This window comes from Cynocephalus volans, chromosome 3 (genome assembly GCF_027409185.1).
Source record: "Cynocephalus volans isolate mCynVol1 chromosome 3, mCynVol1.pri, whole genome shotgun sequence".
Lineage (NCBI taxonomy): Eukaryota > Metazoa > Chordata > Mammalia > Dermoptera > Cynocephalidae > Cynocephalus > Cynocephalus volans.
In genome coordinates, this window is record NC_084462.1 from 20,015,118 (window position 1) to 20,086,613 (window position 71,496).

Consider the following 71,496-nt stretch of genomic DNA (forward strand, 5'->3'; position numbering starts at 1 on the left):
TTGTTGTTGTTGTTGTTGTTGTTGTTGTTGTTGTTGTCGTCATTGATGTTATCTGCTCTGGACTAACTCTGTAAAGCCTGTATTCCTTGTTGTGTGCTGGCACTGAAGATTTTACTCAGTTGTTTAAGTATTCAGCTAATAATTGGATACAGATTTCCTTAAATGCTTTGAACCATTAAGTCTCTCAGCCTTTGCTGAGAAGCTTTCACTCCAGTAGGCAGTTTACAACTCTGCCTTAGCCTTTACTTCCTGCTTGGGCAGGGCATCAACTTCAACCAGAGATGAAACTCTTGGAGTTTCCCTGGGATTTTCCTGAGCATGTGCACAGCCCTGAACATACATATAATGCTCTAGATTCACAGGAACTTCTTAAAACCCCTATGGACATCCCATTACCCAGTTATTTCTTTTAAGTTTTTGGTCAGTCTCTTGTCAGCCCCAACAGGTAACACTGCTTCAGGCAGTTGCAGTGTTAAACAATTTTCACTAATGTTTTTTGGACAAATGCCTTGGGGAGGAGGCTAATTGCACAGATACTGGCAAATTCTTGGATCAGAGAAAGACAAACTCTGAGAATGCAGGTTTTCAGCAAACTTCCAGACAGGTCCAATAGTGACAATTCTCTGGAGATAGGGCTTTGGGAATGCTCCAAGCCCTTTCTGCCTCTTTCAGTGGCTGCTAGGTTGCTGGTTTTCACAGTTGTCAGGTTGTAAGAGTGTTGAGTTTCAAGGCTACCAGGGATCTGGGTGAGAGAGATGGTATTGGGGCAAATTAAAATGCCACGAAGCTCAGTGTTCTTACCAAGACTCAGCCCTTTTACTTGAGTAAATTCTCCTCAGATTGTTGTGAGCCTTCAGTTACTTTCCAGAGTTCTAAAAAAGTTGATTTTGACATTTTTTGTCAATGTTCTTGTTGCTTTTATTGGAGAAGTGGGTCTTCAGAGATTCTTGTTCCAGTATTCTGGAAGTGCCTCCTCCCATCCATTCCATTGTAATAGCATTCTCAGGAAGTCAGTTCTTTTAGTACCTGTTCTTACTGAAGGAAATGATGCTCAGCAAGATTAGGTGACTGACCTAAGTACACATACCTCCTGAGAACCCAAACTAGGATTTGAACCCCAAATATGCCTGTCTGAGTTCAGTGTTCTGCACACCCTAACCCCTCCCCCCTGGCCTCACCTCATGTGCCCTTTCACTCCAGCCCTTAGTTCCCTCCTCCATACCAGCTGTCATCCCAAGAGTTTATTTAGGAACTTGTCTGTGGGAGGCTTGCTCAGCTCTGAAGGTTGCACATAACAAGAATCCTTGAGGGCTGTTCTAAGCACTTGCAGATGTTGGTTTTGCTTTCAGGTTGAAAGCAGGAATGGAGGCTCTTCTCTCTGGGGTTGGCATCAGGCTAGCCACCTGGAGGAATCCTAAGTGATGATAGAAGCTCCTGAGCATTCTTCCTCCTCTCCTCACCACCAAGAATGTCAGTTTGTGCTGTTCCCAGGTGAGCTGGGACACAAGGGTGCATTACTGCGTCACACACAGGTCATGTCCCTGGCAGAAATCCAGCCTACTCTCCAATAACACCTTTCAGGGGTTCCCAATACTACCCAGGTAATAAAGCAGTGAAACAAAACCTGGGTGAATGGGCAGTGGCTCTCAGCTCCTGCTATTCCTGGCCATCAGAAAAGGAGGCCCAGAGTTTAGTTCTTCAGACACTTTTCTAGGTAATGGGGACACAGAGTGAATGACACAGGCTAAAGCCCTGCCCTCATGGAGCTTATGTTCTAGTCAGGAGGAGCCATTGTATCGTGTATTGGAAGGTAAGAAGTGCTGTACAGAAATATAAAAGAAGGAAAGGGATAAGAAATATGTGGAAGGGTAGAAGTTGCAGTTTTTAAATACAGTTATTCAGGAAGGTCTCTTGCATGTCCCATTCCACATCTCTTCTGACCAAGACATTTACATTAAGGTAAAGGAAGTTTGACAACAGGCTCATGCTTTTGGAATTCATCATCCTTGTCATGTGCCCAATTAATTACCCAGATAGATGGTAGAATGGTCTACTGAAGGCTTCATTATGGTAGCAGCTAAGAGACCACACCCTGTCGACAACATGCGGTACATGCCTACAAACTAAGAATAGAGATGGTAGTGTTTCCTTGCATATGGCATCTCATAATCCACATAAGGAATTTTTGTTTTCATCCACACAACCTTGGGCTTACTGGATTTTGAGATCCTAGAACCCAAGGAATTCTCTATTATCCCACAGAACAAGGTCATGGTTCTGGTAAATTGGAAAATTAGTCTATTCACTGGCCATTTGGGGAGCTTCATTCATAGAACCAATAGAGAGAGAAGGTGTTACCATCCTGGCTGGAATAGATTCTGATGAACAAAGGAAAATTGTGTGGCTGCTAAAAATGAAGTCAAGGAGAACTGTGTCTAGAATCCAGGGGATTCACCCAGGCACCTCTTTATGTGCCTTCGTTCAATAATACAGTCCATAGGAAACCATGGAAACTGATAAAGACAGAACCACTGAACATATTGTTTCCTCCTTATATCTTTATTTCAGTGGTTGGTTGATGCCCATATAACCAACCCATTATGCCTCCTCCCAACGAATCACCCACCAGAGGTAACCACTCCTGAACTTCATGTAAATGGGTTCATGTAGTACGCACTCTTTTATGTCTGGCTTCTTTCACACAATATTATATCTGTGAGAGTCATCCATATTGTGTATGTCCTTTCCATTGCTGTGTAGTATTCTTTTGTATGATATACCACAATTTATTTATTTATTCTACTGTAGATGGATGTTTGGGTTATTTTCAGTTTTGGGTTATTATGAATAAAGCTATGAAGATTGGTTTTTAGTTGTTTGTTTGGGTTTTTTTTGTTTGTTTGTTTGTTTTGTTTTTTTGCTTTGTTTGGCAGCTGGCCAGTATGGGAAGATTCTTATACATGTCTTCTGGTGAAAATATATATACATTAATTTCTATTGAGTATGAACGTGGAAGTAAAGTGGCTGAGTCATGGAGAATATATACGTTTAACTTTAGTAGATACTGCCAAACAGTTTTCCAACATGGTTGTAACCTTTATGCTTCTATCCACAGTGTATGAGAGTTCCAATTGCTCTATATTGTTGCCCCCACTTAGTATTGCCAGTTGTTTTAATTTTAGCCAATTTGGTGGATGCTTAGTAGTATCTCATTTGCTCTAATTTGCATTTCCTTGATGAGTACGAATGATGACCACCTTTTCAGGTGCTCATTAGCCTTTTTCTTTTGGTAGCTGGCTGGTAAGAGGATCCGAATTCTTGACCTTAGTGATACAAGGCTGTGCTCTAACCAGCTGAGCTAACAGCCGGACCCTCATTAACCATTTTGATATCCTCTTTTGTGAAGTGCCAACGTCCAAGTATTTTGCCAACAAAAAAATGAGTTGTCTATATTTTCCTTATTAACTTGTAGAAGTTCTTTATATATTCTGGATATAAGTCCTTTGTCAAAAATGGGTGTTGCAGATATATGTATCCCATTCTGAGGCTTGCCTTTTCAACCTCTCTTTATGGTCTCTTTTTTTAGTGTTTTGTTTTTGTTTTTGTTTTTTGCAGCTGGCAGGTACAGGGATCCAAACCCTTGACCTTGGTGTAATCAACACCATGCTCTAACCAAGTGAGCTACCAGCCAGCCCTAATGGTCTCTTTTGATGAACAGATGTTCTTAATTTCGATGAAGACCAATCTTTTATTTTGGGATTAGTCCTTTTTAAAGTACTTACTTAGAAGACTTTGTTTACCCCCAAATCATGGAGGTATTCTCTTGTTTTCTTCTAGAAACCTAATTGTTTTTACCTTTCAATTTAGTATCTAACTCAAATTAATTCCTGACTATGGCATGAGGTAGCGAAATTTACTCCTTTTATTGAAAAGATCATTCTTTCCTCAATGATTTTCGTTGCGTTCTTGACTCTATGGCTAGAATGAACTTCCCTAAGAACTAATTTGATCATGATATTTTCCTGCCTAACTACCTTCGGTGGCAGCTCATTGCTCTTTGGATAATATCTATTTCTTGCTTTATGTTTCTTAACAATACCCAGCTTGATCTGGGCACTTCCTGTTTCTCCAGCCAAATCCTGTCTTACATCTACCTTCCCACTCTAAGCTGAGTCCAGAGTTCTTTGAACATGTCACACTGTCATCCACCGACCTTTGCCTCTGTTGACTGCTCCCATTATCCCCTTAGCCTGGTTACCGACTACTCAAACTTCAGGTCTCATCTCCTCCAGGAAGCCTTTTCTGACTACACAATCCCTTTCCCTTAAATCTAGGTTAGCTGATTTCAGTGTTTGTTCATTGTATCCCCAGCTTTGGAATTGTGGTTATTTAAATATCTCCTCCACTGTAACTTCTCTGAGGGAAAGGAAGTGGCCTATATAGTTCACATGTTAGGTGATTCCTAAATACTGCTGAATGAATAAATAAATTTAAGGTGGGATTCTCCCTCGGGACCCAAAAGGGTGGGACTTGGAGAAACAAGGGAGTTTCCAGTCTTGGATTAACACGTGGCAAACAGATTGATATTTCTGAGCCTTGGCTCTCAAATCTGTAAAATGAGGATATAATATTCTCTACATAGAGGTGCAGTGAGCACGAAACAACATAACGTATATACGTAAGTATTCACGGAGAGCCCTTTCAGTAGCAGTAAAATGATAGGACGCGGGGTACACAGGGAGCAGACTCCAACCTGCTTTTCCCCAGGCACATGCGCAGCCTCCGACGCTCCCCCAGCTAGGCGCAGCGCACGCGTGCGTGCTCCACCGGAACCCCAGCCCAGACCGGAGATGAAAGGGGCGGAGCCTCCGCAATACGCCTGCGCCGTAAAAGGCCGTGCGTTGCGGGGGCGGGGTCGCGCAGGCGCGCAAGACTCCCGGGCTCCGGAGCATAAACAAGAGCGGGGACGGGATGAGGCGGCGGTTGATCCCGGAGCAGGTAGAGGTGGCGACCGAGGCGGCGAGCGGGACCCGGCGCCGACCCTGAGCACAGTTCGACCCGCCCTCGCGTGCGCGCCGCCCCCGGCCGGGCCGACCCGCCCGCACGCCGCGCGCGCAGCCATGAACCTAGCGAGCCAGAGTGGCGAGGCCGGCGCCGGCCAGCTGCTCTTCGCCAACTTCAACCAGGACAACACGTAAGGCCGGGCCGGGGTCGGGCCCGGGGGTGGGGCGGCCGCGCTGCTTCGTGCAGCCCCGAGCCCGCGCCAAGCTCGGCGGGTTCGCAGGCCCGGCCTCCCCTCGGGCCGAGGCGGGCAGCGGCGTCCCAGGGGACGGGCCCAGGCGTTGGAGGGAGGGAGGGACGCTCTCCTGAGGGACCCTCGGCCGCTGCCCTGGATCTGCGACTTCTGGGTGGGCGAGGTGGCGGAGATAGGGATGTTTTCACCTGCTCTCGGAGAGGTTCTCGTTCTTCAGACCTCACTTCTCACAAAGTTGGGGTAGAACTTTGTGGCTTAACTTGTTGGGGCCGCCTGTGGAGCGGGGACAGAGTTGCTTGCTTCTCTCCCGCTTCCCCCTTCTTGCTCAATCTCCCCCCCCCCCGCTCTCTCTCCTCTTCAGGCCCTCCTCCTGTCTCACCACTTTAGGGCCCCTTTTCCCTCTTTTATTTCCTTTTCTTCTTTTCTCGCTGTTCTTTTTGGCAGATAACTTTGATGTCTTCTCCTGGCAAGACACAAATTTAGCAGTAATCCTGGCCTCCGACCTAGGGAGAAACTGAGTCAAGAGAGATGTTACAGAGCAGTGCTCAAGGAGTTTGGGAACATCAGGAGATGGGTCATCCTTAGGGCAAGAAAGAACTTTATGCCAGCCTGTGGATTCAGAATGCTGTTTGTTCAAACCGATATAGGCTGGAAGCTGATTCTTCAGAGGCTGCCTGGATGACCTGTAAGGATAGTTAATAGATGAGGTTTCTGGAAAAGGAAGGATGAGTTATGGGGCTGGAAGGGAGGAGAGCCATCTTGGGAAGTGAGTAAGAGGAAGTGATGTAAGGGAGGAGGAAGACTGGGTCCTTTGGCATCTCGCTAAGTAATTGAGTTGTTGGCTGAATGAAATTAGCAAAGTAGAAAATGAGATTTTTTTAAATTAAAAGTTAATTGTAGAATGGCAAACACCCAATTGGTAGTCTGCTGTGGGTACTCAATAGCACCTTCCAAAAGTTGTGAAACTAGTGAAGACAGTCGCACTGTGTTGAGAGTTGGAAAGGGGGCAGATCATCTAGTCAGACTGTAGGTGAGGAGACCAAACTATAGAAAAGTTCAGAGCTTGCCTGGATCTTAGAATTGGTTAGTAATGGAATGGGGGCAGAAGTAGAATCTAGTTTCCTGAGTTCTCTTCCAATGTTCTTTCCACTTTGCCACGCTATTTTTTATACCTACTGAGAAGGATTATGAACAATGAGAATTTAGAAATCATGCTGTAGCAATCTGTAAAGATTAAAACTGCCAAGCACTATAGTGTTCTAAGTAACCAAAAGCCAGCATAATAAAAACAATTCAGACAACCTGTTGCTGTTTGTTCATAATTGGGATAGACTGTATTCATCCAGATAGGGAAGAGGAAATTTCAAACGAATTTTGATTTGGTTTTTAAGCCCTTAGTATTTTGAAACCAGTAAGAAACGATAGGTAGTATTATGGGGTTTTATGCCTTGTATAAATTAAGAATTTCCAAAACATATTCTACCAGTTTCAGTCTAACAGTTTTTCACTACTCATTATTTGTAATGGAAAGAAATCAAGTATAGGAAAGCATTCTCTTTTGCTGTATTTCAACTGGGCTATAAGTTCCGTATATAATAGAAGAATGTAACTCTGGCCTGAAATAGAACTTTTCACACATGGAAATCATGTGCTTAACCACTCCTATATGTGGCCTGAAGTTACTAGTTCAAGAAAAGATTTCTGTGTCATAATTTTGACTTTCCAAAGAGACTTTGATATAGTGTAAACATAAATTGGAAGGAATAGTGAGTTAGGATTATACCAAAAGTCTATCTGTGTAATTTGTTTTAAACCTGCACTGGAAAGAAATGCAAAAGTTCCTACAGAGAGAGGCTTTATGTTTATGCCTTTCCCTCCCTTCCCAGTCTCCGGAATTTATTTTAATAGAGGAACACAGTAATAGCAAGACAGAGAATATTGGTCTAGAATTCACATTTGCTGTATTCACTGAGAAAATTGAAAGTCATTTCACTTAATAGGATATATGTGTGTTTTACAGTAATTTCACTTTGTCTTTTAAATGCTTGACAACACAATATTCATGGCATCCCAAACTATAACTGTCCTGCCTTTTTTCTTGTACTGGTAAAATGATTTCAAATATTATGGTATTTTTCTTGATTTTATTTTAAAGTGTGAATGAGTTTTATTTGCTTTTTACCATCTTTTTTTTTTTTTTTTTTTTTTTTTTTTAAACTAGAACAGTGAAAGAGTCATCAAGAGCAGCTGGTTTCGGTCATCTCGCTGTTGACTGGTTAGTTCCAATCCTGAATTCTGAAAGTAACACTTTGCAAGGCTTATATTGGAGGACTTTTTGGCTTTTTGAAATTGAAGTTAACCAGTTAATAAGTGGCAGAGGGTCATTTGAATCTTAAATGGAAATATCAGGGACTAAATTTTTCCAGTGGATATCACAGTTTATGGGAAGTTAGTGATGTGGCAGTGTCTTTTAAACATTTCTAAAAGGGATAGAATAAAGAAGGGACTTGTGTTTGTGGACTTGATGTTATAAAGTGTCTGGAGACAAGGAGGAGAAACCTGTCTGGATGTACTGCTTTCTTCCCCGTTCTCTTCTAGAGTAAACTCACTGTGCTGGGAAGGTTCTGCTCTCCTCTCTTTCCTCATCTGTAAATTGAAGATGGTTTTTGAGGATCCTTCAGACTTTAAAGTTTTAGGTCATTCTCCCTGCTCTGCAGAGGGTGTATTTGAGGAGGGCAGGAGACCACTTACCAGAGTATATTGTCCAGCAGCAGTGCAATGGGAAGGAGACTGATTAGCCATCAGGACTTGTGTGACCCACGGGACATGTATGATGCATTTAAAGGGGAAGTTAGATGACTTCCAGTTTCTGGCTTGGGTTCTGAGTGAACAGTGATATTATCATGGGAGAAAAATTAGTAAAGGATTCAGTTTAGGGGGAAAGATTAACTCTGCTTTGGGTACTACTGAGTTTGAAAGACCTTAGGGATACCCAAGTAGAAGTCTAGGGTGGGGAGTATGTGAGTTGCAGGGAGGGGGCTGTCCCAGTGATAAACTCTGAGCAGCTGTGGCCCAAAGTGAGGGCACCAGGGCCTTTCAGGGCTCTGCTGGCAGCAGCAGCAACAATTCAGGTTGCATCCTGTTTACAGTGTTGGACTGTTCCTACTTAACTTCACAATCAAGTATGGCTTTCATGAAGAGCATATAATGAAAAGGGAAAGCCTTTATGAACCGTTGATTGGGAACAGGGTAGAGAAAAGATAAGGAAGTTAGGAAAAAGATCTAATTCACATTTTCATTTTTATTGGAAATCACAAACTTTCAGATGTTGGATGCACAAGTTTAAATTCAATGACAAAGACTTTCAGTTAAAGATGGTGGGTCAAACACAAGCATTTATTTAGTCTCCCTCTCAAAACCCAAATTTCGGTCAATAATGATGTCAAAGATACTTTTAAAATAAGGCTTAAACCATAGGATGGGGAGAATGAGAAAGGAGATGCTAGTAATCAAATTTGGAAACCAGCAAGTGGTAAAGGAAGCTGAATCTTAAATTGCTAATGGAGAAAGCAGAGAACCAACCTAGTTTAAACTGCAGAATCCCCAAAAGGCTCAGGAATTGTAGGTCTAGGGCAGCTCTAGAAGTGGGGTAAGGGAAGTGGGATGAAAATAGAGGATTGGTGGTTGAAAGTGTATTTAAGAAGCAGTCACTCCCTCTCCTGCCCTAGCAGAAGGCAGGCCTAGGCCTAGTCTCTGGAGAGGGGAAACAGGGTATCTGGATTTAGACTCCAGGTGCAGCTGAAGGTGGGATAGAGTAGCTAAATGGGGGGATTCAGCAAGTACGTCTTTTTTCTGTTTGTTAGTTTTTCCCTTTGTCAATAAAAGATCCTACTGTGTTACCCTTTTTAAAATGCCCACATAAGCTTTTATTGGCAATAAGATTACCTGTCAGGGCAAATCTCATCCTTATCTGTTGCTCTACCTCTCTCATTAATATTTCTGCCATTTTATTGTCAGGCTAGTCCTGAGAAATTATTAAAAGCATAATCTCCGAAGAGGGGTGTGTGAACTTGGTTGTTGGTATTTGAGATGAAAATATCAAACCTATTTGGTTTGATATTACCTTTTTACAATGACTACCTTTACTGATAGAGTATATACTTATGCTACACTATATATACATCTCAAAAAATATCTGGAATATTTTTGCTTCCGTTTCTTAACTCATTGGAGTCCGCAATCAGTTTTGTAGACATTGGGATTAAAATTCTAGATGAGGTGTTTAATATCCTAAATCAGTTTCTGAATATCTGGAAGAACATCAAACTTGATCTGCAAAGCCCAGTTTAACAAATTCTGTTTGTTACGGAGCACGGCTGAGAACTGGGATTTCTCACATTCAAGGATCAGGTACTCAGGCTCATTAATTTTGCCTGTGGGAAAGGCCCTCTCTAGGCTTATTTTATACATAATGTTAATAAGCTTGGTGATTTGGTTTCCAAGTCAACAAGAAATCAGAAAAGGAGAGGGGCTGTTAATGATAGTAGGATTGTCACAAGGAAAAGTGACAACTGTCAGCAAAACAAAAGTTAGAAAAATATTTTTATAAACTCAGCAGTGCAGTCTGGCCATTTGATGTGGGGTACACAAAACCCTCAACTTAAAAGAATTTGTCATTCACTTGTTTTATGAACACAGGAAAGCATACACTTTAAGAATTATTTGGTTTTTAAATCAGAAAATGGGGGTGGGGGGAGTTGGTGCTTAAAGTAACAACCTTTAGTTATCTGGAAAATATTTTCCTGAACACCGATTTCCCAAAAGTTCAGGGTTGCTGAGATTTTGTTTTATTTTTGTTCTTCCTGGATATTCTTGTATTTTGTTGGTTCTTTTATTATTACTTTTCAAAATATGTACAGATAATAATACCCAATTACTTCATTGATCTAATTAATTCAATATAGTGAAACACATTTGCAAAGAAAGATTATATGAGCTGGTATAAAGAGTTTTGTTCTTTTATACTTCTAAGATGAACCAACATAATTTTAAATATTAATAGTTCTTGTAGCACCTCCCTTCTTGGAGTATATTTCTCCACATATGTGTGAAAGGGAGGCTGGAAATCAAGTTTTTAAAAATGATCATTAGAATAGCCCTAATTTTATCTTGGGGTACAAATACTCATGGTATGAAATGTCCATCTTCATTATTTCTACTCTTCTGTAATTCCACTTGTTTTCGTGTTCTCCCAGACATTAAATCAAAAATGATCCTAGTGTCTGATTCTTCCCTTACCCATCGCTTCCTGCCTCATTCGCTCATCCTTCTGTTTCTGAGAGCTGTGCTTTCTCGTTTCTGCTTTCCTTGGTCAGTCATGCTCTGGAGAGCGGTAATTTTCTGATCATAAAATCCTTTGTTTAGTGTCACTGATTTCCTGTGCTTGGAGGGTCTGGTGAGCTCTTGAGTTCCTCCGAGCCTCTTAGCAAAAAGCAGGGCTGTTGGGTGGTGAGTATGGAATCTTAAACATGAGGCTATCAAAAAGCCTTTTCCTTCTAAGCCAACCATGTGGTCCTCTGATTCCATATTATAAGTTATGTTTCCTTTCTACCCCACTGTTCAGCTATTATTATTATAGCACAACATAAGTGATTGAGCCATGGTTGTTAAAGGCCTTACCAAATTGCAGAAGGGTATCTACTTCCACCTAGATTGCAATTATCTTTGTATGAAAGTTAAGTAAGCCAATACTCTAAATTTTAGACACGCATAGTGTGCATGCATATCAAATCACCTAAGAAACCCTCGTTTGTTTTGAGGAAATCAATGATTTAGGGCTGATTACTTTCATTTATATCTCAAACTTATCTTCAGAGTTTTATAGGGTTTTTCGTTTGTTTTTTTAGTACTTTTATTTTAATTTTTTTCTCCAGCGTTATTGAGGTATGATTGTTAAAATTGTATATATTTAAGGTGTATAACATGATGTTTTGATATACATTGTGAAGTGATTACCACAGTCAAGCTAATTAACATATCTATCACCTCATAGTTAACCTGTTTTTGTGTGGTGAGAACACTTAAGATCTACTTTCTTAGCAAATTTCAAGTATACAGTACTTTATTATTAACTATAGTCACCATGCTGTGCATTAGATCTCCAGAAAAAGTTTTATAAGTTTTAAAAGGAATATTGTCTGTCTATATTTTAGTGACCTTGTGGTATCTTCCTCTACCATGTACCTGGTACTAACTACATGAAAATACTTGATCTGTGCTAATTTTTGGTAGAGATGCTGGTTACTAACTGGTACCGTCGGATCTAGTTTGTGCACTGTCACTATCTACGTGAATCAGTTCTTATTTCTGAATTTGGTTTTTCTTGCAGGTCCCTAGCTGTTGGTAGTAAGTCCGGTTATAAATTTTTCTCCCTTTCTTCTGTGGATAAGCTCGAACAGATCTATGAATGCAGTAAGTGTTTGCTTTCTTTTTTTCCCTTCTTAAAAAAAAAAAGTTGTACTTCAGTTGGAATGCAGTCTTAAATTCAAGCACTGTGGTTAAAGTTCAGATACCCCTTGACCAGTTCTCTTCTTCCACCTTAGTCTGCCCAAGAGGCGAGAACTAGTAACAATCTATGGGTGCTCTCCCCGATCTTTTTCTGTGTATTTGCATACATGTACATTTACATATAGGAAGAGTTTTGTTTTATGGGTTGTCTTTTTCAATACACTATGTCTTGCCATATGTATTATTCTGTAATTTCTCCCCCTTTTTAATGCTGTTTAAACCATTTAGGTTACCACCATAAAGGGCTTCCAGAAAACTGAAAATTTTACAGCCCCTGTAGGAACAATCTTTTTTTGAGTTGTCATTTTATGGCATTTGAGTAGCATACTTATCGGAGAGACAGTGTGGAATAGCAGAAGGGTCATGAATTTGGTTTCTTGCTCAGTTACTTATTGTGTGACTTTAGATAGATTACTTCATCTCTGGGCCTTAGTTTCTTTTTTTTTGCAAAACAGAAATAATGCCTATCTATAAGATTGTTGTCAGGATTAAAGATTATATATGTACTTAACAGTGTGTAAAATAGTACTTGCTGAATAGATAGTAGTAGGTACAGACCCTCCAGCAAGACTGTGATGAAAAGCTTTGGGTTCTTCCCATGTACCTAATTTTTTAAAATTAAGATGATTATAGATTCACATGTAGAAACAGAGAACTCTTATACCCTTTGCCCAGTTTTCCTCAATGGTAACATCTTATAAAACTATAGTATAATATCACAAATAGGATATTGACATCCATGTCTCCTGTTCACATTTTTCTAGTTTTACCTATACTCATTTGTGTATGTGTTTAAGTTCTGTACAGTTTTAACACCTGTGTAGATTCCTGTGGCCACCATGATCAAGATACTGAGCAGTTCCAACAGTGCAGAGAGATCTTCTCGTTGCCCTTTTATAACCACACCTAGCCTCTCTCCTGCCACCCCTGTACCCCATCCCTAATCAGTGGCAACCACTAATCTGTCCTGCATTTTTAGAATTTTGTCATTTTAAAATGTATAAACGGAAGTATATAACCTTTTGTGGTTGACTTTTTTTGGTCAGCTTCATTCCCCTGGAAATTCATCCAAGCTGTTGTGTGTGTCAATAGTTTGTTCCTTTTTATTACTGAGCAGTATTCCATGGTATGTATATAGCTCAATTTGTTTAACCATTCACCTGCTGAAGGATATCTGGGCTGATTCCAGTTTCTGGCTATTACACATAAAGCTGCTATGAACATTCGTGAACACGTTTTTGTGTGGACATAAGTTTTCACTTCTTGGGAATAGATGCCCAAGAGTGTAATTGGTGGGTTGTATTGTAGTTACATGTTTTTTTAAGAAGCTGCCAAGGGCCAAGCCCGTGGCGCACTTGGTAGAGTGCGGCGCTGGGAGCGCTGCGACGCTCCCGCCGCGGGTTCGGATCCTATATAGGACTGGCCGGTGCACTCACTGGCTGAGTGCCGGTCACGAAAAGGACAAAAAAAAAAAGAAGCTGCCAAACTTTTTTCCAGGATAGCTGTACCATTTTACTTTCCCACCAATAATGTATAAGTAATCCAGTTTCTCTACATCCTTGCCAGCATTTGGTGTTATCACCATTTTTTTTTTTTAATTTCAGCCATTCTGATAGATATGTGCAGTGCTACCTCATTGTGGTCTTAATTTTCTAATGACTAATGATGTTGAACATCCTTTCATGTGCTTATTTGCCATGTGCCTATCCTTTTCAGTGAATTTTCTGTTCATGTTTTTGCCCAATTTCTAATTTAGTTTTTTCTTTAAAATGTTGAGTTTTGAGAGTTCTCTATTGTAGATACTAGTCCTTTGTTGGTTATGTGGCTTGTAAATCTTTTCTTGCCCTTGTGTATAACATTTTGAGCAGACTCAAACCTACCCATGTCCCTGACCTAAGTTAAGTATTCTTGTTACAAGGAGTTGAGGAGTTCAGTATTCACAAGATACTTCTTGTAATTAGTCATTGTGGGATATGGATTCAGGAAGATATTTAATCTTTATCGTTTTAATTATCTACATGAGGTTTTGGAGAGTTGAGTTTCCTCCTTATTGACTATGCCAATATTTCCTTCCTGAGTGTTCCAGTATTATCAGGTTGCTTTCACTGTGGTTTGGTGTTCCATTTTGGAGTTCTACTTTTCCTGTTACTGTCTCTCAAGAGCAGTAGATTCAGCAAGTTAATGTGAATAGACATCTCATTCATTTTGTTTCCATTCATTCAATAAACACTTCAAGTGGACCTGCCATGGGCTGGCCCTGTTCTTGTTGCAGGAGATATAATAGTGACAAAGTTCCTACTCTCATGACACTTGCATTTAAATGGAGGAAGACCAAGAGTAAATATATTTGGGTCAGATGTTAGTCTGGGCACACAATGGCAAGCAAACACACACATAGATAACCCCCCTGTAAAGATGAAGACACTAGGGGAAAAATTTGTTTCTTTGTGTGAATTACTTGAAATTATGGAGTTCTTCTGGCTTACAAAGAGGTGAGGAGCCTTTCAGGCTCCCTCCCAGGCCCTGGCCTCCTCTCTGCAGGTAGGCCTTCAGGTGGTCCTCACCTTCATCAGTGGAATGTGTCTAAGTCTCCCTAACAGTCCATTTGTTGGTAGTGCCCTCCCAGGCAAGCACCCAGGCCCTTTATAGGGAGAGACCAGGGACACAGAATTCTTATAATCAGCATCCCTGACTTGTGGTTCCTGTTGTCGACCTTGGGTTTTATTCCTTTTTTTTTTGTCCTTAGACTTGCCTCCTAATGCTTACTAAATCTTCTATAAAAGTCTTTTTTCTATCATGTAGGCTGGAATATATGATCTGGGTGATAAAATAGGTGTGAACTAGTGCTTGCTTATCTCAGGTGGGTGTCAGCATTCCCAAAGATCTCCAAACTGGCTGCCTTCGCATGATCCTACACAGGATTGTTCCCTACAGAGTATTTCTTCAAAGCAGGGTAGCCCTATATCTGGCAAAAGGATTCCATTAGGCTTTTATAAATGACTAAAACACTTATTAAATCTGTATCCAAATGAAGTGCCTGAGTTGTGCTATTAAAATTGTTGCTGTAAGGGCCAACCCGTGGCTCACTGGGAGAGTGTGGTGCTGATGGTGCCAAGCCCATGGGTTCAGATCCCTATATAGGGATGGCTGGTTAGCTCACTTGGGAGAGTGTGGTGCTGACAACACCAAGTCAAGGGTTAAGATCCCCTTACCAGTCATCTTTTAAAAAAAAAAAAAATTGTTGCTGTAGTCACTATAGTCGTATGTTTTGAAATTCACAGAATTTTCTTACCACTTTTTGGAGGCCGGCTGCTTCGAAAGGGTGTGAGAATACCAAAACCTGGTCTTTACTCTTCCTGAAGTTTAAGTTTATTTACTTTACTGCTTTTGGTGCCTTGTTTTTCAAAGGTTTTTGGTGGAACAAAATGTGATGTCTTGGTAGCATCATTTAAAGAATGGATGTGTACTGACCAACGTGGTAAGGTGGCATATCAATTTCTATGTTCTTCTTAGTGAACTTTGACCCTTAAAAATAAAGGATGAAATGGACAAGGAATGTTTTGTGAGTTAATGCTTTAAACTGAAGCTATTACATCATTCTATTCCTAGAATATTATCTACCTTTCCTTTTTCACATACTTTTATTGAGTAGATAAAAGAATATCTCTTAGAGACAGATTAGCTACTGAGTAAATGTCAAGATTGATTTCTAGCATTTTTCTACAAGTAGAATCAGTGAAGAATATTGCTTCACATCTCAGTATTTAGTTCAGGCTCAGTTTTGGCTCATACCCTCATAATTTAACAATCCATCATAAAATCAGATCTTTGCTATCAGTCACTGTTGCTGATACAGAAAGAATGAGCTAGAGCTGGTCTTGGGGAAAAACAAGATTGACAACTGCTTGTTCCTCTTTCATTTATTGGGGGTAAGTGGGGGGCGTTGACCCTTTGCCCAGCAGCATTGGAAGATTTTTTCACTATCTATAGTGTTGTAATTTGAAACTTAAAGGAAAGTTACAAGAACTCCCAGATACTTCATGCCCATTGTTAATGTATGCCCCATATGTTTTATTATTATATCTCTGTATGTGCATTTTTGTTTGGAGATATGGGTATATAATGCGCAGATATGTGTTCTCTCCTCCCTGAAATATTACTGCAACAATATCCTACACTGTTAGGCAAAATAAATAAAGGATATGAACTTATTACTTGTAACATATCACAAAGGTTTAGAAGTTGGTTTTTCAGATTCTACATTGTGTATTTTCTTTGCACTTTATATGTTTCTGAGCTGGGAAAACATACCTCATAAAGCATTCAATTCTGAAACCCAACACAAGCAGATGGTTCCTTAGCTCAGCAAAAGTGCCAGAGCCTATGTTGATTATAGAAATGCATCCATCAACATGTAACACCTTTTATCAACCTTTTTGCTTGGCCAAGAAGCAAATCATCATTTACTTTATGGGCCATCATCTGCATCTTAATATTTGAGAAATGGTGCTTTCTGACATCGTTTCTGTTTGACAGGCCATCCACTGGTTGGAATATTAATTTCAGTGAGATTTACAGTAATGGATTCTACAGAGGAGAAACTCCAGTAGCCTCTCTTGCTAAATCTGTTGTAATGGAACATCAGGCTCTTAACTTGCATCCCTTTAGAGCTTCAGGCATCCAGGAGACTCATATGGAAGTATATTACATCAATTATTTAATGGCTTCGTTTTTCCCTTCCCTCTTCGGGAGTTTTATCGTTGCCAGCTATATACCGTGCCAGCAGAAGCAAAACAACATTCTTTCTTAAATCAAGTAATTATTTAAATTAAATTTTAGATAGGCAATCTCTAGGAAGAAAGTTTGGCAGAAACTGTGGCAGAGGCCACCTAGAATGAGTCCTAAAAGCAAGGCCTTAGACTCTGAGGTCACTAAATTTTATGTTCTTTTTCTTAGTGTCAGCCTAAGTGTTTCCTGGCACTGGTGTCCTGGTAACATGCCATCTTGAATAATTACAAATGTGCAGCCTTGTTTCTTTTTCTTTTCATTTGATTATAGTATCTTTCATTTATCAGCCTGATTCATTGTTTACCATTATTTCATAGGAGAGCTGAGCTGTCTACAGTTTAGTGTAAAGTGATTGTTCTGAGTAGGTGGGTATGTGTATGTGTTTAAAAGTTCTATTGAGTGTGAAGTGTAATATAAAAATGTTAGAGCTTTTGAAATAATGCAGTAGAAAAATAGCAACAGATCTAAACCATTTACAATATATAAAAATAGGTTGCTTTATGAAAGGTATATTCCTGAAATGATCTAGGCAAATTGGTTCATAGTACTTAAAGGCACTCTGAAGTAAATCCTTTTGTGTGATGGTTATTACTACTTTTTTATTTTTGGCAGCTGGCCCGTATGGGGATCTGAACCCTTGACCTTGGTGTTACAAGGCTGTACTCTAACCACCGGAGCTAATAACCAGCCCTTGGTTATTGCTTCTTAAGTAGTGACAAAAACATGTTCACTCCAGTGTTACTATAGTTCATCTGCCTTTTGCACAGGGCCTCATCTTTTTTCTGGTTACTCTTTCCTTTGGAAATCTGATGAAAGTTATAGATATTTCCCCCAGAAAACAATATTTAGCATATAATTTCAGCAGTTTTAGAGACCCTTTGAAGCCCATCCAGATACCTGTGGACACGTGGTCTCTGAGGTCTTCCCTAACGCTTGGAATCCATGGACATGTGGTCTTTGAGAAGATCTGCCCTGACAGTTTCTGTTTTCTGTCTGCTGCCCATTTTCTCATAGCTGACTTGATATTCGAAATCCCTTGCTATCTTACATCAGGTACTTCTTGCATCAGATTTTTATATATCAGCCAAAGTTCAAATTTCTGCACCAGGCTACCTGAGTTGTCTTTTTGTTTGTTTTTTCTTTTTCATTTAGTTTTTTGTAATGTTTTTTTCTTTTTCTTTTTCTTTTTTTAAATTTTTTAAAAATCTTTTTGGGGGATGTAATTTATATACCATAAAATTCACCTGTTTAAAGCGTACAATTCAGTGGGTTTTAGTATACTTATTAAGTTATGCAACCTACCATAGTCTAATTTTAAAACATTTTATCATCCCCAAAAGAAACCCTGAGTCCATCCATTAGCAGTCGTTCCTAGTTTCTTTCCACCCACGCTCCCTGCCCTAGGCAACCACTAATCTACTTTCTGCCTTTGTAGCTTTGCTGCTCTGGACATCTCAGATAAGTGGAATCGTATGTGACTGGCTTCTTTCACTTAGAATATTTTCACAGTTTTTCCAGGTTGTAGCATGCTTCATTTCTTTTTATTGCTGCATAATATTACGTTGTATGGATAGGGCTGTTTTGTTTATTCAGTCCTCAGTTGATGACATTGGTTGTTTGCATTTTTTGGCTATTGTGAATAATGCTGCTGTGAACATTTGTGTACAAGTTATTGTGTGGACATATGTTATTGCTCTTGAGTAGGTGCCTGTAGGAGTGGAATTGCTCGTGAACATCTTTTTTTTTTTTTTTTTTTTTTGCCCACTTCTGAGTGTAGCTGTAAGATAAATTCCTACAGTTAGAAATATAGGATCAAGAGATAATCGCATTTTAACATTGATAGACATTGCCAAGTTGCTATTTAAAAAGGTAGAACCAGCTGATGTTCCTGTTAACAGGGTATGAGTGTGCCTGTTTCCTCACACCCCACCAGTGCTAGGTATTATCAAACAGTTTCGTGTTTATGAGACTGAGATAAGAAATGTGTCCATTTGCCTTAACTATTTATAATTCTTAAATCAACTAAAATTGAACTCTTTTTTTCCCATGTAGTCATTTGCTTTTTTTTTTAAACTGCCTGTTTCTTTTGCCTGTTTTTCTACTGGGTTATTTCTCTTTTACTAATTTGAAGCAGATTAGCTTTTTTTGTCATTTGCTTTTTGACCTTGTTTATGGTTGGTTCTTTTTGCCATTCTGAAGTCTTGAATTTTTGTGTATTCAGATGTATCAGTCTTTTCTTGTAAGGCTTCTGAGTACTAGAAAGGCTTTTTCCTACTCCCAGGGTGTCAATAAATCATGTTCCAATGTTGTCTTCTGATGCTTTGGTGTTCCGTTTTTACATGAAATACTTGTCACCTGGAGTTTATTTGATGTAAGAAATGTTCTGCTTTTATTCAGTGGCTGGAAAAGATGTTTTTCTTATGTCTTTATTTATTTGGAGGGGCTTACTGAATTATTTAGGGGTAAAGTGTTGAGTTGAGCTTTTCTTCAGCAAAGAAAAAATAGTTAACAGCAAAAAGTTAATATTTGTTAAATCTAGGTGATGGGCATATGGAACTTCATTATATCTTTCTCTCTTATGAATATTTGCAGTTAAAAAGAGCTTTCTTGCCTCCACCCCCACCCTTGTTTTTAAAGTTCTAAAAGAAATTTCCTCTTCTTTTTCCATAAAAATTTCAGAAAACCATTTCAAAATTATAGTTGGGTGGGAAAGATAAGCAAACACCCTAAACCATTGGTTCTTTACCTTTTCTGCACCTGCGTTTAAGCAACTGACTACCTCCCTTTCCTTTTTCTAACAGTTTATTAATGGAAAATTTCAAACACACAGAAAAGTTGAAAGTATTTATAGCTAAAACCCATATATCCACTGCTCAGATTCTGTCGTTGACATTTTTCTATCCACCACACTCATCCATCGTACTTTTTGTGTATGTGCATTGCAGACATCAGTATATATTCCCCTAAACACTTCCCCATGAATTTACTAAGTAGAGTTGACTGTTTTCATTTTTTTCTTGTAAAATTTATATACAGTGGAATACACAAATCTTAGCATTCTATGAGTTTTGACAAATGCCTGCATCTCCGAAAACAAACCCTATCAAGGTTTGATATCCCACCATCTGTTGTGGATTGATTGAACTGTGTCCCCCAAAGTTCATATTACAAGCTTAATTCCCACTGTAACTGTTGATGGTGAGAAGTCCTGTTATTGTAATTGAAAGGTGGGGCCCTGAGGAGGTGATTAGATTGTAGGACCACGCCATAATGAATGGATTAATAATGGTGATCTGGGGCATGGTTCTGAGGGCTTTAAAAAGAGTATGTGAGAGTCTCTCTGTCTTCCTGCTCTGCCATTTTCTGCCATGTGAGACCCTTGCATTGCCGTAAAGCCACCACCAAAGAAGACCCTCACCAGATGTATTCTCTAGACTTTGGACTTCCCAGCCTCTTTAACTGTAAGCAGTAAATCTTGTTTTCTTTATAAATTACCCATTCCAAGTATTTTGTTATAAGCAACAGAAATGGACACCATCATTCCAGAAAGTTCTCTGTTACTCCCTCCCAGTTGATCTCAGCTTCCTTTTGCCCCCCAAGAGGCAACCAGCGTTCTGAGTTTTTTTCTACTGTAGATTAGGTTTGCCTGTCCTCAAACTTCATATAAATGTAGCATCTCTTCTTTAGATAATGCTTCTTTCACTTGGCATGCTATTTGTTAGATTTTTCCTTATTGTTGTGTGTCTCGGTTGCCCCGTACATGCATATATGACAGTTTGCTTATCCATTCTCTTACTGATGGACATCTGAGCTCTTTCCAGTTTGGCTATTGTGAATAAAGCTGCTGTAACAATCTTGTGCAAGTCTTTTTGTGGACATATGTTTTCATTTATCTGAGGTAAATATCACAGTGGAATCATTTGGTAGATAAGTCTTCAGTTTTATATGAAACTACCAGGCTCTTCTAAGTGGCTATACCATTTGTAGTCCCACCAGTGATGTATGAGAATTCTTATTGACCTAAATTCTCACCAACATTTGGTGGTATGAGCCTTTTTCATTTTAGCCATTCCTGTATATGTGTAATGATATCTCATTGTGATTTTTAATTTGAATTTCCCTGATGACTAATGATGGTGAACACTTTTATGTACATTTTGGACATTTGTATATCTTCTTTTGTGAAATGTCTATTCATATGTTTTGCCCCTTTTTAGATTTGGTTGGTTGTCTTATTATTGAGTTGTCTGAGTTCTTTAGATATTCTGGTTACTAGTCCTTTGTCAGATATGTTTTGTGACTGTTTTTTCCTAGTATGTGGATTGCCTGTTGTAATTTTCTTGTCTTTTGAGCAATGGTTTTTTTCCCCCCCTAGTTCAACCCCTTTTATTTATTTATTTATTTATTCATTCATTCATTCATTTATTCTTAATTTTATTTTATCGATACACAATGTGGTTGATTATTGTGGCCCGTTACCGATACCTCCCTCCCTCCTCCCTCTCCCCCCTCCCTCCCAACAATGTCTTTTCTGTTTGCTTGTCGTATCAACTTCAAGGAATTGTAGTTGTTATGTCTTCTTCCCCCCCCCCCCCCGGTTTGTGTGTGTGTGTGTGTGTGTGTGTGTGAATTTATTTATTTATTTTTAGCTCCCACCAATAAGTGAGAACATGTGGTATTTCTCTTTCTGTGCCTGACTTGTTTCACTTAATATAATTCTCTCAAGGTCCATCCATGTTGTTGCAAATGGCAGTATTTCATTCGTTTTTATAGCTGAGTAGTATTCCATTGTGTAGATGTACCACATTTTCTGTATCCACTCATCTGATGATGGACATTTGGACTGGTTCCAACTCTTGGCTATTGTAAAGAGTGCTGCGATGAACATTGGGGAACAGGTATACCTTCAAGTTGATGATTTCCATTCCTCTGGGTATATTCCCAACAGTGGGATAGCTGGGTCATATGGCAGATCTATCTGCAATTGTTTGAGGAACCTCCATACCATTTTCCATAGAGGCCGCACCATTTTGCAGTCCCACCAACAATGTATGAGAGTTCCTTTTTCTCCGCAACCTCGCCAGCATTTATCGTTCAGAGTCTTTTGGGTTTTAGCCATCCTAAGTGGGGTGAGATGGTATCTCAGTGTAGTTTTGATTTGCATTTCCTGGATGCTGAGTGATGTTGAGCATTTTTTCATATGTCTGTTGGCCATTTGTATATCTTCCTTAGAGAAATGCCTACTTAGCTCTTTTGCCCATTAATTGGGTTGCTTGTTTTTTTCTTGTAAAGTTGTTTGAGTTCCTTGTATATTCTGGATATTAATCCTTTGTCAGATGTATATTTTGCAAATATTTTCTCCCACTCTATTGGTTGTCTTTTAACTCTGTTAATAGTTTCTTTTGCTGTGCAGAAGCTCTTTAGTTTGATATAATCCCATTTGTTTATTTTTCCTTTGGTTGCCCGTGCTTTGGGGGTCGTATTCATGAAGTCTGTGTCCAGTACTATTTCCTGAAGTGTCTCTCCTATGTTTTCTTTAAGAAGTTTTATTGTTTCAGGGTGTATATTTAATTCTTTAATCCATTTTGAGTTGACTTTAGTGTATGGTGAAAGGTGTGGGTCTAGTTTCATTCTCCTGCATATTGATATCCAGTTCTCCCAGCACCATTTGCTAAAGAGGCAGTCTCTTCCCCAGTGTATAGGCTTGGTGCCTTTGTCAAAGATCAGATGGCTGTAGGTGTGTGGGTTGATTTCTGGGTTCTCTATTCTATTCCATTGATCAGTGTGTCTGTTTTTATGCCAGTACCATACTTTTTTGGTTATTATACCTTTGTAGTATAGTTTAAAGTCAGGTAGTGTTATGCCTCCAGCTTTATTTTATTTTATTTTTTTGCTCAGCGTTGCTTTGGCTATGCGTGGTCTTTTGTTATTCCATATAAATGTCTGGATAGTTCTTTCCATTTCTGAGAAAAATGACATTGGAATTTTGATGGGGATTGCATTAAATTTGTATATCACTTTGGGTAGTATGGACATTTTCACTATGTTGATTCTTCCAATCCAAGAGCATGGGATATCTTTCCATCTTCTTGTATCCTCTCTGATTTCTCTCAGCAGTGGTTTGTAGTTCTCATTATAGAGATTTTTCACCTCCTTGGTTAACTCAATTCCTAAGTATTTTATTTTTTTGGTGGCTATTGTAAATGGGCAGGCTTTCTTGATTTCTCTTTCTGCATGTTCACTATTGGAGAATAGAAATGCTACTGATTTTTGTGTGTTGATTTTGTATCCTGCTACTGTGCTGAAATCATTTATCACCTCCAAGAGGTTTTTTTGTAGAGGCTTTAGGCTGTTCATGTCATCTGCAAAGAGGGACAGTTTGACTTCATCTTTTCCAATCTGGATGTCCTTTATTTCCTTCTCTTCTCTGATTGCTCTGGCTAGTACTTCCAACACTATGTTGAATAGGAGTGGTGAGAGTGGGCATCCTTGTCTAGTTCCTGTTCTGAAAGGAAAAGCTTTCAGCTTTTCCCCATTCAGGATGATATTGGCAGTGGGTTTGTCATATATGGCTTTAATTATGTTGATATACTTTCCATCTAAACCTAACTTATAGAGGGTCTTTGTCATGAATGAGTGCTGAATTTTATCAAATGCTTTTTCAGCATCTATAGAGATGATCATATGGTTCTTGTGTTTGACTTTATTAATATGGTGTATCACATTTATTGATTTGCATATGTTGAACCAACCTTGCATCCCTGGGATGAATCCCACTTGATCGTGGTGAATAATTTTATGTATGTGTTGCTGTATTCTGTTTGCTAGTATTTTAGTGAGGATTTTTGCATCTATATTCATCAAGGATATCGGCCTGTAGTTTTCTTTTTTGGTTATATCTTTACCTGGTTTTGGTATCAGGATGATGTTTGCTTCATAGAAAGAGTTTGGGAGATTTGCGTCTGTTTCAATCTTTTGGAATAGTTTGTAAAGAATTGGTGTCAATTCCTCTTTGAATGTTTGGTAAAAATCTGCTGTGAATCCATCTGGTCCTGGGCTTTTCTTTGTTGGGAGCTTTCTGATAACAGCTTCAGTCTCCTTTATTGTTATTTGTCGGTTCAGATTTTCTACGTCTTCATGGCTCAGTTTTGGGAGCTTGTGTGTGTCCAGAAATTTATCCATTTCCTCCAGATTTTCAAACTTGTTGGCGTATAGTTGTTTATAGTAGTCTCGAATGATTCCTTGTATTTCAGATGAATCAGTTGTAATATCACCTTTCTCATTTCTAATTTTTGTTATTTGAATCTTCTCTCTTCTTTTTTTTTTGTTACCCATGCTAATGGTTTGTCGATTTTATTTATCTTTTCAAAAAACCAACTTTTTGATTTATTGATCTTTTGTATTGTTTTTTGGGTTTCAATTTCATTCAGTTCTGCTCTGATCTTAATGATTTCTTTCCGTCTGCTAACTTTGGGTTTGGATTGTTCTTGTTTTTCTAGTTCTTTAAGGTGAAGTGTTAGGTTGTTCACTTGCCATCTTTCCATTCTTCTGAGGTGAGCATTAAATCCAATAAATTTCCCCCTTAATACTACTTTTGCAGTATCCCACAGGTTTTGGTATGATGTATCATTATTTTCATTAGTTTCAATAAATTTTTTGATTTCCTGCTTGATTTCTTCTTGGACCCATATGTCATTAAGTAGAATGCTGTTTAATTTCCATGTGTTTGTATAGTTTCCAGAATTTCGTTTGTTATTGATTTCTAGTTTTAATCCATTATGGTCTGAGAAAATACATGGGATAATTCCAATTTTTTTGAATATGTTGAGACTTGATTTGTGACCTAATATGTGATCTATCCTGGAGAATGATCCATGTGCTGATGAGAAGAATGAATATTCTGAGGTTGTTGGATGGAATGTTCTGTAGATATCTGCCAAGTCCAATTGGTCTAGAGTATTGTTTAGATCTTGTGTTTCTCTGCTGATTCTTTGCCTAGATGATCTGTCCAATATTGACAGTGGGGTGTTCAGGTCCCCTGCTATTATGGTATTAGTGTCTGTTTCCTTCTTTAGGTCTAATAGAGTTTGTTTTATAAATCTGGCTGGTCCAACATTGGGTGCGTACATATTTATGATTGTTATGTCTTCTTGATGGATCAGTCCTTTAATCATTATGTAGTGTCCCTCATTGTCTCTTTTTATGGTTTTTAGTTTAAAGTCTATTTTGTCAGATATAAGAATAGCTACTCCAGCTCGTTTTTCTTTTCTGTTTGCATGGTAAATCTTTTTCCATCCTTTCACTCTTAGTCTATGTGAGTCTTTATGGGTGAGGTGGGTCTCTTGAAGGCAGCATATAGTTGGGTCCTCCTTTTTAATCCAGTCAGCCAGTCTGTGTCTTTTGATTGGGGAATTTAAGCCTTTTACATTAAGAGTTGTTATTGAATAGTGTTGATTTATTCCTAGCATTTTGTTGATTGTTGTTTGGTTGTCTTAGGTGTCTTTTGTTCCTTGCCTTCTGATTTACTGTTTGTTTTCTGTGTTTGTTGGTTCCTTAGGTTGTAGATAGCCTTTTTGTTTGTTTTCTCTTCATGAATGCCATTTTTATTATACTAGTGGGTTTAGATTTTTCTTGGGTTTTTATGGCAGTGGTAGTTATTTTTCAGGAACCAAACCCAGTACTCCCTTGAGGATTTCTTGTAAGGGTGGTCGTGTGGTGGTGAACTCCCGCAGTTTTTGTTTGTCTGAGAAATATACTATTTACCCTTCATTTCGGAAGGATAGCCTTGCAGGGTAGAGTATTCTTGGCTGACAATCTCTGTCTTTTAGTATTTTGAATATATCATCCCATTCCTTTCTGGCTTTTAGGGTTTGTGATGAAAAGTCTGATGTTAGCCTGATTGGGGCTCCCTTATAGGTGATTTGACGCTTCTCTCTTGCAGCTTTTAAGATTCTCTCTTTGTCTTTGAGTTTTGCCAATTTGACTATAACATGTATTGGAGAAGACCTCTTTGGGTTGAATACATTTGGAGATCGTTGAGCTTCCTGGATCTGAAGATCTGTGATTTTTCCTATACCTGGGAAGTTTTCTGCCACTATTTTGTTGAATATGTTTTCAATGCAATCTCCTTTTTCCTCCCCTTCTGGAATACCCGTGACTCGGATATTTGTGCGCTTAAGGTTGTCTGATATCTCTCTCAGATTTTCTTCAATGCCTTTGATTCTTTTTTCTTTCTTTCTTTTTTTTTTTTTTTTTTGTCTGCTTGTGTTATTTCAAACAGCCCATCTTCAAGTTCAGAGGTTCTCTCTTCAACTTCTGCAAGCCTGTTGGTTAAACTCTCCATTGTGTTTTTTATTTCACTGAATAACTTCTTCAGTTCGGCAAGTTCTGCTACATTTTTTTTCAGGGCATTGATTTCCTTGTACATTTCCTCTTTCAGGTCCTGTATACTTTTCCTTATTTCATCATGATGTCTAGCTGAGTTTTCTTGTATCTCATTCAGTTTCCTTAGAATTATCACTCGAAATTCCTTGTCAGTCATTTCAAGGGCTTCTTGTTCTATAGGATCTAGAGCTTGAGATTTATTATCTTTTGGTGGTGTACTTTCTTGATTTTTCGTATTTCTGGTATCTTTTCTTTGATGTTTATTCATTGTGGCAGGGGGTTTCACAGTCCACAGGTTTGACACTATTGACTGACTAAGATGTTGCTGTTGTTGCCAATTTGGTATGGCTACCTCAGTGACTCCCTGTTCCCTGCGCTCTGGCCCGGGCTGCTGGGATGCGCCAAGGCACCGCAGAGCGTGTGGTCTCTGCAGAGCTTCCCCTTCCCCTGCAGGATGTCTCCCTGCTCTGTGCGCACTAGGCTGGGCCTGGGATGGAGCCGGGTGGCAGCGGTGATGCCTACATGCTGCTGGATTGCACGGCAGCAGCGTGGACCCTGTGGAGTTCCCGCCTCCCCTGCTGGACGACTCCCCACTCTGTGTGCACTGGGCTGGTCTGGGAATGAAGCCGGGTGGCGGCGGTGAAGCCTACCTTTTGGATCAGGCAGTGGCGGCCCGCAGGGCATGTGGTCTCTGTGGAGCTTCTGCCTCTCCCGCTGGACGTCTCCCTGTCCCGGCTGCCGGTTGATTCGCTTCCAGCTCCAGGGATGGTGGGTGGGGGCGGGGGGTCAGAAGCCATGGTCACCGTTGCAGCCCGGGGTGACACACGCCAGCTCAGGCCTCCATGTTTCCACGTCTGCAGCTGCAGCTGGGACGTGAGCCGTGGTGCACCGGCGGGTCATGCATGCAGGTTTTGGGAAGATTCTCGGTTCTTGGCAGGGTAAAGACACCCTTTCGAAGCCGTTCCTTTGCGCCGATTCTGCTACAGCTGCATCTGGCGTGGGCCTCAGACTGCTTCTACTCATGGCGGAAAAGCAGCAGGCAGCTCTCCTCTTCTGCCATCTTGACCTCCACTCCGCCCAGACAACCACCGGTGGGGCTGGGAGGGTGGGAGCCAGGACCCAGGCTCGGCAGAAAAACCACCTGGTGCTTTCGGAACGCTGCAGCTACTCAGGACGCCGCTATCGCTGCTGCTTCTGGCGGCCAGCTTCTTCCCCTTACTCTGTTTTCATTCGATTGACCACGTCACACTTAACCACGAGACCTGGATCTACCGGATCCCATGGGGCTATTTATTAAAACGAAGAAACTAAGGGCTAGAGAGGGGGATGAACTTATGTAAGGCAATTAATTAGTTGCAGAACACAAGTCTCTTGACACCCACTTCAGAATTCTTTACATTGCGCCAATTAACAGTGTAATTATACCACCTCGTGAATCATCATTTCCATTATGACCATGGAATCCTGAAATGAGGAATAGTCCTGTCTGCAATCACACTCTCTACCTTGGCAGCTTGAAATGGAGACTCTTCAAAAGAATAAAATTAAGGAATGGGGTGGAAAGGGGAGTAACCAAAAGCCTTCACCGAGGCCTTAATGTGGTCAAGAGCCAGTCTTCGCGGACTGGAAGGGGTAGGAAGGGGTAGAGGAATGAAAAACAAAACAGAGGAAAGAAGGATTCGGGGACAGGGTGATGTTCTCAGTTCAGGGACATAGCCCATGCCACCTCCGTAGACATCCAATTCTGAGCAATGGTTTTTAATTCTGATGTAGTCTGATTGACCTGTTTTGTATTTTTTGTTTTTTCATTTGTGTTTTTTCATTTATGGTTTTTGCTTTCTGTGTCCTGTCAAACCTTTGCCTACCCTCAGTTATGAAGATATTTTTCTATGTGTTCTTTGAAAGCTTTATAGTTAAAACTATATTTAAAAACCAAAGTTTTTATGCTTAGGCCAGTAGTCCATCTCTAATTTTTGTGTATGATATGAGGTATGAGTCAAGGTTCATTTTTTTTCTTTATGGATTCCTATTCCATAACCATTTGTTGAAAAGATTTTTCTTCCCTCATGGGAGTGCCTAAAAATAGTCTTATAAGTATGGTTCTATTTCTGGGCTATTTCTTTATTCTCTTCCATTGATCTGTTTGTCAATCTTCAACTTTGTTCTTTTTCAAGATATCCTTGGGTATTCTAGGTCCTTTACCTTTCCTTATAAATTTTATAATTGGCTTTCAGTGTCTACAGAAAAGCCTGCCGGGATTGATTGGGATGGCATAGGACCTAGAGATCAATTTGAGGAGAATTGATATGTTAACAATATTGATTATTTAATCCATGAACATGGTATATCTCTCCATTTATTTAGTTCTTCTTTAATTTGTCTTAGTAATATCCTGTGGGTTTTGGTATGAAAGCCTTGCATTTTTTTGTTAAATTTATTCCTAACAATTTGGGCTTTAGCAGTATTGTTAAAGAAATTTTTTAAAATTTTGCTTTCCAGTTGTTTGCTGTTAGTCAATAAAAATGATTGATTTTTGTATTTTAATCTTGCATCCTGTGACTTTGCTAAATCCACTTATTCTAATGGTTGCTTTGTAGATTCCTTAAGATTACAATAGAGACAAGTTTGACATCTTCCTTTTTGATCTTTGGGCCTTTTATTTCTTTTGCTTACCTTATTTTAATGTGTAAGAACTCAAGTGCAAAGTGAAGAGAGTGGGCATCCTTGCCTTGTTTCCAGTCTTAAAGGAAAGAATCCAGTATTTTCACCCTTAAGTATAGTGTTAGCTGTAGGTTTTTCATAAATGTTCTTTATTGGTTAGTTTCTTCGTGTTCCTAGGTTATCATAAATGAGCATTGAATTTTGTCATGCTTTTTCAGCATCTGTTGAATTGGCATATTTTTTCTTTGGTTTAATTTGAATCTGCTACCACAACCTCTAATGGAGATTCATCAGTGCCTGCTGATGATCCTTGTATTAGTCCATTTCTGTTGCTTCAGAGTACCTGAAACTGGGTAATTCATAAAGGAATAAAATTTATTTCTTACAGTTTTGGAAACTGGGAGGTCCAAGGTCCAGGGAACATAACTGGTGAGGGCCTTCACCCTGTAGAGGTTGGTGACTCTCTACAGCAACACAGGGTATCACATAGCAAGAATGGGAAGAGCTCTCTCGTGCTCCTTGTGAAGCCACCAGTCCACACCCATAATAACTCATTACTCCATGAATGGATTAATCCATTCATGAGGGCACAGTGCTCATGATCCAGTCATTTCTCCAAGGCCCCACCTTTCAAATAACATAATTGGATTTCTCACCCTCTTTACACTCACAATGGAGATCAAGTTTCCAATACATGAACTTTGGGGGCACACATTTGACCTGTAACAGTCCTTCATTTTTCTAATTACTGTATTTGCTTGCTCTCTCAGATGATTGTTTCATACCATCTTCACTTGTTAAACCTCCCCCCTCTGTCCTCTCAAAGCTAGTGACCTACTAGTACTTCAAAGAGAAGCTAATGCTTTCAGCATAGAATTCTCTTCTTTCCTCCTTCAAATGACCAACTCATCTACATTTGTACCCATCTTCTTCATCTCCCTCCTGTTCACATGTGGAAATGGGATTCCTGTCTTATTAAAACCAGTCTTCCTGCTGGATCTCTTCATCTTCCAGTTTAAGTGGTTCGTTCTTTCTGTTATCCCATCTTTACCGCGTTATCAGTCCCTCTATCAACATATCTAGTAGCTTCTATATTTGAAAACAAAAATTTACCTTGACTATACCTACCCCTCCAGTCCCTTTCCACATTTTTGCTTCTCCATAACACAACTTTTCCAGGTAGTTGCCTGAGTTCTTTTTCCGTTTGCCCACCTCCCTTTCACATTTCAGCCCAAACTGTTCTGTCCTCACATCTCCATCAGAATTCGTCAGGGTCTCCAGATAAGTTCCATGTTACCAGATTCAGTGGATGCTTCTCTTTTTATAAGTTCCCAGCAGCACTGGACACAGCTGACTGCTTGTTCTCCATATACCATCCTCTGTTGGCTACCATGTTGTACACGATCATGGCTTCTCTCTCACTCAGTCTCCTTTGCTGCTTCCTCCTCCTCTACCTGACCTTTAGCTGTTTTAGTGCTGCACAGGCCCGGGGCCCATTTCTTGGCCCACACTCCATGATGGCAGACACTGTGTTGTTTACTGTATGTATCCCCAGAGCCTGGAGCAGTGGCTCCTAGTGGGATCTCATTTTATTTGTTGAAATGGGTGAAGTACATAAGTAAAGGTGTACCAGGCAAGGCAATAAGAATCTGTTCCTTGAAAAAAATAGTTGATTCCCGTTATTTACTGTAGTATAAAATCACTGTGGCAACTGGATTATCCAATACTGAACCATTGTTCCTTGGAGAAATACAAAGTTAGGTTCCCTCAAGCTTCTGGTCAAATTTTTGTCAACCTGATAATTTTGTTTTATGTGGGTTTCTGTTTAAGGACACCTTATTTAATATATATTGTAGGCTGGCAAGTTAGCTCACTTGGGAGAGTGCAGTGCTGATAACACCAAGATCAAGGGTTTAGATCCCTGTACTGGCCAGCTGCCCAAAAGAAAAAAAATACACACACACACACATACGTATTTGATTCATTAACATTAAACTCACAGCCAATGACACTTGTACCTGAACAAAGCTTATTAATGTGTATTAATGTGTATTAATGTGTAAGCACATCACAGCCTTCTTGTGCTGAGGAGCACTAGACAGCACTTCAGCACTGTGCTTGGGGGCCATTTTAAACAGCAAAATCACCAAGAAAAAACACAGAAATGAGAAAAATAGACACTAGACAACAAAGAGGACAGTTGTTTTACAGTCTGAGAACAAACAAGAAGGCAGAACATCGCCTTGTGCCACCTCAGCTGGGAGCGTGTGCTTCATGCAACTCTGTGCATGTCCATGGATGACTGTAAAAGCACCATGAGTATTGATTTGGGAGTTACAAATAAACTTTAGGCAAATTCACAAATACAGAATCTGTGAATAATGAGGATCCATTATATTTGAAAATAAGTTCTTTTCACCACTGATTTAATTTAGCAGGCCTGTGGATTTAAATAAAATTTACTATTTAATCAAAAGCCAGTTTTGTGTTTACCAGGTTTTCCTCTATGTCCCAGTTCTAGAATTAATAAAGCTCTAAGTCCAGCTCAGTTCCCCATTAAGGAACTTGATACCGGGTCTTACAACTAATTACAGGAGAGCCGAGACTGGAATCTGATTTTAAACTGATTTTCCTGAGGATCCCACCTCTCTGGGTCCCCATTATCTCCCCAGTACTTACCAAGATATCCAGCACTGCAGCAGTTGCCCAGTGCATATATTACAGTGAATGTAGTTGACCCTTCCTAGGATAGTTTCACTGCTTAGATGTAGCACTTGGGAGTAATAGCACCTCACCACTGAAACTGAATGCCATGAATGAGATTAACTCATTTTTAGATATGATCCAATGTAGGGAAATGTTTTTTTTTTTTTTAATGGTGTTTTGTAGAGCTAGGAGAGTATCTAAAATCTGGTCATAAGGTCCACTTGCAACCATCTGACCAATGTGTAAGGAGCTCTCTGCCTGTGCCAGGCAATGTTAGACCTGGGAGTGCAGCCGAGAATGGGCCAGACATGGCACAGCCCTGGGCCTAGCAGGGAGCTCTGCTGCTAAATGATGACCCAGATTCTCAGCAGTTGTGGGAACTGCCTGAGGCGAGAAGTAGCGGATATAACTGAGTGGGTGAGCACAGCCCCAAATGCTTATTTAACTGAGAAAGGGAGTCTGAAGAGAAGAGGCTGGACAGTGATGGAGGAAGAGCCTCATCCCCACGGCGCACACAGCCCAGCTGCCTGACTGAAGACATGAGGGTAGCGGCCTGCAGGGACCAGCCATGGAGATCATCCCTCCACTCCTGATCCACTGCTCACCAAGAAAGATTCTCATCATGGCTTGACATCCGCATTGATTCCCTGAGAGAAAGAGGACTGATCAGAGAACACGAGGGTCTGGCCTTTGGGGAAATGATTTTTACTGCACATAGTTGACGTTTCGTGTTTTGTGTCTGTCCCTCCTGACTGTGGTTGGCCTAATGTCTGAGTACTGCCATGTACCGGGCACTGTTCCAGCTGGAGATACATTAGTTGATAAAAACAAGCAAAGATCTCTCCCTCCAGCATGGGCAGGGTCCTCCTGATTGGGCCTGTCACTGAGGGATCCAGGAAGGGCTTGGTGCCTCATCTGAGATGCTCTCAGGCCCAGAAGCTGCAGAGTGGGTTCCTCATTCTGGCATCTCCCCAGTTGTGTGTATCACTTGTATGTGTTCTTTTTGAATAAAGTTTACTTGCTGCTGCAGGAATGAAGTGAGTATGATTTGTGTCAGCTGGCTGGGTGAAAGCGACTGTGAATTAATGATAATGAGTTTAGAATCGGGCGCTTGAATTTACTGCCTATTCCGTTCTAAGTTAATAGCAAAATCCTATAACTTTTTGTTTCTGCAAATATGGTATGCCACTTTGGGTATGTACATGACTTTTTAGTTAACATCAATATGTTAGTAGCTAGGCTAGTACTCAGCACATCAGGCTGTCAGATCCTTGTTGAAATGATTGATAGTTTGCATTTTCCTAGGAATAGTTGTCTTAATAAAGTAGGCCTTCAGATCTTACTCTTTCACTTTATCTAGCAGTTTGACTAGGAAGTATGTTTTTAAGTTACACCATTTAAATCCAGCAACAGAGCTTATTTAAAGGAATCCCTTTAAGTAGTTCTATAATTTGTCTTATGCAAATTTTCATATAAGGACATTCTTATTTATATTGGCAACATTCCTGAGGCTGCAGATAACAAAATTTCCAGACCCCCTGGCCTGTCTTGTGCCACTCTGCTGGGGTTTCTGCAGCACAGTCACCTGACCAAAGGCCCCCTGTGTACCCCCATAGTGCTGTGCTCTGCTTTACCTGTTACTTAGGCATGTGTTGGTTTTGTGAGCAGATTGTGCCTGTTGCCATGGAGCTGTATCTATTCATGTATGTACTTTCCTTTTCCAATTTCAGCTGATACTGAAGATGTGTGCATTGTAGAAAGATTGTTCTCAAGCAGCTTAGTGGCCATCGTTAGCCTCAAAGCTCCTAGGAAGCTAAAGGTTTGCCACTTTAAGAAAGGAACTGAGATTTGCAACTACAGCTACTCTAATACGATATTGGCTGTGAAGCTGAACAGACAGGTGAGTGACGCTCTTGTTTGAATCAAACTGCCAAGTGCGCTCTGCACCATCTCTGTGTCTTCAGGATGGCCATAGAGTTGATATTATAATTTTTTTTTTTAACTTACTACCTTCTTTTGCTTTTATAAATGTTGCTTTTAAAAAATCCATTAGACTCTTTTTTTCCTTTTTTAAATTGTTAGTTTAACTTTTAATTTAAGATGAAGGGCTTACTGCTTTTTTGTATCTTCCCCAAAACTTAACAAGAATGTCTGGCACAGAGTATGGACTTGGTGAATAGCACTTTGAGTTTATTTCATGAAACTATCTCCTGGCTTGTGCTTGCTCACAAAACAACGGCACTGACCAGAAGCTCCTTCAGCATTTTCTGTTTACAACAGTGTTCTATTCAGAGCAGGCTAATTGAGCTGCTAGTTACAGAATGTAAATTACAACAAAGGGTTGCCAGATCCTCTGAGATTGGTGACCGAATAAAGTAGTAACCGTGGAGGCCCTCTTATCTTATGTGATTGAAACTGGAACTTTGGCTGTTAACTGAGAAAGTTGGTTAAAGTGGGAAATTACAGGACACAACATCTTAAATATTTTTAAAGTTTAAAACATAAATGTATATTCATGTTCAACTAACATGGAGCCATCTATGTTTGTGCCAAGTCATCTTTCTTGCATAAATCGTCCCCTTGATGCATTATCTAACATTCATTTTCTTTAAAATGGAGCAAGAACTGGCAAAGTAATGAGTGCAGAATAAAATTTTATGTTTTTAAAAAATCCCTAGGCTTTTATTTTCATCTTACACATGCCTCATTCAATATCAGTTTTTAAAAGCAACTTATCTTTACCAAATCTATCCAAAGCACATTTTTCTCAGCTGTAGCTTATCAGTTTATGTAATACTGAATTAAATCGGCTTGTTAGAATCCTAGCACAGCTGGCATCCTCAGTCTTCAAGCAAGCACTGCTGGCTCTGGACCCCCTTTGATTGGCAGTGGAAAGCCACCTGCATCCTCTACGCCTCACAGATCCTGTCTGTGTGGTGTTCTGAAAAGAATTGAGAGCATCTTAATCAAATCTGGTTAAGTGAAGATTGGGAGCATGTGTTGTACTGGGAATTTCTTCATATTTGGTTTGTTTGTTTTTCATCTCTCTTTTATAGAGGCTAATAGTATGCCTGGAAGAGTCTCTGTATATACACAACATTCGGGATATGAAGGTACTGCATACAATCAGGGAGACCCCCCCAAACCCTGCAGGTAAATTAATTTGTGTGAAAAGAATCCTATTTTTCTGATTTTTGCCTTTTAAAGATAGCTATAGGTGAGAGAGATTTTTCTCTCTTTATAGGTTCCACAGAAGAGACATTTAAAAAGTGTTGATCTTAAATGAAGCTGCCTTCCTACTGATACTAGTCTTTTGACCATATACACTCATTGGTTTGACCAGCTTTCAATTTTGAGGTTGCTGATCAGTTCATACCAAAGGCCTTTAATCTGTTTATAATACTGGTATCACCTGAGGTGGTGGTATGGGGGTGTAGAACTTAAAAAAAAAAAATCAGCAAACAAGGTTGTAACAGCTATTTTTGGTTTATCCATGCCTTGTTAAATAGTGCTAAACTATATCTACAACCAAGAAGGATTTATCTGAGATTCAACTGCGTTTTGTTCTCCGTGTGTTGTTCACAGGTTTGTGTGCATTGTCCATAAACAATGACAACTGTTACTTGGCGTATCCAGGGAGTGCAACCATCGGAGAGGTGCAGGTCTTTGATACCATTAATTTGGTGAGGTTCCCTTTGTATTTGGATAGCTCTTTAAAATGTATCTTTTTTTCTGAAAATGAGTGCTGTGGTGTCTTTGATGTCCTGATTTCCATGGCTCAGCAATAACAGTTCTCGCTGCTGCTCTCTTTAGTGGCAAAGCAGGCATACTTAATTCAGCCTCCACAAGTGCTGAGCACATAGCGCTGTGAGTGTTTGAAGGAATGTAGAAAACTTCATGGATAAATTGCTTTGCTTTTTTTTAAAACCAGAGCAGCATTTCCTTGGGCCCCCAGCCCCAGTAACTCAAGTGGATTTGATATTTGCAGTGACTGTAATGGTATTTTAGTAATAGCTGACTGGCATTTTCAGCCTAATAACCAAATGGCAGCACAGGGGTAGAGGCTGTCACTATGTGGCAGTCATGTTTGATCGGTTTCCCCTTTTCAGAGAGCTGCAAACATGATCCCGGCTCATGACAGTCCTTTAGCAGCATTGGCTTTTGATGCAAGTGGAACCAAACTTGCCACTGCTTCCGAGAAGGTAAGTCTGCTGTGGCCCAGGAGAAAACTAGTTCAAAGATTTCAACAAACTTTTTCAATTCTGTTCGCACAGCCAAGTTATTTAGCAAACAAATTTGTAGATCGACCAAGTCACACAGAAGCAAAGGTAACAACCTGCTTGTCAGGCTGTAGAGTATGCTGCCATGGAACGGGTTAGGCACACCCATGCCATTGTCTAATGAGAGCAAATGCGTGGCTGTGGCAGAAAATACAGACGTGTGCAGAGGAGACAAGAACACCATTTGTAACCGTGCCTCTGACCCTGTGTGTTTTTCTTTTTTTGCTTTTTGGGTTTTTTGGCGGCTGGCTGGTATGGGGATCTGAACCCTTGACCTTGGTGTTACAACACCACTCTCTGACCAACTGAGCCGACCACCCAGCCTGTGCTTTTCAATTATGAAACTGACATATGTGATGGTAAGGAACATAGGAAATAATAAAAAGTGTGAAAAAGCAAAGACATAATTCTATCCAGCTCATGTGAGTACATTTCAGTGTATTTCATTTTTTTCTGTTTATTGAACAAAATTGGAACCATACTGTATGTATAATTATTCTTTTTTCACTCTGCATAATAATGTATTTCTCCATTTAAAAACACTTTTAATGGCTGTACAATATTCAATAGTGATTTCCTTAAACATTATCCTATTGGAACTTTTGTTTCCAATATGTTGCTGTTATAGCTATCAATTTATTTAAGTCATATATAAATCTTTTATGTATATTTCTAATTTTTAAGAGATTCTAGTAAGAATTATTTCTGGGTTAAAGGATGTGGCCTTTTTCAGACCCCTTCATGCACATCCCTTCAGTTTGCAGCTCTTCTCCCTTTGCCTCCACAACACGGAAGGGTCCTCATTTCCTCTGACTTGGGCTGCTACCTCTTTTTCTTTTGCTGCTACTCTTTTCCTTTTGCTGCTCCTCTTTTCCTATAAGTTCCATCTTCTTTTCTTCTGTCTTGGAGATCTGATTGCCTTTGTTCGTCTCTTCTGAGCAGTACTGCTCTTCAGCTGTCTACTGATGAATTTTACTTTGATTTTGATTTAATTTTACATCTCACTGAAATTCCAAAATAGCCTCTCCTCCCAAGTCACCTCTCCCCTCCAACCAACCAACCAACCAACCAAATACAGTACAGTAAAAAGGAGGCTCACTTCTTTAACTTTCCTACATGGGCCTTTGTTCTTGAATCTCATACCTACCTTCTACATAATAATGGTATTACCTTTTATGGATCACTTCTTGTGTCATGAATTATACTGGATTCTTTATATTCATTACCTCATTTGATCCCCTCAGTAAGGTAAACATTTTTTCATTTTATAGTGAGGGCTCAAAGAGGTTAAGTCATGTGCCCAGGGTTGCCCAGCTGGAGTGAACTCCAAGCCTGACTTTGCTTTGAATTGTGCTAGACTACCACAGTGTCACCTTGTCCTTTTCTTCTTCTTTGGCAATATCAAAATAGCCAGGAAATTCTCTGGCCTCTTGATCATCAAAGTCTCACCACTGTTTTTTCTTAGCTCTTAGTAAGGCCCTAAAGCACTGATGGAATTTCAAGGCCAGTAAAATAGAATAATTTTTTTCTGGACTATGAGGAGCAAATGCTTGATTTCCTTTTGCACAGAATCCTTAGTCTGTGGGATTAGACCATCATTGCTTTCTCAACCCGGCTGCGGCCCTACCTAGGTATATGGCTTAATCCTGCTTTCAAGGAACTCGCAGACATGCAGGCGTACAGTGATGAAACAACTCTTAATTAGTATTGCGCAGTAGATATGCCATTAAAAAAGTTATGTGTAAATCTAAGTTTAGGCTATAAAGGACAAAACGTTTGCCTTGATTATTGTTGTATATGTGTGCATAAAATAATTTTATCTTCCAAATTCTCAAGAGTTACAAACTTCGTTGGTGTCCTTCCATCCAAAGAGAGCCACTATCTTTAAACACAGTTTTCTCAAATGAACCTATTTTATCTACAGCCTGATTTTTTTTTTTTTTTCTTTTTTTTCTTTTTTAAGATGACTGGTAAGGGGATCTTAACCCTTAACTTGGTGTTGTCAGCACCACGCTCTCCCAAGCAAGCCACCAGCCAGCCCTACAGCCTTATTTCTAATGGCTGTATAGTATCCCACTCTATGAATTTACTATAATTTATTTAAACAATTTCTTGGTGTTCTACATTTAGGTCACCTGCCATATTTTTTTTTTTTTTTTTTACTATTTATAAACATGTCAGATATTCTTAACAGTTTTTCTGTTTAACAGTTTGAACCTTCTACTGTTGGTGTGAGGTTGAATGTTAAATAATTCCTACTACGCCCCAGATCTGAAATGCTATCTGTTTTAAGGTTTTCCATTTTGTTCTATCAGTCTGTTTCTTTTAGTGCTGTTTTAGTACTATCATTTGATAGTATTCTTTTGATGTTCAGACATTGAAAGTCCTGCTCATCTTTATTTTCTTGTCTGCTTTATTTATTCTCCAGATGTTTCTGTTCTGTCTCACCCACCCACAGATTCAGTTAACTTGTTTGGGGGAAGGAAGTAGAGGAGTGGTAGGGAAAGTTAGCATCTTCAAAATATTTTATTTTGAAGCAGGGAAATGCTATATTTCACCATGTATTCATATTTTCTTTTGTCTTAGTAAGAGTTTTCTTAATACACATCTTACCATTTTGTAAGTCTGGAATAATTATCCCTTTTAAGGCAGTTAAGCAAGATTTTCAGCTGATCAGTTCTCTTGATTAGTAACTCAATTTAAAGTGGGAGGAAAGGACCTCAGTGGGCCCTGCAGCCTCGTCAGGCCATAGTATTAATCAGTACTTCCCAACATGCAGTACTGGGAAGGTTTTTATTTAATAGTTTAAACTTATAAATGACTTAGAAAAATAGAACTATTCCATATTTGACTTCAAGGCTAGTAACGTTTAAATAATAAGCTAAAGTTGGTTGATTTAAAGAAAAGATTTAATATTAAGTAAACCACAGATTAGGGGAATTTTTTCATATTCCTGCGGCAAAAAGGGTGGGGTGATGTGTACGAGGCCCCCTGGGGAGCTGGGTGCAGAGGAGAGGACCTCAGAACTCCATCTTGGCCCAGGGCAGAGCTGTTGCTGGGAACATGTCACGTGGCCATTAGTAGTCTGATGTGAAAGTAATAGGAAAAGTCTATTTTTACTCAGCTAAAATTCTTTTTTCTTTTTTTCCCCATCACAGGGTACTGTAATTAGGGTATTTTCCATTCCAGAGGGACAAAAACTCTTTGAGTTCCGGAGAGGAGTTAAGAGGTAAAGTGTATAAATCTCAAAAATTGACTCTGGAGGTTATACTTGGATTTTCGTTTTATATTATCCGTGACCAAGAAAGTGGAAACTTAAACACCAGGAAGATCCCAGTTAAAGACAAAAGCATTTTCAGTCGAGCTGGATTACCAGTTGAGATTTTGGAGTCAGTCTCATCATTGGAGGGAGGTAAAGAACATTTTTATAAAAGCAAACTGCGTTCTCATTTGCCTGGGATCCTACCTGAATGTAGAGTGATGGCCAGATAGCCCGAGAGTTTGGAAAAACTCACATAATAAGGCCCAGTGCTGCTGTCTGGTCCCACGTGGCTCCTCGGCCTGCTCTGAGGTTGGAGGATAATGACCTCATCTTGTTGGCATACTCTCTTTGCTCTCTACCTCTGAGAACCTCTACCCAGTTCCCCTTTCACCCATAGCAAATAGCCTTGGCTCTTTCTTTAAAAAGAAAACTAGGAATCACCTACCCCACCCAGTCTGCCAGCCTTCCTGCATCTGTATTTATTAGCACTCCCTCCCTGACTCCTGCTTCGGAGGTGGGAATGCCCCTCCACCATGTGGAATAGCAGAACAGGGGAGAACTTGGGGCTCCAGAGCCTAGTGCTTTGGCCCAGATCCTGGGCCACCATTTGTAGCCCTGTGGCATAGGGCAGCATTGCTTAGCTTCTTAGTCTCTGGTTCCTCATCTCAAATGGGAATGTAATAAACAGGACCTGCCTCCTCAAGGCTGGTCATTGAACAGGAGATGCTTGGGGCTCAGGAAGGATTCAGTAACCTGTAACTGTCCCCTCCTGCCCCCTCCCCCATTCCCCAACTTCTCTGGGAACCTCTAGCTGTCTGCTGTCACCTCCCTCTCTAATATGGGATCGTCCCAGCAGATGGAGCAGACATGCCTTAGTGTCCCCATCTGAAAGCCAAAGCCAAAATGCCATGGCCCCTTCCAGTTACTGCCTCATTATTTCCCTTGGTCTTTTTTTTTTTTTTTTTTTTTTTTTTGTCTTTTTCGTGACCGGTACTCAGCCAGTGAGTGCACCAGGCATTCCTATATAGGATCTGAACCCGCGGTGGGAGCGTCGCTGCGCTCCCAGCGACGCACTCTCCCGAGTGCGCCACAGGGTCGGCCCTTCCCTTGGTCTTCTTACACCACGCCTTTGTAGATTCTTCTGCTGCTGCTGCTACTTCTGCTATTTCCTCTTTCTTTGTCCAGTTTCTGCCTGAGAGCCTCTCCTCACCCCACGCTGTAAAGCTCCACACCCTTGCCAAGCCATGTTGTCTATGTGTGTGCTGCAGACCCTAAGTCTAGATGCCTAGCCCGGCTTCTTTCCTGAGGTGGACCCATTTTTCTCCTGCCCACTGGATGTTGGGCACTTCAGAGAGCCAAGCCAAAATGTGCCCCGTCTGCTCATCGTCCCTCACACCACTGGCCACCTCCCCAGTACCAAGCCAGAGGTACTCGGCTTTGCTTCCTTCCATCCATTTCAGGCATGCAGTTAGTTCCTGGTTGTGTCAATCTCCTGTGACGTCTCCCACTTCTCCCTGCACACCCCTCCCAGTCCCCATCACTGTCTGTGTAACCTCATGCTCTCCCTGGTTTCTGCTGTTGGCTCCTTTAGGCCATTCTTCAGACTTGAACCCAGGCTGTTCTTTGAAGATGTAAATATAATTAGATCACACTCCCCCACCTAAAACCTTTCACTGCCTTCCTCTGACCTGTAGGATTAACTCCAGACTCCTTACTGTGATTCCCGAGGCCTTGTGACCTCTGGCTCTTCCTTTCCAGCCTCAGCGTACTTCACATTCCCTGTGCTCATTTCAGCCATGATGTGTGTTCCGCTCCTCAGCAGAGTGGATCTCTTTTCTTCACTGGGGTCTTTCATGTGTGTTTCCTGTACTTGGTGCTCGGAGTGACATACCTGGTGGCCTGGCCAACTCTGTAAGCCCTCAGCATCTGAGTCGAGTATCTCCCTCAAGGGGGCCCTTTCTTGACCCTCACACGGGTTAAATCCCTTCACTCTACGCTTCTCTAGCGCCTTCCACTTGCACTTTTTAGCTCTCCTTTGCTTGTAGCAAATTTAATATCTATACTACCCACACACACCCCTCACCAGCAGCTCCAGTAAAGTGAGAACCATTCCTGTCTAATTCATCCCCAGAGCCTAAGTACAATGCAGAGTATGTTGTAAACACTCAGTAAATGTTTATTGCATTGACTAAAACCCCTAACTGTTATTGATTGGGCTGAAAGTAAAAGTGCCTTGTATTCTTAGGGTTATGAGAAAACTCACATTTATTTAATGGCTTTGGGATTTTTATAGTGATTTTTAAGATAGATTATAGAGACTTAGCATGTTGAAAGTTTTGCTCAGCTCTTACACATTATCAAGGTTGCTGATTTACCCTCTGGTGTGGTAAGAACTGCTGTAATTTAAATTATTGGGGCTTTTTACTAATCTTAGAACTATAAATCCATCCTAATTCAGCTAAAAATGGTTTAATGAAATCCTGGTTCTCTTGTTATTTGGAATTATAAAGAAAATTAGCCGGTTTAAGGATATATTAAAGAATTGCTCTTACTTGGTATTACTTTTCAAACGTTTCTTCTCAAGAAAATTTTTGAGTAGATGGCTGGACAGGAATGAAAATGTTATCAGTAATCCAAGTGTGCCTATGATGGAAGCTTTTCTTCTTTGTCACTCAGTTACAAATCCCTGGAGAAGCGTAGTAGTCCCTCTCGCCAGTGTTTACGGCGACAGTGGAAACTCGGGCCTCCTTTGGCATGCTCACTCTCTCCCCAGGTGTGTGAGCATCTGCTCGCTGGCCTTCAGCATGGACGGCATGTTCCTCTCTGCGTCCAGCAACACCGAGACCGTGCACATCTTCAAACTTGAGACTGTGAAAGAAAAGTGAGTTGCAAAGACACATTTGTTTAAAAAAATACAAATCACTTTGTCCCCACTGACTGCATGAAAACGTAAGCACAGAGCTTTTCTGCCCTTGGACATTATTGGCCAATGTATATCCTGGAGCTTGCCCTGGAACAAGTGCCACTAAATCCAGGCTCAGCTGTCAGGGTTGTCCCCTTTCAGATGACGCTCTAAGGCGGGAAGCACTCAGGAGAACAAGGCCTAGCGTGAGACAGGAAGGGTCCCATCGGGCCTCTGCAGGTCAGTACACAGATGCCCTCCTCCCACCCATTGCAAACAGAGGCGTCTGTGATTGCTCTGCTCCCTGAATGAGTACTGTGTCCCTAACTTGCCCCCGCAAGCAAAGGGGTGGGCTGGCTTCCGTTTTTAAAGCCGATGATTTAAATTATATATTACTTAATGAATATATGTGATGAAGGGGTAGTCTTTTATCTCAAATTTTAAAAAAGAGTACCTCACTACAATCAACATGGTTTGTTTATACTGTGCAGTGTTCAAAGGAATATTTGAGATAGCTTATAGTACATCCAAAGATGAACAACAGCAGAACTGGGCTATGGGAAAATAACAATTTGAGCCTTGTATTCAAGGTGTTTGTAGACTTCCTTTCACAAAGATATAGTGGTGGGCCATCATTTTGGCCCTGAATGTCCTCACATTTGCTACAAAAGGGGGACCTGATCATCTTCCCTAACCTAAAATGGCTGTTGGCAGGATGTTGGCTCCTCCTGTTCTGGAAACTGAGACCCCTCTCTGACCTTCCCAGCAGATGCTCCATAACTTCCCCAGGGCCTTCAGCATCAACTTGTTTATTTCTAACCTTTTTTTTTTTTTTTTTACAAAAAAAGATGACCGGTAAGGGGATCTTAACCCTTGACTTGGTGTTGTCAGCACCACGCTCTCCCAAGTGAGCTAACTGGCCATCCCTATATAGGGATCTGAACCCGTGGCCTTGGTGTTATCAGCACCACTCTCCCCCAAGTGAGCCACGGGCTGGCCCTCCAACTTTTTTTTTTTTTTTTTCCCTTCATAAAGTCTGGAGGATTTTGCTTTCAGTTTCAGGGCTGTCTTTGTGTGAGTGGGTTGTGGTAATAGTCACAGTGAAGAATCCAGCTTCATGTGTCTGGTGATATTTCCTTCTAGGCCACCAGAGGAACCCACCACCTGGACTGGGTACTTTGGGAAAGTGCTCATGGCTTCCACCAGCTACTTGCCTTCTCAAGTGACAGAAATGTTCAACCAGGGCAGAGCCTTTGCCACAGTCCGCCTACCATTCTGTGGCCACAAAAACATCTGTTCACTGGCCACGTGAGTAGAGATGGCGCTTGTCCCCTTCCCCTCGTGGCTTGTTCCAGAGCACAAGAGGCAAGGTTTTATGATCCCTGCCATGTTTCTCTTGACTCGAGAATAATGTGGAGCTCTAAGTTAGAACTTTAATTTAATCAAAAGTTATGTGGAAGTGGAAAGAACTAAAACGTGCATCTTTGCAAATACTAGACTTGAATGCTTTCTCTGTGGTGTTTTAATTCCAAAAAATTTTCTTCTTTCAGTTTGTGTTGAGAATATTTAGTGTTGATGAAAAACATTAAGTCAAACTGTGTGAAATTGCCAGTATTTAACCAGGGCCTTGACATTATGTGCACCAGGCAACACGGTGGTGTGAGTGGGCTTGTCCATTCACATGTAGGTAATGTGTCGAACACATAAAACTAAATTTGTGATCATTTTGGTAGAGTTTCTTCTCTAGCCCTGCCAGAGGTGAGAGTGCTGATTGAATAAGATGCTTTTTGTGAAAGTTGTGGTCTAGAATGTGGCTGCTTTTTATTCTCACCAGGATTCAGAAGATTCCCCGGTTGCTGGTGGGAGCCTCTGACGGCTACTTGTACATGTACAACCTGGACCCCCAGGAGGGCGGCGAGTGTGCGCTCATGAAACAGCACAGGTGCGCGTGCCCACCGCCTGCGCTCTGCTGCCCCGCGTGGCTGTCAGGTGGCTGTTTGGGCGCCCTTGTATGTTTGCTCATTTCCTTGAAAACCAGTGACGTAAAGGGACAGATTCCAGTGTGCTGGCTTGTGCTGTTTAGGAGATTCACTTTCCCTGATTCTGCCCTGTGACTGGGGGACATGGACTACTGTTGGCAGCAGACTCCTGCTCTCCTGCACCTCTCTGCAGGCTTCCAGCTTAGTGACTGGGCAGAGACGGGAGAGGAGAGTGGCCAGTGCAGTAGCATTTGTTCTTGCCTGTGGCGAGTAGAGCAGAGTCCGGGCCTTCTTGTAAGGGCAGAGCTTAACATTTTGAAAGAAAGGAATAATGCAGCATGGTGTCCTCTGCAATGTAGGGCAGTTTTGGTGAGCCTGCTCTCACTGTGAGATACAGGTTGTCTCTTTGAAAGCAGAAGAGCATTTTTAATTGGGAGATAGTATAGTTTGACTTTCTGTTTTATACTTTTTTATCTTCCAAAAGTTCCAACAATGATACTATAATATTTTATAAAAGTATGGAGTGGAAGTGGGGGGTGATTTTTTAAAAATAGCTGATTGTATTTATGATCCTCTATTATAAGAATGAAATAAAACAAGATTGTCTCACTAGGTATAACTTTTTAAATCAGACTTTCCATTTAAGAATCTTCATGTAAAAATCTGAGTAAACAGATACTCAGGGGAATTATTTTAAAGTTGCCCCAGTATAATGAAGGCTTAGCGTTTCGTCTGGCGAGTTTCTTGTCATTCTCTCCTTTCTCCAGGTTGGATGGCAGTATGGAGACAGCCAGTGAAATCTTAGACTCTGCCTCTCACGACTGCCCCTTAGTAACTCAGACATACAGCACAGCTGTAGCAAAAGGTACTTATGTGCCTTCGTCTCCGACAAGACTTGGTAAGGGGCATGACACACACCTAGAAGGTAATTTATGCTGACGGCCTCTGTGGGGTTCTCAGACTTTGTGCTCTCACCAGGGTTGTCCCCCTTCTACTTTTGACTGGAACAGGGAAGTGATTATTCTGAGAGTGGAGGCAAGCTTTTGTAAACTGGTGTTTTGGGAATCTCTCAAGAATGAGTAATAGCCATCATGATTCAGACTACTTTGGGTGCATATGAATTGTGTCCGGCTGCCACCTCTCATCTAAAATATTACCCTAAAAACACTGCCAGGTGTTTGTCCTCAGTCTTTGCCCTCCCACCTGTTCATTCAGCAAATATGTATTGAATACCCCTTTCACCCCAGGGACCCTGCAGGTGTGGAGGCTGCAGTGTGAACAGGCTGTAGGGGCCTGTGTTTAAGAGCCCTGGCTGGGTACTCAGGATCATTCAGGCCAGGGTCACTTCACTTCATGAGCCATCTTTCTCAAAAAACCCCAAGTTGCACTCGAGTGGGAGATCCTGTGGCTTTGCTCCCACATGAGATTGTACTTGCTCGCAGTTTAAATGAGATAGCCCTTTCAGTTACATGAAGCACTGAATGTCTTGTAGCATTATTTTTGAACCTCCTATATAAACCAGTTGGAGAATTAGTACATCCTTTATAAATCAGGTGGAGGATTAGAACATCCTTTATGAAAAGGTGGAGAATTTGGACATCCTATATAAACTACTTGGATTAGAACACCCTTTATAAACCAGTTGGAGAATTAGAACATCCTATATAAACCAGTTGGAGGATTAGAACCTCCTTTATAAACCAGTTGGAGAATTAGAACATCCTACGTCAACCAGTTGGAGAATTAGAACACCCTACGTAAACCAGTTGGAGAATTAGAACACCCTAGATCAACCAGTTGGAGAATTAGAACACCTTATATCCACCAGTTGGAGGATTAGCACACCCTTCGTTCACCTGTTGGAGGATTAGAACACCCTTCATCAACCAGTTGGGGAATTACTTTGATTCTCCCTGTTTGCTGTAGAAAATTTTCCCCTCGTCTATGAGGAAGCCCCTGTTTACTGTGCAGGCATTGTTTTGATATTTATGAATTTCGGAGAATAAATGACTTCATCTTGAGGTGCCTAAGTCTGCAAAGACATTGTTAGTCAGAAAAGTGATTAAAATTCAGTGTTAGTATGGGCTGCAGTTTATAAACTTACACTAACGTTTCCAAAATGCAGCCTCCAGTTGGTGTCACTGGGATTTGTATTTTGTTCCCAGCCCTCTGAGGGCGACTTGGTTGTCTCTCTGCAGCCTACACAGACGACCTGGGTGCTGTGGGCGGTGCTTGTCTGGAGGACGAGACCAGCGCCCTGCGCTTGGACGAAGACAGCGAGCATCCTCCCATGATTCTTCGGACTGACTGAACTTGACCTGTGAACTCTGACCCTGGAAGCAGAGAATACTGGCTTGACAGAGGACTTTGTGCATTGCTGCTATGAACTTTGACCTGAATTGGGAGAGAGGATGGCAGAGACTTTAATAAAAGATTGTAGTAGTAGTCTAACTTTCTCCTGTTGAGAAAATACATTGTTTTCACTTCAGTGGCTTTTCGTCCTGCTTATGAATTTTAGCTTTTTGTTCGTTTTCTCTTTTTGCCAAAATTAACTGTTTGGTGAAGCCCTCAAATCCTCCTTGCTTTGCATGCATGAATGTGCCAAGCCAGTGTAGGAGAGCTAGAAACCACTTTCTAACAAACTACAGTTGTGTGGTTTTTAATGTCTGTACATAATGATGAGCGTGCATAAGGCAATGTGGCATCGTGCAGAGTGTTCTGATTGTCAAAGCTGGTTCTCTGGTGACAGGTCCAAGGGCTGCCCCAGGGCTCACCGGTGGGCTGGGCAAATGACAGCCTCCGACAGGAGTCCTTTTCCCCAGAGCCCCACCTGCACCATTTCCCCTCCGTTTTATGTTATTAATTAAATTCTTTCCAAATTGGATTATTCTGGGATTTCTTTCTTGGTGGTCTTTTATTTCTGATCTTGTTTTCCATGTGGATATTGGAAGAAAGATAGTTTCTTTCTGATATTAAAAACCTTTTTGCTGACAGCAAGTGAACTTGAAAGATTGCTTGGTCTACCTGGAGCAAAGGAAAGTGATTTTGTTTGTATGATTAAATTATCTGTTCTTCTACTTTACTCTTCTTGTTGAATAACTGTGTGCTTTTTTTTTTTTTTAAAGGAAAATTTGTAGTTACTCCTATGCCCAAGAAAGCATAGAGTTAATTTGTGATGGAGATTTGAGTTGTCCTGTTACCCTGAGCTCCACTGTCTGTCAGGGGCTCTTTTTACCTGTGGTGGAAATAGTAGCAATAGAAACACGAGAGAGAAGTTGGCTGTGGACACCTACTTTACCAGGGTGATATGTGCCTTTTCTATTTTAATCCTATAAAATTTGTTCAACAAAGTGATGAGAGATTATGGTTGCAGGTTTCAGTATTTGCCTAGCTTCCTTTTTTGTTTTTACAGAATTGAAACAACCTCAAATACCTCAAACTCTGCATTCCAACCCAAGACATAGCAGTTAAAGTTTTGAGGGCATTTAAGTGGAGTTAATGGCATGAAAGATCATTTTAGATTGTTTGGAGTGGTGAAAATTTAAGGATAGAAATAAAAAAGCAAAAATGTTGTATTTGCCCGGCCTTTTCAGTTTTTCATATTTTTAAATAGCAGAAGGATCAGAGACATTTGTTTTTGGTCATTGTATCTTGATCATACTAGTTGAATAGCTTTTGAAGGGGAGTTGTCAGTTTAACTGAGCAGCCAAAGTTGAATGCTCCTCATACTTCTGGAGCTTCTTACCAAGTGAGGCTTGAAGGCGAAATCTTGATGCCTAGAGTCAGTTCTCACTGGGGCAGAAATCTCTGGAAGAGCCTGGTCATGGCAGCAACAGGAAGTTTTATCAGGCTGATGTGAGTGGTGGGAGTGTTTTTTAAAATCTTACGTGTGTCTGTCCTGGGTCCTTGTCAAAATGGGACCCCCGTCATGCAGTCTGATTCAGTGAGCATGTGCCGAGGCCAGAAGGACGAGAGGCACCAGGGCAGGACACAGTCATCACCTGCACCAGGTTCTTCTGTAGGGCCTGGAGAGTTCTCTCGCTGTCTCTCTAGAACACAGTGTTGGACCCCACCTCTTAGGAGGCACGTTTGGCCCAAGCGAGTGTTCACGGGGAAAAATTGTCCCAAGTGTACAGGATAGGTTTGGAACCTTGAGCTAGGGTTTCCTGGTAACCAAAGAGAGAACTGCATTTTAAGTTCTGAGTTAGAATATTACTAATTTTAGTGCCTGCTTGTTGACTTTTACTACATTTGTGGCATTTTGGGGGCTCGAGTCTTCTTTGCCCGGTTCTTTCATCTTTCCTTGGGATTGGTAGTGTTAGGAGATGTTGGGAACTCACTTCCCTCTTTCAGCCACAGTTTCCTCCACTTTAAGATGAAGCAGTTAGGAAAGGTAGCTTCTGGTGTCCTGTGGCTCCCTGCCATCCCCCATGGGTTGCCCTGGCAGACCACGGAAAGCCTTTTACTTGCCAGTGTCAGATCTAACCTGTGCACCCCAGAGAGAGACGGAAAGAGTTTGTGTGTTTGCCAACTAACTGTGTGAGGATTATTCACCCTCCGCTTTTTCTTTACCTGTTTCATTGCCACGAGCACCTGTTCCTCTGTGCTTGAACCCAAGCATCACCAGCAGGCCTCAGGCATGTGCAGGGGACAAGGGGAAAGAGGAGAGAAGCAGAAGCTGCCAGGCGGTCATTAGTAGAACTCTCACTACCAAGCCAGAAACCTAGAGGAGTGGGGGGTCTAAACCAGATGACACATGTGCTAATTCTAGCCTCCACACCAAGGTTAACTTTTTTATTATATCATATTTTTCCAAACGTCCAAAAAGATTATGGGGTGGGAGTAAGGAAACAAAACCCAGAAACTTATTTAATGGATTCGTGTGGATTAGGACCAAACCTTTTGTATTTTCTTAAGCGACAGAACCAAGGGTTGGATTGAGCTTGAAGTCAAAAAGAACTGAATTCAGTCCCTGATTGTATCTAACTAGCAGTGTGAGCATGGCAGGTCACCTGGGAGTCTCGGTCTTCTGAACTGTACAGTAGGAATAATCCCTACCTCACAGGGTTGTTGTGAGGTGCAATGTGACCATCTGTCCTGCAAGTGCCCAGCTCGGTGCCTGGCCAGCAGTGGGCATCAAATAAACACTAAAACAGAAACTGATCTTTTGGAATTAAATGCGTAATTTTTATTTAGTTCTGGTTCCTGAATACATAAGTGGGTGGGAAAGAGGTGAAAATAAGTCTGATACACATAATTCATGTTTGAAGTTACACGTAGATCTCTTTTATCCCTGCCTTTCCTATTCCTTAACACCGAGAACAATGAGTTGGCCTTGGAGGTGGTGTGCGTGAGAGACGTGCCACATCTTGCAAACCAAGCACCACCTGCTGTGACCATGCCAGGCTGTTCACCGCTGGGTCTGAGGCGGCAAGGACCCCAGGGCCTCCACCCTCATTCCAGAGTACACCTTTCTGGCCAGGATGGGATGTGACACCACCTTCTCTGCCGCCTCCTGGAGCAGCCTGGCCCTGACCCTCTGTCAGGAAACCCAGTGGCTTCATGGCTGCCATCCCTGCCAAGAAGTGAACTTGGCGTCTCTTTCTACTCCGTTTCATTTGTAGAGAGAAAAGGAAGAATCTTGTCTTCCCACAGCCAGCGGTGGGCGATGCACAGAAACAAGACTGGAAATGCTTTGGTCACAGCTTAGCAAAGAAAAATGGGACAGTGGGTGATGGCAAGCATGTTCCTTGCTAACCCCCATTGCCATTCTTGGTGTTGGTGATAGCGTTGACATAAAGATGGGCGTGAGTTTGTCTTTTGTCCCCAGCCCTAAATCTTTGTAGAGCCTACCTTTTGCATGCAGGTAATGACCAAACCCTTGTTTCAAATGTATATGTGACACTGTAACTAGCAGAGCTGGAAATCCAAATATATTATTTTACAAGTGTACTTAATGATTATTAAACTCAAGATGGACAGGTAGGTTGAACACTTGGTTTTAGTTCTATGGTGTCAGAGATGTAAAAATAAAGTGCACTAAAGCCATTGGTGTTCTGTTTGGGAAGAGTGCTTTGTATAAAATTCTTTTTTGTGTGACAAACTTATTTCTTATTGAAAGCATATAATGATAGCCATTTGCCAAGCCGACAGGTTTTTCTGATGTATGCTTTTGTTCTTGCCCAGGTCACAATCGTTGGCCTATGTTGTACCTTTCCTTCTGTGATTTTGTGGAGCACACGTAAAAAGTCTCTGGATTTTGAGGCATGCCCAGGCCCTTCTTATCCTTCACTGGCATCTGGCTGGGAACGTTTCTCATTTACAAACATTAAATCTTTTTAAAGCTCAGAATTTAAAGGGACTGTTTTGATTCCTCCTCCCTATACTGTTTCATTCTTTTACTGAGTTGTAGTTTAAATATATTCCTTTTTAGGTGAAGTTGTAGGTGCTGCCAGTGTGTGGGGGGGAGAGTGTGCATGCGCACGTGTCTGCCACGTGTAAATGTGCTTACTGATTACTTTCCTTACCAAATCTTGACTGCCAGCCCGTTGCTATTAGCATTTTGTAACTGCATGAAGAAATTAAAACCCATGTGCTATTTTTTTCATTGACATTGTCTACTCACAGGCTAAACATCTTACTTGTATAAGATTGCACTCAATCTAGTTCTACCCGGCATATTATAGAAAAGATCAGAATCCTGAAGCCTGAGTCAAATCTCATGAAGGTTTTCATCCAGAATTGATTTTGTTCTTTGAGAAGTAAATTATACAGTTCTTTCTACTGGATTTCTTGGCTTTATCCAAAAGACTAAGAAGCCTGAATCTCACAGGCTGGGTAGGATTAAGTAGACAGGTCCCCTTGATACCCCACGGCTGCGTGATTTGCTCCCTTCAAAGATTGGCCTGCTTGTGCCAGGGCAGACACGGGCGAGCCTGGTGTGCCCACGCCCATGCATGCAGAACCATGCTGTGGTTAGGTGTTACTGAAGCGCAGCGCTGGTTTGGCGGCTTCTCTTAGAAGTACGTCCTTCTTTACACTGGATTGCTTCATCACGGACTTCCCTCTAGCTTAGAGAGTCTGTTCCTTTCACATCAAAGGCCAAGCCATGCCTGTTTTATGCCCTGCACTACTAAGTGAGGTGCGCGTTGTTAGTTAGCAGGCAAGTTGCTCGGAGGGTGGCTGGTTGAGAGCTTTAAAGCAGGCTGTCAGCTGGCCAGCTCTGTTGCGGTGTTTCCCATAGCCGCTGTCCTGTCTGAGGAGACAGTGATAACGACGTTTCATTACTTGGAGACACACACAGGAGACTCCATAATTCTTCTGTGTGCTGCTTTTGACAGCTGTTTTTTATAAGTGTAGTTTTTGATCCTACTGTATTAAATTATTTTTTAGTGGGTCAACATAAAGAGGTACTTGAGTTCCTTATAACAGCCAAGCATTTTTTCTCAAGGGAATATGACAGTGGGGACACTTGGAGGGCAGAGCAGGGTGAGGTTTTGCTGCCTTTTTTCTCCCTGGAGGAGGGCCCCCAGGTCCTCTCACTATTGACCTTCCCCGGTCCATTTAGAGCTGAGTCTTTGCCTGAGCCCCAGGCCGTGGGAGAGTTCAGACCAAAGTCCTCTGAGGGCAGCAGACCGCCAAGTTGGGGAATTAGCTCCTTTACGCACGCCTGTAAGGAGCTGATCCTGATGGGGATTAAGGAAATGGGTATAGCAAGGCACAGTGCATATTAAGTAGGGCTTATTATAAACTCCAGCCACCGTCTTTTGAAATGATGCCCTTGAGATGCCCTGTTCAAACCCGCTTTTCAGAGACAGCGAGCCCTAAAATAAGCCCTTAAGTAAAATAAAGTGAGTTTCAAAAGAAGCGCTTGGAAGGTTCTTCCTGCCTGCCCTTACCGTTCATCGCAATACCTGCAGTAATAGTGAGTGATGGAGGTGGTGAGTAGAAGTTGCCTTTTAAAATAGAGCACTCACTTCCCATTTATATTAATTCCTAGTTGCTGCCAGTCTTATGAGTTCACCAGCTTTCCTTGGGCTTGTCCTTGTTCATCCTGTGGCCTCGCACATGGGCAGGAACCCACTCAGTGGAAATGCCAGGGCATGTTGGCGCTGTCGCTAGATATGCTCCCAAGAGGGAATGAGTATCTTGGAGGTCGTGACCTCTTAAAAGGGCATGCCAGGACACATAGAGCAGTAGAAGGAAAGCTGAGCAACAGAGAGGCTGCTGGTGTGGGCGTGTCGCTTGGGGCAAGGCCACACACAGGTGTCATCCTTGGTTGCTGTTTTCCAAAGGGAACTTTCTTCATGTCTTTTCCATCTGGAGACTGGGCAGGATCACGGAAAGTAGAAACGTTTTATCACTGACTTGCTGGTTTTGAACTCCAGTGTATTCTTCCTGTTGTACTTTCCAGCTCATTCTTTTGTGCTCGTCCTGTAACAGCAGGATGGGAAGTTCTGTTCTACAGTAGCGGAGCTCTTTTCTAAATTAAAAAATGCTGATATATTTGGAAATGTAAAAATCTTATTCTAATTGACAATTATGCTGCAGTTACGAACCCTTGGAATTCTTCAAGATAAGACTCCTTATCAGACGGGAGATTGTCAGGTGGTGCCGCCCAGCCAGACAGGTGTGCTTGGGGGCTGACTGGGGAGGTCGGGCCAGGCCAGGTGAGCTCCCCTCCCCTCCACCCTTACATCCTCATGGTTCACAAGATATTAACACTGCAGGAGGCCAGTCTCTGGACCCGGGAGGCACCTATGTCTGTTCTCACAACCCTGGGTCCTGCTGAGGCTGCAGGGACTCGGCTCCAGGTTGATTTCTCATAGCCACTAGGTGGCAGAAGTCTCACAATCATGCACATATCTGTGGGGCTGGCCAGGTTGACACGTTGGGGGTGCCCTAGCCAATCTGGTATCCTTGGGGCTGGGCAGTTAAGCCCCAGGACCTTTACAGTGCTCTAGTTTGAAAGAATTCACAATAAGAAAATAGAAAAAAAGTGGTGGTTTTCTAACATGCAGAAAGTATGCTTCCCTTTAGCAATAAAAGCTTCACTTTGTGGGTCTTGTGACCTTGTGTGGGTCACAAGTGTTTGTTTCTGAGGGTTTTTCCCCCTCTGGGAAGAGTCAAGAGGACAGGGTGATGTTGGAACCACGGCATTTCATTCCATTTGCAGCTCTGTCCCTGTGTCTCTGCAGCTTGAATGCTGCCCTGTAAAAGCCTGCCTGATTGGCCTCCCTCACCTGCCAACGACCTGCTTCCCAGTTGTGCCATTCCCCAAAGGGAGAGCTGACTTATCACTTAAAACTGTAAGCCAAGAGTGTGCATATCTCAGCCCATCAGATCTAGGGAAGACGAGTCAGATAGTCACCCTGCTGCTGTGACCATGAGCTCATGACCTCAGACTGGGGACAAACAGCCATGTCCCCCCCCTCACACACACACACACACAAAAACCCCGCTGGCAAATGCTCTCTCTCTGAAGCTAGCACTCTGCTGTTTGAAGTGGCCCTGTGGACGGAGGATGGCCCAGGCAATTCTTCTCTGTGCAGAGAGACTCTTGCAAGTATACAAGGAAAAAAACTGTAAAAGCACTTTCCAATCTAGAAAGCACTAAGCAGCGTGAATTCTCATGAAGTGGGCTCCAGAGACGGCCCTCGGCTTCCCTGTCCAGCGGGGATCATGGGCCCACGTGGCACCTGTGGCATGTAGCGGGGGCGCTAGGCTCAAGAGCAGGACTGTAAGCTGCGACACCCAGGCCGGGGCAAAACTTGGTTCGCTCATTCTGAGACCATTCCTTCCCCCATCTTGATGTTTGTGAAATTGAAGTGTCTCCCAGCCCATGCACGTGGTCAAGTCTGCCGCCTGTCCCTGGACACCCATAACTGAGTGATGTCCTAGAACGAAGGAAACGCTTCAGGGAGTGGACAGTAGTCTGCTGGCTTCAGGACAGTCGGTTCACAGTGTGCTGCTCCCCAGCGGAGACCTCACCCTGGGCAGCTGCAGCCGGCCTAGGCGCTGCATGCACACCTGCTGAACCCCCTCTCCCCAGCAGCAGGCCCTGGGGAGGGGCATTCTGGCATCTGTGGGGCCCCTGCCCCTCACCCCCCGACCCTGGTTTCCTGAGCACCTCTGAGATGACATGGCTCCCCGGAGGGTCTGGGCTGCTGCAAGGAGCCCATGCAGACTTATTTACGTCCTCGTTTACATTAGCCCGTGCACTCTGGGACAGTCCATTTGGGCTGTGATGGGGGGAGGTTGCGGTGCTGCCAGTTGGGGAGGAAAAATGCAATTTGTTCAAACTAGCTCCTTTGCTCCCAGGCTCTGAGGGAGCATCTTTTCTGGTTATTTCTGGCTCTGTGGTCCTCTTGCCTATGAACAAAATTCAAGGGGTCAGCTCCCTCCCTCTCTCCTTCCCTCCCATCACCTGGGGGCGGGGCAGAGCTTTCAGGTTTCTGGGGGGCCCCACACATGGGAGGAGGGGCTTGGTCTGATGAGTAGAATGAACCACTTCCACATCCCCTGGGTCCTGGGGGAGACGGGGATATACAGGGTTTTACACAATAATTGGACAGTTTCTGTAAGAGAGGGCTCTGGGAACTGGGAGGATGAGTCCCTTGTGTTGGCTCTAGCGGTCCCCAGGTCCCATCCTCAGGAGGAATTTGGGTGAGGGGTCAGGCAGAAAGTGTTCACCCTGCAGGGGACCGAGTGCAGCGGTCCAGGGCTGCCTAAACGGCTGCTTCTGTCCACCTGCCTCAGGGCTCGTATGTTCAAAAATGCTCCTGCACCACCCGTGCACACGGCAGGCCCTGCCTTAGGCTCCAGAGGAGCTTTGAGGTCGAGGTTTTGGAATCCGAGGCTCTGCATGGTGCTGTGTCTGGAAGCTGCTCAAGGAGCCTGGCTGCTGCAAGGTGAGGTTGCCAGGAAGTCACCCGAGCTCCTCCCCAGGCAGGGGAGCGAGGGCTGTGCCAACATCAATGCAAAGGAGAAGCCCCAGGCCTCTGGCTGCACCGCCCATCCAGCCCAGCCCTGGACTTGCTGGCTCCAGGACCCTCTGCTTCTCTCAGGACAAATAGCTACCACCTCCACAGCAAGAACGCAGATACAGCATAAGCTGGAGGACCAGTGTTGACATCTGGAATAAGCGGGGGTGGTGGCCGGGTGCCTAATGACATTAGCCTCCATTTACTGAGCACCTAGCATGTGCAAGACACTGAGCTAGCACTAGGTGTCTTTTCTCGTTCAGTTGCCATGAGATGGGTGGTATTGATGTCCCGGGACGTAGATACAGACCAGAGAGGCTAAGTCACCTGTCTGAGGACACAGAGCAATAAGTGCTGAATGAGTTCCAAATCCTGCCAGGCTCTGAGCCGGCCCTCGCACTGGGCACACCTCCTTCCTGCTAGACAGACCCCAGCCTGGCCCTGTCCTCCTTCCCGTTCTCCCGCCCCAAAGGCAGCACGTGGCCTCGTGGGGCTTCTCCTGAGCCTATAACGAGGGACCCTGGAAAACCTGCCTCCCACACCTTTCCTTGTCCCCACTTAGCCTCGGAAAGGCAGCAGTGGGGATTCATGCAGTCTTCTGTCCAACTGGCAGGGACAATGGGGGTTGGGGAGAAATGAAGCAAGGAGGAAAGAGGTCCCTCAGTCCCCACGTGTGCACCTTGGGGAGGCAAGAAGCCAGGTGGGGAGAGAAGGATCCCCCGTGGTCCCAGGAATGGGAGGGAGATGTCATCACGGGGCCGGGAAAAAGGCTCGCTCTGGGGGCACTCTAGCAAGATGGCTGTCCTGGGACCCTGTTCTCTTGGCCATGGGACAGCAGAGGGTGGCCAGCTGGGACCAGGGCAGTGCAGTTCACGGGAGTGTAGGCCAAGACTAATGAGAAACAGCAGGTGAGGTCGAGGTGGGAGAGCCCACCTGCCTTTAAGCTCATGAGCCAGCAACTCCATGTGGCAGCTGAGGTGACAGATCCCCGGTCCAGAGAGATTGGCCGGGGCCACTAGGCTGGTCAGACCCTATGCTCAGACAAGGCCACTCTCATGTGAACACAAGCCCCAAGGGCCCTGGAGAGGTCGGGGAACCAGAAGCCAGCCCCCAATGAAGGAAGGTGGAGGCAGCTGAGTGTGCAGCCTGGAGCTCCCCTCAGAGACCAAAAGGCTGTCCTGGGAGGGAGAACTGGGCTTCTCCCTGTCCGCCCTGCTGGCAGAATGAGACTCAATAAGACATCATTTTTCTCACCAATTCTGAAATTCTAATAATTTGACCTGTTTAATGGGCACCCACCTCACACTCACTAAGACGGCTGCCACCAAAACAGTAACAAGTGCTGGCAAGGACGTGGAGAGACTGGACCCTAGCACCGTGGCTGAGGGGACAAAAGGTTGCAGCCGCTGTGGGGCCCAGTCTGGCATCTCCTCCAAATGCTCAACATAGAATTTCCACACGCCCAGCTGTGCACTCCTGGGCATAGACACCCAAGAGAGCTAGAAACGGGCGCTCACACAAATGCTTGTACGTGACCGTTCATGACAGCACTGTTCACAGCATTCAAAAGGTGGAAAAACCCAAACGTCCATCAGCAGATGAGTGGATATAAAGTGTGGTCTACCCACACGATGAAATGTTATTCAGCCATAAAAAGGAATCAGATGCTACAACACAGATGAACCTCAAACATTATACTGAGTCAAAGAAGCCAGACATCAAAGGCCAAGTACTGAAATTCTGTTTACGTGAACTGTCCAGAAGAGGGACAGCCATGGAGATAGGCAGCAGATCGGGGCTGCCAGGGCCTGCAGGGAGGGAGAATGGGCAGTCACCGCCTCTTGGGTACAGGGTTTGCTTTGGGGAGATGCACGTGTTTGGGGACAAGATAAAAGTGGTGGTTGCACGTGGATCTACTAAATTGTTCACTTTAAAGTGGTTAATTTTATGTTACGTAAGTTTCAATTTTTAAAAATCTCAATAAAAATAAACAACAGGCAAGGTCAAGCGGAGGTGGGGCCTTTGTCCTGGAGGGGTCGGGTCAAGGTGGCAGACCCTAGTGCAGGTAACTCACTGTATGAGGTTTGGGTTCTGCCACATGACGTTAGATCTGAGCTGCAGTCCTGTGCCCAATCAGCGAGAACATTTTCAGGCAGACTGACCTGGGGTCTCACAGTCCCAAACTGTCCCCCCCAACCTGGGCCCAGTTTGCCTGCAGCCCCGCCATGTTCCGCTTGTGTTGGTTGTGGGACCCTGCAGCACGCCTTGCTTTTCCAACCTGCCTCCGACTCTGAAGACAACACAGATGCCGGGAGCGCCGTGCACACGTTCACTCAGGAGCAGGGTGCTGGGAGCCGTCTTGGTGGAAGGCAAGCACAATTTCAGCTGATCAGTAGCTCAAGCATAAACTTCAATAACACTTTTCTGATTAGAAATGTAAGAGGCTCGTTGTGGAAAATTCTGAAAAAAATAGGGATGGGATAAAGAGGGTGAAGATCACCTGTAATCAGCACCGCGAGAGCTAACTCAAGGTTGACACTGTGGTGCGCCTCCTTCTAGTTACCTTTCTAGCAGGGAGCACTTTATAAGTTGATGTCTTTAAATTAGTATGCAGCTCGACCACAACTTTGTGTTCTCCCTGCATTATTAATAGGGATCTTATTTTTCCAGTCCCTAAATTGGAATCCACTCTCTGACGAAGGATTTGTGTGTTGGGCAAAAGAGGTCTCCTGGAAATGGTGCGTGCTGAGTGATGGGAGTGTGGGGGGCATTCAAAGCCTTGAGACCACAGAGCAGGGTGTTTGAAACCAAGACTGTACCCATCCAGCTGGGAAATAGGGAGGACAGCATGTGTGTGTGTGTGTTCACGTGCATGTGCATGGTGTGTGTGGTTCGCATGTGCATATGTGTGATTCGTGCGTGCACACGTGCATGATTTGCATGTTCGTGTTTGTGGTATGTGATACATGTGTACATGCATGTGCACACGTGCGTGTGCATAATTATGTGATTCGTGTGTGCTTCATGAATGCACTGTATATATGTGTCGTGTGTGCATTGTGTGATCTGTGTGTGTGATTTGTGTGTGCATGTATGTGTGCACGTGTATATGCAGAACGTGTGTGATTTGTGTGTGTGCGTGTATGTGTGTGATTTGTGTTTGCATATATGTGGACACACATGTGTGCGTGATGTGTGTGTGCGTACAGTGATGGCAAGATCACAATGGCCTTTGTCCTAGCCACCAGGATCCTGGCCTGGGCTATAAGTGGCCATGTGGCTGTGGACAGTCAGACATGGAAGCCAAATAGGCCACTTCCTCCTGCATTAACATCCACAAAGTCATCGTAGGTCCTCTTAGTTATTGTCCCAGCTAGTGTATTTTTAAAAGGGCGTGCTTGTGAGACTCTTCCTTCCAATCCTATTTCAGCCTCGTGGGGTGCCTTCTCTCTCTGACCCCTCCTCTGGTTTGTCCCGTGGCTTCCCTCCTGCTCAGGTGCAGGATGCTCTTAAAAGGGACTCTGAAATTTTTTGGAGCACATGAAACTTTCCTTATGATCCACAAATATTTAATAAAACCTGTGGATGGATGAATAAATTAGACGTTTTGTCAAGTTTCGCAGACACAATCACACCATCCCAGAGGATGTATTTAGAATATGACATCTAAATACATCTCCTGGGTTTTCAGAAAATGTCTGTAGTCTGCCGTGCACAACTAGAGAAACTCAGTTTGCTCATGCAAACCCTGAACTTGCTTTTCTCCTGCCTCTCAAACCCCAACCTCATCCAGTGCTCTCTCTTTGTTTTGATCAGGGTCGTTTGTTTTATTTTGAGCACAGTCATTTCCCAGGGAACCTGGCAAATTTCTGTTTCTTCCATTTGGTCCAACAGCTTTCTCATTGCTGAAACAGACTTTGGGGGCACTTGATCCCCCATGGATACCCCTGCCACCCCCTACTGTTTCACTCTGTTTAAACAGCTAGGTCATCAGGGGCCCTATTCCATCCTCGTTTTTTCACATCATTTTTGTATTCTCTCTTACAAGTGAGCAACTCCACATGCACGACCTGCTGCCCCCCAACCAGGAGAGAGTGTAAGCCAGGACAAAAGCATCTGCTCCTCCATTCTGCATGCAAGTCCCCAAGGGTGACCCGGGAGAGCTAGTGAAGAGGAAATAACTAAAAGCACCAATATTGGAAATTTGACTCTTTCTGGGCATGAAGTTGTAAACCATTCAGCAGGCTCAAGTGCAGTACCCAAGCCAATTGGCAAAGGATTCCAGAAGCTCTTAGTGAGGAAGGGTCAGGGCTGGCCAGAGGATGGGCAAGGCTCCTGGGGCACTGGTTCTCCAATTTGGGGTGGGAGTGATCCCTGCCTCCCTGCCCAGAGGACATCTGACGATGTCTGGAGATGTTATTGGTTGTCACAACTGGCTACTGGCTTCTAGGGGGTAGAGCCAGGAATGCTGCTCAACATGTCACTAGGCACAGGATGGTCCCCGCAACAGAGAATGATCTGGCCCCGAAGTCCAGTGTTAAGGTTGAGAAACCCTATCCCAGAGAAAGCCCAATCCAGCCTCATTATTCAAAGATTCCGTATTTGTGAACTCGCATACTCGCCAAAGTCTATTTGCAGCCCCCAAATCAATACTCCCAGCATTTTCACGGTCATTGCAAACTTGTGCAGAGCAGGAAGGAATCTGAGCTGCCGATGCACACGTTCTCAGCTGAGGTCAAACGAGGTGATATCCCACCTTCTTGTGTCAGCTCTCCTCCTGCAAACACGTATCCTTTTCATGGTCTATTCAGTGCCACATTTTCCACATTTTTGTGCTTTCTGCTGGTGATTTTGCTGCTTAAAATGGCCCCTGAGCACCGTGCTGAAGTGCTATCTAGTGTCCCTCTGCAGAAGGCTATGCCTTGCAGAGAAAATACGTGTATTAGGGAAACTTCATGCAGGCGTGAGCGACAGTGCTGCTAGCTGTGAGTTCAACGTTCATGAATTAATAATATATTAAAGAAAATGGCTTTAGACAGAAGCACACATAAAGCAAGGTTATGTACTGATGGGTTGACGGAAGTGTTGTGACCAGAGGCTTGCAGGAGCCTAACGCTGTGTTCTCCTAGGAGCAACGGTTCCTTATTCACTAATCCAGAGTTGGCAGTGGCTTTTGGAACACAACAACTGTGAGCAACGACAGCCGGCTGCACACAGGCGCTAAAGGACAGGGTTTGGATGTGCAGGGTCCGTCCGTGAGCGGCCACGTGGTACAGAGGACAGAGCATCCAGGCGAGGCTGAATCTTCCTTCATCCACCCTTGCTACTGGCGCTCCCTACACTTTCTCCAGCTGTTTTGGTTTGGTTTGGGCAGCTGGTCAGTGCAGGGATTGAACTCTGGACCTTGGTGTTATCAGCACCGCATTCTAACCCACTGAGCTCATTGGCCAGCCCCCTAAACGTTCTGAGCCTCAGCTTCCTGTTAAGTGGGGACAACCGTGCCAGGAGGTGACTACAGAAACTACCCTTCACAGTACTAGGCAAAGAAATGGTGACCGTGATTATGTTTTCGTCCTAGTTGAGGCCAGTCCGTGTTCGGTGTGACTCTAAATACGAAAAGCAAATTCCCTGAAGATGGCCCCGGCCCTGCCAGCAGCTTCCCACAGATTCTCTCCAACAGCTCCCTTCTTCCTCCGTTTCCTTTTTCTGCTGTAAATAATATCCCCGGCAGGAAAGCTAAGCCTTGTTAAGCTCAGATATGAAAATATCAAAACGGAGTTAGAAAAGTGAAGCCCGGCCCAAGTCGCTCATGAGGACACATTTCAGGCCAGCTCGGAGGTGCCCTAGGCCAGCTGGAGGAGGCTCATGGGTGGCCAGAGGCTCGATGGTGCCCATCGACGGATGAACAGATGGAAGCACAAAGCGGCGTCTCTGTGTGGTGGAATATGACGCAGCCATGAAGAGGAGTGACGTTCGGACACCTGCCCCATGTGGATGAACCTTGAAAACATTGTGCCTGACACACAAGGCCACACACTGTATGATTCCATTATATGAAGTATTCGGGATCAGTAAACGCATTGAGACAGGAAGTAGATCAGTTCTTGCCAGGGAGGGGTGGGTACGGGTTTCTTTTGGGGGTGATGAGAATGTTCTAAAATGGTGGTGAATTGTTTACACAACTCTATGAATATACATTCATTCACTGAAATGTATACTTTCAATGGGGAAATTGTATGGTATGTGAATTATATCTCAATTAATAAAGCTGTTATTTATTTATTTATTTATTATTTTTATTAATTTATTTATTTAAAAGACGACCGGTAAGGGGATCTTAACCCTCGACTTAGTGTTGTCAGCACCACACTCTCCCAAGTGAGCTAACCGGCCATCCCTACATAGGGATCCGAACCCGTGGCCTTGGTGTTATCAGCACCACATTCTCCCAAGTGAGCCACGGGCCGGCCCCTTAGAACTGTTTTTTTAAAAAGAGAAAGAGAAGTAAAAGAATGCGCCTCCTGAGCGTTGGCCCTGCTTGGAGAGGGTTGTCCTGGAGCCAAGTCAAGCAGGGCCCAGTCTGTGCTCTGAGTCCGCACATGGCACCACAGGCCAAACCTCTCCCATGGAGGCGGGGGCCACGCTCCAGTCACCGCCACGCAGTTCATGGTGGCCTGGAGCCCTTCAGCAGAAGCATGTCGCATCCTGAGTGCTTCCGTACTGCGACCATGACCAAGACAGGCATAGGTATGGTGGGCCCGTGGCAGTGGCACCAGCCTCTGAGTACAGGACCCCCGTTCCCAGGCAGGTGACAGTATCAGACAATTCCCACTAAGTGAGGCCGCAGGCGGGATTGATAGAAATAGTCTTCTCTAATTTATCATTCACTTAAGTGCCACCTCGTAGGAACCTCCTGGGAGCCCACTGGCCACCTGCTTGTCACAGAAGGCGCTGCAGGCTGCAGCCTCAGTGAACCCAGACCATGCTCTGAATTGCAAAGAACAACCAAACTCAACCTGTGCCCCCCGCTCTTCTGCCAGGCCCAGAGGGCAGAGTGTGCTGTGGCTCCCAGAGAGGGGCTGTGCACACGGAGGGGCCCTGGGCTATTTGGAGAAAGGAGAATTTTGCATGAGGTGCCCCATGGTAGCTGGATTCTCAGGGGTTTTAAGCATCAAGGAGGGCAAAACTTGTGTGCAGCTGATGTGGCAAACCAGGGTTCAAATCCCAACGCCACTGCGTACTGGCTGGGTTAGTGTTCTGGGATCGCCGTAACAAAGTACCACAGATGTGGGCTTTACTCTCCCACAGTTCGGAGGCTGGAAGTCCAAAATCACAGTGCCAGTGGGTCTGTGCTCTGCCTGGAGGCTCTAGGAAAGGATCCTTCTTGCTTCGTCCAGGTTCTGGTGGCTCCAGGCATTCCTTGCCTTGTGGCTGCATCACTCTAATCCCTCTGTTGTCACATGGCCATCTTCTCTCTGTGTCCCTAAATCCAGTATGACCACAACTCAAGATCCTTAACTAATTACATCTGCACAGACCCTATTTCCAAATGGGGTCACCATTCTGAGGTTCCAGGTGGACATGCATTTTGGGGGGATGCTCTTCAACCCACTACACCAGCCATAGGTTGTTGAGGACATTAGTTAAGCCCTCTCAGCCTCAGTTTCCCCACTGGTAAAATGGGGGCAGTAATCCTACTTTATACCTCTAGCTCATCTGTTATGTGAAATGCTTCACAGAAAGTACCTCGCCCAGCCTTCAGCCCATGGTCATTTGATAAATGTTACTTTCTTTTCCCACGAAAGCTTCCTGAAACCATGTACAGGGTGGGAGGTGATTGTATTTTCTTCTCTCTATGTGACCCCTAAGACTGGTTCATGAAGAGAGCACACATCCATCACCTGCAGGGCTTGTTAGAACACAGATGCTGATGTAATGTGTCTGGGGTGGGCAGAGAATTTGTACTCCTGGTAAGTTCACAGAGGATGCGGACACTGCTGGTCTAGGGGCCACACCTTGAGGACCACTGTCCTACAGGGAAGAGAATGAGCTTTAAACACAACCCCACAAGAAAGCAAGTTCTCCAGACAGTCTTGTGGACATGGTCAGAGGTCAACTGAGCTTTGGAGCCCAGCAAGGGGCTCCCTCCCACTTCCTTCCACTTGTGAGTTCTGATGTCCATATCTTTCTCCCCAGGGCAGCCTTCCCTCTGGGGAACAGCCTGGAGCTCTCATGGGGGCTCCCTTCCTGGGGCATTCTGGCATTGGGTGACCTCTCTCCCATGGAATCTCTCCTGGGGCGCTTGGGCTGGCCTCACACTGGGAGGCATCTGCTCTGGCATCTGCTGCTGGCTTCCCCTTCTATGTACTTTCATTGCATCACCAAGTCCAGTGCTCAGCAAGGTTTTGGCCATTGAGTAGACTCTGGGGAGCAAGTAACAGGATTGTCCCTGGCAAATCTTCCTCTCACCTCTCCTGGATACTGCAAAGGCTGCCTAGTCAGCCTCCGTGCCTCCACACTTGCCCCTGTATCTGTAAGGAAATGCATTTGCTTGCTAGAAACAGAGATCCAACCACAGTGGCTTTAAAATATTAGGGTTTGTTTTCTTATATAAAAGAAATTTGAAAGGTGGCATTTCCACAAAGTCTTCAGGGGCCCAGGATCCTATCTGTCTCTTCTACCACCCTTACCACATATCTTCTGACCTCAATGTTGGCTCATTGTCTCAAGTGGCTGCTGGGGCTCCAGCCATCACATTCACATTCCCAGAAGGATAAAGAAAAGGAGGATAAAAGTGCCCAGTGTGAGGGGCATGGAAGACTGAGGAGTTGTCTAGAAAAAATGGTTGGGAAGGAGGCCTGGCATAGTGCCAGGCACTTAGTAGGTGCTTGGCAGGTATCAGGTGAGTGAGTCTGAGGGGAAGGCAGCCTGGGAGAAAGACACAGTGTGGGCAAAGGCAGTAGGGTACATGGATTGCCAAGAGCAGTTAGTTTTCTGTTTTGCTGACAGAAATGATTCTTCTCTTTAGCCAACAAATTTTTCCTTACCTTACAGTCCAGCAGTGCTGCAGGCTAGGTAAGGTTTGCCCTCTGGAAAATCAGGGCCGTCCTCCTTGGGTCCCTGGTATCGAAACAGGAGTTTAGCACAGGGCTCCCCTCCCCCAGCCTCAGCAGGGGCAGTTGCTCGCCCGGGCCCTCCCAGCTGTGGTTGGAGGACAGGTCACCACCAAATCCCACACAGGTCTTGGGTGGGTCATTCAACCTACTAGAGGTGGATTGCGTTTATTGTTCTGAATTCCTCACTGTCCTCCCTCACAGACCTTGCAGTGCCCTTGAGAGAGTAAAGCCCATCACCCCACTCGCTGACATTGAATTTGGCCAGGTGACTTGCTCCGGCCAATGGTCTGGTAGCTGACATCGGGAGCAGAGCCCTCACGGTGCTTTGTTTTTGTGGCTGGCGGCAATAAACGTGATCCATTTGAGGAGGACCCACGGGGCACTGGGCGTGATGCCGGCCCTTTATTCACGCCGTTGACAAATGTTGCTTTTGTGTTTCCTGTTAATGACTGGTGCTTCTTGAGCAGGCCTTGCCCTAGGCCCTGGGTACCAGGTGCCAGGGCAGACTACCCTCACCCTCGGGGTCTCACGTCCTTCTCACGCTGCTGAGAGTCCCCCCAGGCTCACTCCATTTCCAGAGAGAAGGAAACCGAGTGGCCCACATTCCTGCAGGTGCACCCCAGCCTCAGAGCCAGAGCCTCGACACAAACCAGGCGGGAGATGAGCTAGAGGGATCCCCGAGGAGCTGGCGGGAACCTCGTGGTGGCTGCCAGAGCAGGAATTGGGCTGCTGTCCGGGACATTTCCTAGAAGGGCTTCTCCGCTAGTGCAGCCGGTGCCTCAAGGACACTTTTTCCAACAAGGCTTGGCCCTGCTTCTGGGAGAAGAGGAGACTGTGAGGATTTCCCACCCTCCCCGAGTCTTGCCATATTCCAGTCCTGAAAAGCAGGAATTATGGTCCCCTTTTCCACAGGGGAAACTGAGGCCCAAAGATGTCTCCAGCCCAAGGACCACTCAACCCACAGGGCCATGCCAGGTCCAAACCCAGGCTGCTGTGACCCTAAACCCAAGGCTCATACCTTGTCTGGGCACCTATGGCTTAGGGGCTTCTTTGTTTGAGAATATAGTAAGTAGAAAATTCAAGGTACAGTGAGGCCAACAGATGAGACAGTTGCCACTGAAAACACAGGTTGCTACTCACAGATCCTAGAGAGGGATAAACATGCCACAGAGGGCCTCACGTGGAAGCACCAGGTCAGGCAGGTGGCAGAGGGAGGGAGGACTGTGGGCAGGAGCTTTTATTGTGATTTCTGTGGAATGGAAGGGGCAAGGCAGAATAACCAGGCTTAGAGTTGACTAGTGTGCATAACCTCAGTGGGCTCTGGGTCCTGGGGCTGTCCCTTCTTGTCTGGTACCTGGCCCTGGGGTGATTAGGGCAGGTGGATGGTGGCCAGAGTGTGAGGAGGTGGCTGGGGGTGTGGGATCTGGGTTAGCAGCTTGCTTTTGAAAACCACACCCTTGGGAAGAGGACACCTCCCAGCAAGGTGACCCGGGCATATCATCACACTGTCCAGAATAAGATATGCCCAGCACATGCACATGGGTGGATGTTTAGGCATCACATGTAGAAACTAGAAACATGGCCAATGCTTTCTTCTTCCAGCCTTTCTACCAGAGAGCAGCCCAGGCACTGGAGAGCTGAATCCGGAGGACGCTTGATGGTTCCAAGAATTGGGTTGACACCCCAGGATGTGAATCTCAACAGCCCTGGCCTTATGCCATGTATAGGTAGATTCTAGATTTTTTAAAGAAAACTTTTTATTGCAGTATAATGCACAAACCAGAAAGTGTCTGAAACACAAGCTTAGAGCTTGACATGTGTTCACAGAGTGAAAAGAGGCCTGTGTCACCAGCACCCAGATCAGGAAATAAAGAAACAGAGCACCCCCAGCCCCATAGAAGCCCCTCCTGCTCCTGCCCAGCCTCTAACCCCCCAGGGTAACTGCAATCCTGATGCCTCATACCTGAGATGCGTTTCCAGTTTCATGCTTTATGGAAATGCAGTCCAACAGCCCACACTCTTCTGTGACTGGCTCTTTCACACAACACTGTTTGTGAGATTCATCCTGGTGAGAAGTCTGTTCTCGTTGCTGTGAAGTTTTCCATTGTGTGAGGGCAATATCGTTTATTTATGCATTCTCCTCTTGATGGACATGTCATTATTTTTAGTTCGGAGCTGTTACAGTGTCATAGTGAACATTTTTGTGTAAGTATTTGGGGGCATTCCTGCAGAGTTAATACCTACAAGCAGGGTGGCTAGGGTGTAAGGTATGCAAAAATTTAGCTTTACAACATAGGGCCAATCCATTTGTTTACCAAATGGTTGTTTCAGAGATCTACTGCTGGGGCCAGTCCCGTGGCTCACTTGGGAGAGTGCAGCGCTGCTAGCACCAAGACTGCAGGTTCAGATCCTATATAGGGATGGCCGGTGCACTCACTGGCTGAGTGTGGTATGGATGACACCAAGCCAAGGGTTGTGATCCCCTTACTGGTCAAAAAAAAAAAAAGAGAGATTTGCTGCATAACCAATTACCCCCAAACTTGGCTTAAACAACAATTTATTGGGGAGTCCAGTTGGCTGCTTGGGCTTCCTCACAACATGGCAGCATCCAGGCAGTCAGATTTCTTATGCGGTGGCTGACTTCCAAAGAATGAAAGCAGAAGCTGCCAGATTTAATAAGAACTAGGCCCAGAATTGGCACAGTGTCACTACAACTTTATTCTCTTGGCCAAAACAAGTCAGAAGGTAAGTGTGTGTTGCAGTACACACACACACACACAAACACACAGAGGAAGGGACGGGGTGGACGGTGGCTATCTTTGGAGGCTGCCCCACGATTGTACCAATTTCCACTTCCACTTGTAAAATGTGACAGTTGTGGTGGCTTCACATCCTCCCCAATCCTGTGCTACACTGACTGTCTTCAATACATTCAGATATTTAAAAAGCAAAAAAAGAATCTCCACAGTACCCTAACGTCCAAAGGAATGCATCAACTCTGCTGGGGGAGGGCCGGATTAAGGGCTCGGTGGCCAAACAGTAGGAGGGGCCACGTGGCCCCCACCCGGGCCTGACCTCCAGGCCCGATCTCTCCTGATGGTTGCAAAACCCAGAACCTGACTGTGGAATTTACTGCCTCTGTCACTTGGAGTAGGTGTAGGGGCTGCCTTATGAAGATTCAAATTTGCATAAGCCGGGGGAGAGCTTGGCTGCAAGAGAGCCATGAGCTTGCAGTAGCAACACAAATGCTCTGAAATGCTTAAAATAAAACCAGTAAAGAAGCGGGCCAGCTAAGAGAAGGTGTGACTACCCAGTATACACTGAAAATTTATGTTCAGTCCTCAAATCCTTGCAAGTGTTCAGCTGACTATGTTTAAACCAGTCATTGACTATAACCAGAATTCACTTTTCAAAAGCGACGCACCCAGCCTAGAGTCCCAGCTCCCGTGTGGGGGAGGTAGGCACTGTTATTTCTGCTCTGTAAATGGAAAGCTGCTGTCAGGGGCTGTGTGGGACAGTGAGAAAAAATGTGTAGGGTTTTAGCAACAGGAATGAACGTGGTGGACATAGATCCCCTGGCTATAAATGCAAATGCATAGCTGAGCTCAAAAGAAAGAAGGACAGATTCCCAAGTGTGAAAAACTCAAAGCCAGAGCAGTAAGGTTGGGCTTATGACGCTGTGGCCTGAGGTGTAGACCTTAGATCCAGCGTGAGGCTAGAGCGGTGACGCTCATGCCGGGAGAGCCTTGACCTTGAATCTGTGTGAGATGGAGAACAGAAACAGATGGCTGAAAATGCAAATCACTGAAGAGCTGCCCAGTGAAAAGGGACAGAACAACTCCAGCCACCAGCCCCGAAGAAGACTCAGGAAGTTCCCATCTCCAGTGGTCTTGGGTGCTTACCAAGGGCTTGGGGGAGGGCAGAATGGAGAGTTAATGCTTAATGGGTATAGTTTCTTTTTGAAATGATGAAAAAGTTCTGTAACCAGATGGTGGCATCACATTGCAAATGTGCTTAATGCCACTGAATTGTGCCCTTAAAAATGCTTAGAATGGTAAATTTTATGTTATGTATATTTTTACCATAGCATTATTTGTAAATAATATGCCTGTCTACCTGGTAAAACTATCGTAAAACTATAAGGACCAATAAGAATGCTCAATTAGGTGTCCAGTTATGAAAGCAGTATTCACAAATCAATAGTTTTCTACATGCCACAGCAATAATTAGCTAGAAAATACAGTGGTGAAGTGAAACCGCCAGAATAGCCACAGGATATCACTCACAATAGTAGCCAAGACAAAAACACTGAGTAATTAACTGAATGAAATAAGTCAGGTTTATAGGAAAAGGGGCTACAACGTGTGAAGCTGCTCAAGAAATATTTGTTAAAGGAATGAATAATTTCAAAGTTCCCAAAGGGATATAAAAGAAACAAGAATACAAAAAAAAGATTTACCCTGTTAAAAAAATGTTTTTTCAGAACAAAGATGAGCAAAGACATTGATTACCCCGTTGGTACCTATAAAGACTGACTATCAAAAAGAAAAAAAAAGTAATAACGACTTGTTTGGAATGGTTAAAACATGTGTAGCTAATAGTAGAGCATTAGACATCAACAATGAAAGACGACAATCTTACCAGTTAGTGAGTCCAAGTGAAGGGTCTATAGGTGTTCATTGTCTGATCTTTCAAACATTTTTTTTTTTTTAAGAGGACCAGTAAGGGGATCTCAACCCTTGACTTGGTGTTGTCAGCACCACGCTCTCCCAAGTGAGCTAACCGGCCATCCCTATATGGGATCCGAACCCGTGGCCTTGGTGTTATCAGCACCGCACTCTCCCGAGTGAGCCACGGGCCGGCCCCTCAACCATTTTTTAAGATTGAAACTTTTCAAAATAAAAAGTTGGAAAATTTATGAAAACAGGAAAATTTGAGCATTAATTGGATATTGGATGCTGTTAAGAAAACACTGCTATTTTTTAAAGTGTGTTAATGGGATTATGGTGACGGTTTTCAGAAGTGTCCTTGTCTTTTAAAGGTACGTCTTGAAATACATTCAGATGACATGATACAATATCTAGGGTTTTCAAAGTCTGAAATGTGGGAGGAGGGGAGAAGTGTAGATATTGATGAAACAAGATTAGCCATGAGTCGACAATTGCTGAAGCCTGGGTGATGGGTACATGGGAGTTCATTATGTTATACTCTTGACTTTTGTTTATATTTAAACTTTTCCATAATAAAATGATTTTTTAAAGTCAATGTATTCATGTGTGTTCAAAGATGACGTAATTGGCTATGTGAAAAATCCCAAAGAATCAACACGAAAACTTCCTGGAACTCTAAGTGATTATAACAAGGTTCCAGGATAGGTTAATATACAGAGGTCAATTGCTTTTCTGTATACCAGTAATGAACAATTAGAATTTGAAATAAAAAACATGATACCATTTATATATATCTCAAAAAAAATACTTAGGTATAAAGCTAACAAGATATATTCAGGATCTATATGAGGAAAATTACAAAACTGATGAAATAAATCAAAGAAGTTCCAAATAAAGGGAGAGTATTCCATGTTCATGGATAGGAAGACTCAATATTGTCAATATGTCATTTCTCCCTACTTGATCTATAGATCAGATGCAAACCCAGTCAAAATCCCAGAAAATTATTTTGTACATAACAACAAACTGATTTTAAAGTTTATATGGAGAGGCAAAAGACCCAGAATAGCCAACACAGTATCAAAGGAGAAAAGCAAAGTCAGAGGATCAAAACCACCCGACTTCAAGACTTACTGTAAAACTACAGTAATCAAGAGTGCGGTATTAGCAAAAGAACAGACAAACAGATCAATGGAACAGACTAGAAAATCCAGAAATAGACACACACGAATACGAGAGTACTTCAGAAAGTTCATGGAAAAATAAAATGGAAAGATAATACAAATCTTTTGTCTGTTTTGTTTCCGGCAGCTGGCTGGTACAGGGATCTAAACCCTTGACCTTGGTGTTATAACAACACACTCTAATCAACTGAGCTAACAGAGCAGCCCCCCATCGACTTTTTTGAAGTACCCTCATATAGCTCATTCCTCAGAAAACAGTGGAGCAGATCTGAGCTCTTTAGTAGGTTTATATCAATACCGAGGGAAAACTCCTTTTATGAAAAGATTTGTTTCTAACAGGCTTTCCTCTCTCACCACCAACTCAGGGCAGTTTCTCCAAGAACCTGATGAACCCCACTCAGAAGCGGGGCCCTGCAACAGGCAGCTCCTGTTCAAATTTGCACAGCCCTGCACATGGCAGGCCCATTCTCTGTGGCCTTCCCTGGGTCCCTGGCCAAGCCCCACGCCTGCTGGATATTCTGTTCCTAAAACGGATGGCTCACACTGATTGAGAACTGACCACATGCCAGGCACCGTTCCAAGGGCTTTACATGGATTGAATCATTTATGCCTCACTATGGCCCTTTGAGGTGGGTGATATTATTATGCCCATTACAGATGAGGAAACTGAGGCACAGAAAGGAGGATTATCTCACAAGACAGTGGGAGAAGCCAGATGCAGCCACAGGCAGTCTGCCCCAGAGGCTTCTCCACCTGGCCCCACCGCTGCCTTCCCCAGTAGACGGGGGTGGACCCCTGGAGGACAGGGGTTATCTGCTTGCTCCCTCAGTTCCTGGTGCCCAACACAGTCCTGGCACACAGTGGGTGCTCACATTTGTTGAACGAGAGGAACCCTGACCACAGGGCAAGTGGGAGCCCACCACAGGACCCTGACCTTAGCTCCGGCTGCTGCGTCTTCAACAAACGTGCCTAATTATGCACCAGGCTAGTGATGGGTGTCAGTCCCGCCCAGCAGTCCCGGGGAGCCTCGTCCTGTCTGGGTCCCAGCCTGGGCATTTAGCTTGCTGCATTTCCAGGAGCATCCACGTGAGCCTGGGAGTCCCTGAGTGACACCCAGGTAAGTTTTCTCAGCACGTCCCTGGCCTTGAAGGCTTAGATTAGCTGGTTCCTCCCCTCTGTACAATCTAGACCTTTCTTTCCCAGCTTCTGTTTTCTCTCCTGTGGGGTGATAACGGAACCATCCCACAGAGTCACTGGCATGAGACCAGGGGTGCAAAGCAGGCACCTAACACGGTGCCATACTGTGCGTAGGGCTCACCCAGCGGGCATCAGGGGCTGTCATGGTTATAACAACATGATATTCTTTCCTAGTCAGAGCACTTTAGGGGCAAAATGGCATCAGTCTCTGAGACCCTTCCCTGCAGGAATGATCCAGGAGCAAGAAGCCTGGGAAGGGAGAAGCCCCAGAAGCAGCACCTGAAACAAGGATGTGGACGGAGTCATTTACAGGGCCTGGGAGAAGGGTGATGGGCGGTACAAGCCGCTCATTTGCTAGGCAGCCAGTGCCAGGTGGGCAATGGGAACTCGACCCACTCGGGGTCCTCTGGGATGGTGTAGGATGTGCCTTAGAGCCATCCTACCCTAGGGACAAGTAGGTCAAGTTTATCCATCACGTGCCACTTGTCACGGGTGAGGGCTGCTCCCTGGCAGGGCCAGCCCACCCACCGAGTGTGCCCTTAGGTGAATGGTGACAGGTACTCA

General features: G+C 43.5%; 1 protein-coding gene across 6 annotated transcripts; it reads left to right on the forward strand.

Moving 5' to 3' along the window:
- The first annotated feature begins 4,896 nt into the window (after positions 1–4,896).
- On the forward strand, positions 4,897–49,321 carry WIPI2 (WD repeat domain, phosphoinositide interacting 2). Of its 6 annotated transcripts, none has more exons than XM_063090959.1 (13): positions 4,897–5,194; positions 7,476–7,529; positions 11,643–11,725; positions 33,091–33,260; positions 34,417–34,513; positions 34,946–35,043; positions 35,470–35,562; positions 38,799–38,869; positions 41,676–41,783; positions 42,948–43,112; positions 43,639–43,746; positions 44,551–44,648; positions 45,982–49,321. In XM_063090959.1, exons 1-13 carry the CDS (start codon positions 5,121–5,123, stop codon positions 46,092–46,094), a joined length of 1,332 nt encoding a protein of 443 aa, XP_062947029.1. In that variant the 5' UTR covers positions 4,897–5,120; the 3' UTR covers positions 46,095–49,321. The 6 variants fall into 6 exon arrangements, with proteins under 6 accessions (XP_062947029.1, XP_062947027.1, XP_062947026.1 ...); XM_063090957.1 differs by having other exon boundaries at positions 44,551–44,681; positions 45,982–49,320; XM_063090956.1 differs by having other exon boundaries at positions 44,551–44,708; positions 45,982–49,319.
- The last annotated feature ends 22,175 nt before the right edge of the window (positions 49,322–71,496 follow it).

What these genes read in the sequence shown, in the direction of transcription:
- WIPI2 (XM_063090956.1), top strand. Translation starts at nt 5,121, where the DNA reads ATGAACCTAGCGAGCCAGAGTGGCGAGGCCGGCGCCGGCCAGCTGCTC. An exon ending in CTGTGAAGCTGAACAGACAG is followed by an intron (nt 33,261 to 34,416) that starts GTGAGTGACGCT and finishes TCTCTTTTATAG; the next exon opens with AGGCTAATAGTATGCCTGGA. An exon ending in TTCCGGAGAGGAGTTAAGAG is followed by an intron (nt 38,870 to 41,675) that starts GTAAAGTGTATA and finishes CTCTCTCCCCAG; the next exon opens with GTGTGTGAGCATCTGCTCGC.